Source organism: Lagopus muta, chromosome Z, assembly GCF_023343835.1.
Source record: "Lagopus muta isolate bLagMut1 chromosome Z, bLagMut1 primary, whole genome shotgun sequence".
Taxonomy (NCBI): domain Eukaryota; kingdom Metazoa; phylum Chordata; class Aves; order Galliformes; family Phasianidae; genus Lagopus; species Lagopus muta.
This window is the reverse complement of record NC_064472.1, coordinates 17034221-17106309: the sequence shown is the minus strand read 5'-3', so window position 1 is coordinate 17106309 and position 72089 is coordinate 17034221. Positions and strand designations below refer to the sequence as shown.

At 36.9% G+C, this 72089-nt stretch overlaps 1 protein-coding gene across 1 annotated transcript; it reads right to left on the bottom strand.

Moving 5' to 3' along the window:
* Positions 1-21135: 21135 nt before the first annotated feature.
* On the bottom strand, positions 21136-66599 carry NDUFS4 (NADH:ubiquinone oxidoreductase subunit S4). Its single transcript, XM_048931322.1, has 5 exons — positions 66432-66599; positions 45923-46001; positions 27810-27982; positions 23905-23978; positions 21136-21341 (listed from the first exon to the last, which is right to left on the bottom strand). Exons 1-5 carry the CDS (start codon positions 66515-66517, stop codon positions 21238-21240), a joined length of 516 nt encoding a protein of 171 aa, XP_048787279.1. The 5' UTR covers positions 66518-66599; the 3' UTR covers positions 21136-21237.
* Positions 66600-72089: the final 5490 nt, after the last annotated feature.

Here is a 72089-nt window from a genome sequence, read left to right as displayed (position 1 = left end):
TTCAGAATGACAGCAAAAGTGAGATCTGTTAATCCTGGAAAGAAGATATGATGGGCTTTGTACATTTAAGAGCCCCCAAAAGTTCAAAGACTTATGATTTCTGTCTTGAAGTCTTCTGAAGACTTCTGGATTTGCAGTTTACTGTCATCTTCTGAATATTGAATTTTATGTAATGAAAATTTTTCTATGCCAGAAAATAGAATTTAAAACATGGTAGCCTGTTGTCATTGTTAACTGGTGTGATGTGATTTTGGTAGCAGGTGTGATAACAGAGCTCTTTATTAGCCATCATCAAATTAAAGACAAGTATTTTTCCCGATGTTGTTGTGTTGAATATGAAGGCAGAAACATATGGACATGCTGAGACAGACACCAATGTACTTAGTGTTTACTATTCTTTGGTTTGTACTCAAAAGTCAATGCAAGAAAAAATAATGACATTACAGTGCTGGTGTAAGAGCTGAATAGCCCACTTCAATAGGACACCCTTTTCCAATTCTCACTACTCACCCACGCACCTGGCATTCACCAGGCCCACACAGTCAGTATGTCCCACTCCTAATTTTACACAATGGCTAGACATGAAGTTTTTCCATTATGTTCATCTATAATTCAATGACATTTATCTTTACTAACAACTACAGTAGCTGTCTGTTCTCTACAATGGATTACTGCCAATACACAGAATTGAATGACCTTAAAATGTCTCCCTAAATATCTCTCTGCAGTTTCTTTTCCAATGCACAGTTTCCCCATACTCTTTCCTTTCAAACTGTCTACCCATCCCATAATGAAAAATAAACTATTATAAATTTCCTCCTTCTAAAACGATTATCCTACCTACCTCTTTCCTTCCATTTTCCACCTCCAAAGCCCACACCCTTTTCTCCCCCTTTATTTCATCCAGTTGTGTTTATTTCTTATTTTGTCTGCTGGATTCTGAATGCCCATTTAAGAAAACTGACCTGTTCTGTAGCACTTTTGGCATCTCTATTCATTTTGTCCAGCACACCTTCCTGTAATCACAAGTACTTCTGTATTGTTAATTGCTCCACTTACTCTCATTTCCATTCAGTTCTTCAATCATGTGCCATGATCTTTGAGCTTCAGTGCCATTATTTCAGCCACTCGAGTTACATTTCACTGCTTTTTCAGCTTCATTTTTATACGTAAAAGTTAAACACAAGGAATGGAACGTTTTGTTCATGTTTGCTAATTAAGGCCACAAGATCTTTCTGACTTGGTAACCTCAATGGTACTTCTGGATAATCCTATGAGATAGCAGTATATTTTGGAGCCAGGTTTCTTCCCAAATCCCATCCCAAATCCCCTCTTAGAATAGAAAGAAGTGGGGTAGACTTTGACATCATATTCACTGAAGTGTTAGTGCTCAGATGTGGTCAATGCCTTTAAAAAAGCTCCCTTCCATCAATTGCAATATGTTCCATTTCCACCAGTTTATCTTCCTGGATAGGGCTCAGTGCTGTATAATGAAAAACAAGCAGAAATTCCAAATGAAATAAAAGCTTTTTAAATTCTTGTCTCTGTTTAACTTTCTTCCTCTCGCCTTTCACTTCTTCCTTCTTTAATATCTGTATTTACAGCACAGTTCAGACGTGTATGTTAAATATATATATTTATATATCTTAAAGCTACAATCTGTGAACTGAAGAACTTTTGCTTTTAACAAAATAGTCTTTTGAATCTTGCACTGTTTTTCCAGAAGGACATAATTAGCCAAGAAAGAACTAGATTCCTACTTTATTCTCTGTCTTCTTCTAGTGTTTCCTAAAAGAATCAGTCTTCACTGGATCAGTAGTTGCAGAAATGATAACATGACTTTATTATCTTAACACAGTTTTATTATGAGATTTCAAAAATACTTGTGATTTTTCATAAACAATTGTATACTGCAGGAATTCTTAGCTCTATTGCAGCTATTGCTACTTACACACACACACACACACACACACACATGTATATTTCTATTTTGGAGCTTATAAAATATTATTAATCAGCTTGCATAGAAATAGTTACACTTCCTATTATTCCACTACAACTGATGCAGACAAGAGCTGTGAGCAACAGGATGTACAGAAACCAGCATAGTCAGGCTGCTGTCTAGTGCTGGGAGACAAAACTGAAGACTGGTTTTGAAAATGGATACTTCTGAACATGTACTATTGATCATTTGTTTTATATTTACGTTTCTAACCCCTCCTCCCTTCCCAAGAGAGGTTGTGCAAAGTAATAAAAGGAAGATAACTCAAACATACAGCCTCTGGTATTTCAGTACAACTACTGTATATTGCATTACAGAAGCCTGGAGCCATGACAAAACCCCAAGTTTTCTGTTGGATGTGCTTTCTAATAGAAGAGTATATTGACATTTTTCTCTCAGTAAAGTGGAATTCTCCATGTCACTGTGTAGCTGGGGACAAGTGATGTGTTCAAAAATCTGCACAGGATTCATATTCTAAACACAAAAATTTTTGATGACTGACTTCAAAATCATAAGTTATCTGCAGTAAAGGAGTAGTAATAGAGCAGCTAAAGTAATAGACCTGAAAGATATGTCACCTTCTTGGTAAGTAAATGCCCTGGTATGCTCTGCCAAAGGTGTTTTGTGTTCTGAGCATTGTCTTTCTTCCTCATTGGTACACACCCCTGCTTTAATAGTTACATATATACAGTCAGACCAGAAAATAAGAGCATTTGCAGAGAAGTTTTTAGCAGCAGGTTTACTATGTCCCAGAAAGTAGATGTTAATACCAAAAACTGTGACTGAACCTTCATTTGATTGTTGCTGTGCAGTGGCAGGGTAATTAACGAAAAAATTCACAGCTGATGTTGTTGAAAAAGAGTGCATGTGTGTATGTATGTGAGGCAATGGAGGTTTTAAAGACCAATATTGCACAAAACAAGAGTTGTGCATGTTTAACATTACAGAGAGAATAGTAGCAAAGTAAATGTAATCCTTTAATATAAATAGGTGTATGGGAAAAATTTCCACTGGCTTTCCTACATACCCCTTTCAAAATGGAAGGCAAGGTGCTGCAAACTCATCTCGACAAGCTGATGGACAGCCACTGAAAACACCACAAAGGGAGGGCTATCGCACAGCTGGATTATTTCACATTAGAACTGAACACATTCAAATCAAGACTTGCTTGATCAGTTTATGATCACACCATTCATTCTGAGGTTCTGCTACATCTCAATAGAAGTCAGTAAGGACCTCAGGACTATGTGCATTTAGTGATGAGCAAAGTGGAAAAGAACTCAGCTGTGCTAACTTCCTTTTTTTAGCTCCTCAAGATAAAATCTGCCGTTTTGGAGTTGGTTTAGTTTTCTAAATTAGCCAAAAAGCTTCTAATTCTAGGTCTTCTTGGTTTCATTTGAAAAACAATATCCACTCTGACAGGAGGCAACTACATCATGGAGTGAGATCCTTACTGGCTTAACACACTGGGTTGAAAGGTTGTGCCTTCTCACTGCTGTGGAAAAGGTACTCACAGCTTGTGTTCATTAGTAGAGCATTATACTATTTTTTCTGGTCTGTGACTTCCTGATGGGCCTCACCAAACCACCATCAATGTTTTTAACTCCACATAAAAAGAGATATTTGCCAGTGCTGTGTTATAAAACACAATGCTATCTTGTAGTTTAGGCCAGATGCTTTTGGGGAAGATTATGTAAGAGCAACAGGATTTATGGGGATGATGGTGCTTGCTACTTCTAGTTCACGAGTTGTGGATGCTTTCAAAATGCATATTAAATAAAACAGGGAGTTACAGGAAAGAAGGGGGCAGATTCTTTAGCAGGGTCTGTTTTGAAAGAAGAAGGGGAAATGACTTCAAGTTTAAAGAGGGTAGATTTATGTTAGATATAAGGAAAAGATCTTTTACAGTGAGGGTGGTGAGGCACTGGAGCAGGTTGCCCAGAGATGTGGCAGATGCTCCATCCCTGGAGATTTTCGAGGTAAGGCTCTGGGCAACCTAATCTAGCAGTGGATATCCCTGTTTATTTCAGGGGGTTGGACGAGATGACCTTTGAATGTCCCTTCCAACTCTAAGGATTCTATTATTCTATGATTCTCTGATTCATTATTTTGGTGATTTCATCTATAGTAACCTAGTCTCATCTCTGAAGCCAAGGAGTCAGAGTCATAGAGCCATAGAATCGTAATATAGCTTGACTTGGTAGGGACCTTAAAAATCCCTAAATGACTAAAAGATCCCTAAAATACTAAAGATCTTCATTCTAACACCACTGCTATGAGCAGGGCTGCCACCCAGCAAATGACAATGCTCAGGGCCCCATTAAACCTGGCCACAGACATCTCCAGGCAGAGGGCACCCAACTTCTCTAGGCTGGCTGTGCCATTGGCTCACCACCATATGAGTAAAGAATTTCCTACTGGCATCTAAGTTAAATCTCCCCTTTTTTTTAATTTAAAGCCATTTTCTCCTTGTGCTATCACTATCAGGCCATATAAAAAGCCAGTCTACCTCTTCTTTATAAGCTCCCCTCAAGTATTGGAAGGCTGCAGTGAAGTCCTCCAGAGCTATCTCTTATCCAGTCTAAACAATCCCAAGTCCTTCAGTTCCTTTGTAGGAGAGATGTCCCAGCCCTCTAATAATCTTCATGGCTTCTTCTTTACCCTCTCCCATATCAACATCCCTTCTTTGCGCTGGACCTCACTGTGCTGGACACAGTACTCCAGGTGGGGCCTGATGAAGGCAGAGCAAAGGACAACCCCCTCCCTTGTCCTGCTGGCCATCTCTCTTTTCACGAAGCCCAGGAAACTGTTGTTCTTTGGGTCTTCAGGTGTACAATATTGGATCCTGTAAGGCTTTTTGTCCATCAGAGCTCCCAAGACATTCTCTGCAGGTCTGCTCTCAGTGAGTTCTTCCCCCAGTCTGTACACATACTGGGGATTGTTCTAGCATAGGTGCAATACCTCGCAATTGGCCTTGTTGAATCTGTTTAGGTTTACATGGGCACATTTGTCAAGCTTGTTCAGATCCCTTTGGATAGCATTCTTCCCTTTTGTCATACTAACTACACAGTTATCATACAAATCATACTTATTATCATATACAAACTTGCTGAAAGTGTACTTAATCCCACTATCTGTGTCATTGATAAAGACATTAAAGAGCACTGGTCCCAAGCTGGACTTATGGGGGACCTCTTGTAACTGACATTCACCTAGTTGTTGAGCTGTGGACCACAAACCTCTGGCTGCAATCATCTAATTAATTACTTATCCATTGAACAGTCCACCCTTCAGATACACATCTCTCCAACTAGAGAGAAGGACATGATATGGGACATGTAAAAGGCCTTGTAGAAATCCAGAAGATAACATCAGTTCCCCTTCCTTTGAACATCAATTCTGTCACTGCAGGAATTGTCTGCCCTTGCTGAAGCCATGATGGCTGTCTCATATCACCTCCCTTTCTTGCATGTACCATAATACAACTTCCATGAGGATCCATTCCACTATCTTCCCCAGCACAGAGGTAAGGCTCACCAACATTCACATCCCTAGCCAATTCCAGTTCCATCTGCAGCTTGGCTTTCCTGATCCTATTTCTGCGTGTCCAGATGGTTTTGTTTTGTTTTGTTTTATTTTTTTTGTTCTGTTTTGTTCTTGTTTTTGTTCTTAAATTCCAACAGTTTAGGTTTTTTACCCTTGACAATTCAGACCATTAATGTCCTTCCAGCAATTCTTCTTATGAAAGGACCAGTACTTTCCTCTTCATTGGAACACCCCAAGAAACAGCCTACTGTGGCAAAAAATAATCATTGCATTTCTGCTAAAAAAAGATGTTAGATTTGTGTGCATGTATTTCTTCATGCATATCCAGTGTCAGTATTATGAGACAAGGTTTACTACCGTACATCCATGGTAAGAGAACAATTCTTTGACAACATTCTTTTTTCTCTCTCACACATACAGCTAATACCATCCGATCAACGAGTAGTTTCCAAAACTACATAAATGCCAGAACAGAATGGAACTTCCTGCATCCACAGCCAAGCTTCAGCTCTTCACACACTTCCTTCTCCCCTTCCCTACCTTACATATCATCTGGCATCTCCTCCTGTATAGAACTACCTCTCGTCTAGTACTTTAAATACATTACACTACGAATACATTGCAGTTCAACATATTTAAAGTACCTGTTCCTGAAAGCTGTTTCAATAAAACAACTGTCTAATTAAAATAGCTATGTGCTACATAATAATCTATTCAGCATATCCCTGTTGCCTGTTTTTAAGAACCAGCAATTTCAAAGGATAAAATTTTCCTTAGGATTTTAAGTTTCAAATTGATGCTCATATTCTAAAAAAAAAAAAAAAAAAAAAAAAAAAAAAAAAAGATAGAGCTTTGCTGTAATTCTGGAATTCTGTTGAAAATTTGATGAAAATTAACGTTGCTGTTGTTGCTGCCATTGTAGAAGAAGCTAAATTCTTGACGCACTGGAAAAAAACTAATCTGGTAAATGAACTGAATTGTTAATATTAATTTCATCCTAATACATAAATTTATCTATGGTATTTTTTTCTAGTTGTAAACTAAGTTACATTTTATTTTCTTCATTAGGAGAGAAATACCCTTTAAGGAAAATTTAGAATTTGTGTAAGAAATATTTCATTCTCCATTTTAAAAATGACTAGAACAGTAAAGATTTCAGAAAAATATCCTAAGATGTTGACTTTCCTAAACAATTCAGGCTTAGCAAATCAGCATTTGTTTCAGCAGTTGCAATCCTGATATGTACTGACCGCTGTCACACTGCAGACTGCAATCTTGATGAATAATTTTCCTTTCTCCCTCATCTATCTTGTTTGTGGCTACATACAAATAATCATCAGATTAGCAAGCTGTGTTGCAAATGGAAGGTAAATATTGGTAGCACAATCACCACCACAGGCAGTGTCAGTCTAGTAAGAAAACAACAGCCATTTGTTATTTGTTGACTGTATTCAGATGACTTTTTCCTTCTTGTTTCAAAGTTAGACAAAGTTTGTATGGGGAGATGATATCTTTTACGCAAACTGCTGATGGGTTTTTCTTTGAAAAACCATGAAAACAAAAAAAAAGTTGACAACTGAGACCTATCCTTAGTAATTTTAATGCCCTATGTGTCTCTCAGTTTTAAGCTAGGCTTCTATTAGTCCAATCTAAATCAATGGCAATGTCTTGTGTATATTACAGTGAATTGAAAGAGTTTCAGTTCCATCAGAAGGCAGTTACAAACTGCTGAACAAATCTATTTCATGTTTGATTACAAATTTCTTATTAGCAAATTAGTGGCTATTTTCTTGAAAACAACAAAATTCAGAGCAGAAATTTCTTTTTACCCAGTATTGTCTGAAATATTTCTGTGTCCTTTTTCAACAGGGAGTGATCTGACTGATATTCCAGATTTCTTACAACTCAAGTTCAGAGTTTGACTGGTAAGACACAGCCCTTCTGCTTCTTAGAAAATTCTTTGGCTGTTGTGTTTCACAATCACATTATGAAATACCAATGAAAGTTAACTGCAGTAACAGATTTTCTCCACCTCCAGACCATCATCATGACAACAAACCGATTTCTACTCTCATTTTGAAGAATCATTTTGGTTTTGCATTGGAAAATATTTACAGATGGACGCAACCTGGCTAAGGAGGAACCTTCAGTTAAGTCTAATTGTTTATGTATAGCCCTAACAAGACAAATTTTGATACGTTTATCTTCTAGGAACACCTGGAGACAAAGCTCTAGAGAATATTGTTATCGTAAGGAAGCAGACCAATGGCTAAAATTAGGTGTGCTTAACCTGGCAGCACTTATAACTATCTAGTAGACTAGCTGATCTTAACAATATTGAAGATGACTGTGGTATGTCATGAGATTATGACAAGTGTTATGAAGTGGACAGCATCTAAAGCAAGACAAGGCTTTGTTGAGAACATGTTCAGTCATCACCATTTATTTTACAAAAGAGTAATTTAAGACAGTGATGTCTAGTGTAAAAATTTGTGAAATGGCAAACCAATGCCATAGGAGGAGTTCAAAAAATCAGTAATCACATGCCAAAGAAGAATAAGATTGTAGAACTTCATAGAAATCCAGATCTCTTCATACAGCCTACCTGCCCTCAGGCAGATATACTGTTCCTTGGTGTCATCTGCAAACTTACTGAGGGTGCACTCATTTTCCTCCTCCAGGTCATCAATAAAGATATTAAACAAGACAGACCCCAGTACTGACCCCTGGCAAACACCACTCATGACCAGTTGCCAGCTGGATGTGACTCCATTCACCACCACTCTCTGCGCCCAACCATCCAGCCACTTCATTACCAACAAAGAGTGGATCTGTCCAGGCAACAGGCTGCCAGCTTGCCCAGGAGAATACTGTGGGAGACAATGTCAAAGGCTTTAAGATAAAATTAGTAAGGAAATTAGAACAGAAAAATGAACATTTCAGAGATGAACTTTCTAGTGTTTGAAATGCAATAAGGATCACAAGGAATGTAATGTTTCAGCCAGGCAACTCACAAGTGTGTAAGTGGCATCTGATGACAGGATTGAAGTCATTCTACTGCTGAAAATTAAAACTTGTAATTTGTATCTTGGGGTAGTTAGCTTCTTGTATCTGTAACAGAGTCTTGAAAGGAGACTGCATTTCCATATGTGTATTTTGCACTGTATTTTAAATACTTTAATCTTGCCAGCTGTTTACCTGCAGGGGCTAGAGAGATTTACATTTTGCTTCAGTGCATAATTTAGTTTTTGGGGAATGAGGGTAGGCAAGGTTCCTTTCTTTTGAAGCATCAGACAATGGCTGCAGAATGTGAGGGTATTTTGGGGCAGAATTTATGGCATTTTTTTGATATTGTAGAAAACCTTTCTTGGCCCTTGCTCAGTGGTTTAGGAAGATCCTGACTGTCAGGGTATATCAAACTAAGTGCAACATGAAGAATAAGGCAATATTAATAAAAATCATACACACAGTATGGAGTCCTCAAATTCAGCATGTGTTTGTCTTTGTTGACAGAGCCTTTTCTGTTTTGTGCCTTTCTATGTAGTGTCAGATAGTGTGTATCTTCTAGGATGCCCTAGGCACTTTCTCTTAACAAGCACACCAGTATCGCTGAAGGCCATATTGGGGACATTCGTGACATCTTTTTTTCCTATTTTACTCTTGCCTATTATCCTCCATGATTATCTTATTTTTTTAATGAAGAATGTTTTTGGTTAGTTACAGAGTGTCAGAAATTTTTACATAGCATTTGGAGGTTTCATGGGTAAGTGCACAGTTACAGACTTTTAGGCGGTCAGAGCAGCTACTTTTGTGGACAGTTATAGAATACCTCTATGGGGTTGCCCGTGATTGTTCCTTTAATTTCACATCTAAGATTTTTAACATGCTTTGAGAAAAACTGAAGTAAGGAAATGCATCTGAATTCCTAAGGCAGTCCCAAATCTCCAAGAAAGCATGTCAGTTAAAGAAATAGTTAATTTGATCAGTCATAAGAGGCCTGCTCTGATGGACTTCAGCTATTCCTGTGGAAAGCAGACTAAGTTCCATGTACTCTGGGACTATGAGTATTTAGAAAAGGTTTGCTGCCCCAGAGAACATTAAATATAGGCACCTGCTCTATATGTCCTTTATTTGAACAAACTGAGAAAATGCCATTTACAGCAGATACAATTCTTTTTTTTAATGCCTTCTATGCCTGTCTCTGTTTCACTGGTTCATCAGCTGGAAGAGTAAATTCTAGCTTCAGGGGATGCAGGAATAAAATAATCACTTCTCAGTTTCCATTCTAACTTCACCACATGGGCACATTGGCAATATATCAGGACTTGGTCTTTGTACAGCGTTGCTGAAGATAACGATATTAAGAGTTACAGTGTTTTATGCCAGATGGCATAAAAAGCATCACTGCAACTTATCCATCTCTACTTTTGATACTGTTCTGAAATTATTGTAGAATATTGGACAGAGTACCGCAGGGCCCTTGTTCAGCTTTGTAAGATGTCACTGACCACCTGCTATGCTCAGGCCTGACTCTTGGAAACTACAGGCCTCTTCATTTGTTGCTTCCAGATATCAAAGGCCCACTAGGAACACAAGATTGATCGTGAATGATATATATATGTATTTTGAGAACAACGCTAACTCCTACTAAACTACCTCAGCTTTATGTGTTCTTCTGTGCTGATGGCACAGCAGTTCTTCCTAAGATACGAGTAAGCTTGGATAGAGCTAAAATAAAAGTGCGTATCATATGTATTATGAATTCCCTGATAAACAACACACTGGTTGGACAGAACTAATTTGTTATTCAGAAAAGGATCAGTCTTGTAAAACCACCATGATCCAGCCTGCTGGAGCTAATATAATATCCACTTGCTGAGCAAAACTGTGATGATTCTTATTTGTTAGTGAGTGAGTAATTTGGAATTACAGCTCTGTTGTGGATAAGATAGTATGGGATGCAGACAGAGTACCCAGCACTTGTTAACAGTATGCAGACATCAAACCAGCTGGGTGCCCTCAGGGAAACATTTGAACATAAGCTTATTTGATTAAGCAGCATTTCAATCTTTATTTAGCTGGATGGTAAGCATCTCTTTCCTATCACTGGATTAGCATCGGCAAGGTACCAACAGAGAAATACACAAACACTCATTCAAAGGAGACCAAATGGTTGTTCTTCCTACAGTTGCTGTTTTATAAAATGTATTTTTGCAACAAATCTTTACCTGTTGTACATCAGAATACTTAATCTGGGGCTGTTACATGGTCCTCACTTGAGTCTTAGGTACCCCCCACATCTCTTCTTCAAAAGCACAGATCAAAGCCAAAGGCCTTTCACTTCTTTCCCTTATAAATCTGTTGAAAGCTTTGTAATAGCAAGGTACTAAATACATGTGTGTGTGTACACACACAAACACAGAATACAAAGAACAGTTAATTTGTGGAAGTAATTCAAAGTAAGGAGAAAGAAGTATTGTGTATTTTACTCTTGGACATGACTTCAGTGGCAGAAGATAATTGCTCACAGTCTGACTGAAGATTAAAGTACACTTCATCAAAATAAGCATACATCCTAGACTTGTCCCGCAGAGAGCAGTGTTTCATAAATGCATAAGCAGGTGGCATGGTGCAAACTCCAAAGATGGGAGTATTTCCAAAAGAAGCTACACAAGTTTTTATGGAGTAAATCTTTATCTGACTGGGGAGAAAATTCTCATTTATCTATCTGTTAACATAGCGTATTTGAGTTAGCAATCCATATGGATGAGTTTTGGGAGAAAATGTGCAGCATTGCTTGCAAAATGTCTTGCTTTTTTACTTTTCCAGCAAAGCCAGTCCTCACAGTCAGGTTGTGAATGTGATTTTAAGATGCGAGTCATTAAAAATTGTTCAATCATGTGCAGTATATGATTGACATGGAAGGCTAGAACTGTTTAAAGGAGAAATTTTGCTTGAAGATTAAGGTAGAATGAAATTATATTGGTTTTCAAGCAGTAGAATTAAAATACTCAGAAAAGGTCCTATATTCACACAGAGAGAATTTAAGAAACAAAACTGGTGAGTCAAAAAGCAGCCCCCAGCCCTCAATTTTACCTCTGATGTTAGAAAGGTAAAGCTCAATAACTGCAGAGTACACACACAGCAATTTTTTTTCAGACTGTAAAAAGCTGTATGGATTACTATTTAATATAAAGAAGCCAAAACTTGATTAGATTCCCCAGGTCTCAGGGAAGCAGGATGGACTAAAATTGCAAATTTTATCAACAATATTACTGCAGGTGAAAGTTGTGAGAACAATTATATACTCTAACAAGATCCTTCCAACAGACATGGTACAGTGTTTCTGACTCTGTACCAGAATGCCAGGCTACAGCATACAACAAAAGCAAAAATTGGCTTCAAGAGAAATGGACACACCCAATAGCACATGATTAAGTCTTCTTAGATTCAGGCATATTACTGCCCAAGTAGTTCTATAAAATACAAGCTAGTTTTATTGATTCCTATTGTTGATGTTCTGAAATCCAGAGTTTGCAAATTCTATTGTGCGAGATGGCATTGGAAATTAAACATATTTTTCATTCTAAGCCAAAATTTTGCAGAGATTTGAGAGGCAGTATATTCTGCCTGTGATCTGGCAAAGATAGTCTAAATTAACTAGTAGTGGGTGGGGAAATATTATCCCTGAGGATCATGCCTGGAAATAAACCATGGAGCTTTTGAAGTTCCTTGCAAAGAAAAAAAAAAAAAAAAAAGGAAAAAGAAGCAGAGAGCTAAAGCAGCTAACAGTCACACCAGCTTCCTAGGAAACATAAAGTCCTGACTGAAGTTCTGGCTCCAAATCAGACCTGCGTCATTCACACAGGAGAGAAGCACCCTAACTAGCTATTGCCAGCTTTTATCTCTTTTTTGGAGTGGTCTTATTCTGTGCAGACAACTAGGCATTAATTTGGCCAGAAAAATGGAGTGGAATTCCTTAGTCTAACACTTAGGGAATTTGCCTGGGATGTAGCAGCAGCAGGTGCAAGTCCCTTGACTGTGCCTTCCCAGATAGTACGCTTTCCAGCTATTGGCTCATCTCACACAAGTTCAGTGGTTTTGATCCTCAGTGCCTGAGCTGCAAATTATTTCAAAACTCATGTTCACTTATGCCAGAATTTCCCCACAAATCACAATGATTTCAATGCATCAACATTTCCAAACACTATTTCATTTTTCAGAGAATATTTTGCAAGCTGCCAAGTCTGAGAGCTGTTTATGTTGCTGACAACTCAAACAACAGGACTCTAATAGGTTAAAAATAATTCAAAATGAAGCCTAAAAATAAACTGTTTTTGAGCTACCCCAGTACTAGATTAATGATATGCCACAGATAAGAGATTTAAGTACCTAGACACTGCTAGCAATTCTAATCACAGATGAGACGGTTGGCTACACTCTGCCATTTTATGCCCTCAGGAGACAGCAAAGGTCATTCAAGTGCACAGATGTAGGATGTTCAGCACACTGGCCAAAAAGAAATTCCAAACGCCAGAAAACGTAGCAGCAGGATGGAATACATATAACCACATCACTCGAAGAATGACTATGAGTCTTCAAGGCAGTGCCTATGGAAAAGAATAAAAGGCCCAACAGGCGCCGGTAAGAACTGGATTTTTGTTTCTGTGACACCATTTGTTTTCTATTATGGATATTTGCGTCTTAGGTTAACATTCCTCTGAGATAAGACCTCATACCTGATAACATTCATCCCCAGGCCAGGCCACAGATCTATGTCCCTGGCACCATACAACTATTTCTGTCTGAAATCCAAAGTACTCCCAAGAACCACATCACTTTATCACTTTATCACTTTATCTTTTTTTTTTTTTTTTTTTTTTTTTCTTTTTTTTTCTTTTTTTTTAATTGAGATCTGGTCAGAAAAAGAAATTGCCAGGAAGAGAAAAATGGATCGTGATCCTAGAAAGACCCTGAGCACGTATGAAAGACCATATGGTAATGATCAAAGTTGAGGAAAAACAAAAAGCTGCCTTCCACCTGCAAAACAGAATTGTCTGAAGATAGTGAAATGGGAATGCTTTGAAGATAAGCCATCATGCACTGTGGGAAAAGGAGGCAAGAAGTGAAACCTGGTTTTGAGACAATTTCCTAAGATGCACTCTGTGATTGGTGAGCAGGGGAGCCAGGTGCTGATTATTTCTACTCTGTTCTAACATGTAAAAGTCAGCAGAAGAAGTGCTAATTACATTTGTTACTGCTTTTCCTCATAACCTTCCTTCCTGTGGATAGAAAGCAGACAGAGGAGAAACTGAACATGATCTCAACTCCTTCTTTGAAAAAAAATATTTCAGGTAGTCAGTCATTCCCCCTTCAGTATTCCTTTATTGCCTTCAGCAGTCTTCTTCTGGAGCGCTTCTAGAAGATAAAGGCTTAAGTTCAAACATGGGCTCTGCAGTTTCTCTATCCTATGTGTCTAAATCAGTCTGAAATCTGAAGGCAGGTACTGATGGAAATCAAGGATGCTATTTTTGAGGTCACAGGAAGAGAATTGAATACACCTAACTCCACTCTTCTATTGCACTCACTGGTAGCATCTATGCCTCCTTCAGAAAGCATGAGGAATCTTGAGACACAGGAGGTAATTCAAGTTTACACTGTGCAAAGTATGGCAAGTTAGATGGAGAGATGTCACTTCAACAGTTTAACATCCCTCAGTTACGTAGTATTGTACTGATCAGAAATTAATCATCTCTCTGACACGAAGAGCGGTACTGACTGATTGAACTGCAGATGCTTACAGCTGCTTAACTGGTCTGTTTACAGTCATACAAAAACACAAAGGTGGTTACTGTGGTTCTATCTAGACCACGTCCTGTTTCTGATAGGGAATGAATGCAGGCAGTTGCCTAGGTCTGCAGGGATGCCTGCTGAGTTGCGTACCTTTGAGTATGCACAGCCTCCAACCATTTACGCTTTAGGGATTTCTAAGCTGGAGGTGGCTTCTGTGTGTTTAATAACCTTTAATGATTCCTCCCCACCCTCCCCCAGCTTGTTTAGTCTCTCTTTTGAGACACACAAACATTTAGCATTCACATCACACCCATGGCAGACACAAAGTACTTCTGAAGCTCAGCGCATCTCAGCTCTTCAGATTTAACACTAGCTAAATGGATCAAAACCTACTGGCTCTTAAAGGAATCCAGTGTAAGTAAGTGGGGATATCCACACTGTAGACAGGTGGGTAGTTCTCACATCACCTCACTTAGAAGCAGGTACCATAAGATGCTGGCATGTGCTGTTTAAAACAAATCAGAGTGACGGGCTGCAGCAAAGTTGTTTCCAATTTACTGTTGTTTTAAAATTTGGATTATATCCACAATGGCATGATCTGTTTTTTCATAGCTTAGTCATTTAAAGTACTTTTGTCTAAGTCATTTAATTTACATAGTTATTACATTTGCCTAAGTGCAAAGTGTGGAAACCCGCTACTGCACATTTTCAGTGATGTTCATGGTGACTCCCTGTTGAGTCAAACGTTCCTTTCTCTCTTTGCATTTTGCTTTATATATATCTGCTAAGAGTGGTTGCAAATGGGGAACTATGAGTGTTAACGTATTTATTTCCAGTGGTAAAGTATCAAATACTTTATTTTATGGTGTTTCAGTGAAGTTCTTTTCTTTAAGTGAGATTTTATGCCAACTGTAATTACAGAATATTTTACATATTTTAAGGTTACCCTTTAGGATGCTGGCTGGTGAAGGAACTTTGCCATGAGCGCTCCCAGTAAGCTGAAAATCTGTCTTGTGAAAAACACAGTCAGAAGCCAAAAGCCTCATGACCCATGCAATACATTAATGAATGAGACAGTCTGCAATGCAAAGGGCACTGCAACAGCAACATTTCCCCAGCCGTGTCTTAACACCCAAAAAGATTTCCTCAAGCACTGCGTAGACATCCCGAATGAGGCAATAAAAGCGGTCAGATAGGGGGTGAGAGGGAAAAAACTAAACACAAATTTCATTTCTGAGCAGCTCTCTATGTAATGTTGACAAAATACCAATTTGGCAACAACTTACCAGACTGTCTGTAAACTAAAATGCTGAAAAATCAAAGCACTGACCAGAAAATGTACTGAAATACGGAAAGAATGTATCAGGGACTGCTTATAATAAGCAATATGTTCAGCTTTAAATTCACAGTATTTCTCAGTTTGATGTTTTACTTTTCCCTTCGCTGGTTAAAGCAGAAGGCAGCAATGACAAACTTGCATCTGATTAGAAAAAATCATCTCAACAGACTGACTACAACTTTGCATACATATTCCTGTAACAGACAATCAAGGCAGGCTAATAGACAACTACTTTACTTTAGAGACATGCAAAAAATGTTCTAGTCTTCCCTACATAATGCGGGCAAATTTAAGTATCTTCCAGTATTTCTAGGTGTTGAGTAAACAATATCTTGATGTTTTCCTAACCACTTTTGATGCAGTATTACAAACAATTGTCCTTACTGAATCAAGTCCCGTGACGCCACTGTTTTTCTGGGATTTTTTAGGACGGTAAGCTGTACAAATTTTGTAAAGACTAAAACTTTGTTTAGATGTTTCCACAATATTAGAAAATAATTTTGAATCTGTGGCATCTAGCCACATGTACACATCTGAGCACGATAACCAGTTTTATAAAATCTGGTGATTAACTGTAAAAAAAGCCAAGTCTACTTATTTGTTCTTTGCCTCCTAATACCCAGCAGATCTAACTCTCTGAAAAGGCACAAACCAGGACAGACGTTTCTTGCAAACGGACAGACGTACATTCTTGACCCAGCAGTTTGCAGTCACTAGCAAATTTCTAGGTGTACGTTACATCCCCAAATACAACTTGTCACAGTTTTTATCCAGAATAGCCACATGCACTTAGTAGTTCAGATAGATCAACTTTCTCTTGGTCTGCTGTTACCTTTTCTTGTCAGATGTTTTTATCATGTGCTACATGAATTCAATTGTGTGTACACCTCCCACAGACCTATCAGCAGTACCACATGGAGGCCTCACCTGAAGAAACATCTTCACACAGTTTGAGAGGTGCGACACCCCAGGTAACGTACACCACCAAACAGATGCAGGTTTCATCAGTTTTGGTAGCCAGAAATCTCTTAGCTGACAAATTCCAAAACTTCCTGTGTGGAACGATGCTTTGTTTATTTTGAACCTGCATTTTCAATACTTTGTTGCTTTGCTTCTGCGAGAAAAACAGTAAATAACAATGCACTACTTTCTGCATGACTGATGGAGCCCGCTACCATACTCATCCTCAGTTTTCTCCCAAAGACTAAGAGCTAATTCCATTCTACAGACGTGCTCCGGATGGAAGATACTCATACTTGGAAGAATGCTGTTGCCTCTCTACATTGAAGAGGCTTTTGATGGAGTGCCTGGATCACCTCGTTCACTGACAGACTCCCCTGAAGAGCACGAGTGAGTTATGTGAGCTATTTTTTTATATAGTCAAGCTGACTCATTTTTTTGTATCACACCTGTGTAAAGCAGTATATTGAGAGACCTCTTGGGGGGAATAAAAAACAAATAATCCAAACCAATAAACAAATAAACCAAACAGTCTGACATCACATTTGTCCTCTTCTGTTATCCAAGCAGATAAATGGTTTCAAGCAAACTGTTCAGACTACAGGAAATATTTCAGTAACTTCTCATTTGAATTCCTTTGGACTCTTCCAAGATTACTGCCTAGGTTTTGTACTTTCTGTAATGAACTTCTCCAAGAAATTTTAATTCATATTTTCTATGCAGAAAGGCTTCAATATATGTATCTTTCTGTGGTCACTATGACAAATATGAATGTGAAGAATTCTTATTTTAGGTTGAGTTGAAAAAAAAAAAAAAAGATCTTTCACAGGATTTAAGAGTAAGATGACAAGCACTTAGAAAAAAAAAATGCACTGCTATAGTTACTATAGTTTGCTATACAACAACTGCCTAATTTTTCATTTTTTATTCTGTTGTCTCAGGTTCAGGTTTATTTCAAGTTTTGTTCTTTTTGTACTAAGTAGCAAAATATGCTGGTATACCCAGTAATCAAATGTGAAGTGAGATAACTATAAATCTGGAAAACAAAACAAACAAACAAACAAAAATCCACAAACAAAACACACAAAAAAAACCCTTATGTTAAACTTCTGGTGTTAAGTTACAGTTAAATTAGTTCAAATTATCATTTCCTTTTTTCCTTTTCTACTATATGACAAAACTTTGTAGACAAGGGTCCATTCAAGTTTCCATTTCATAAATTAATAGTCTGATTTGTTTTACATTATCCATCGAATGGCACAGTTAAGGAATACACTTCTAGAACACTGAAACCATGCTCCCAGACAGTCCTTAGGTAGCTTTATAACACTAGAACTTTAAGAGTTGCAGGGCCTTTGTTTTATTAAAAATTGCTTTTGAAGTGACAAATGCTTCTTATCTTCAAAATAAATTGGTATCCTACAAAAACTTTGAAATGTCTTTCCCCACCCCCCCAGCAAAACTATCCAAAATATATCAAAGCACAGCAGGTATGTGCTCACATTTTGTAGGGAGTATAATATCGTAAACAGTATATTAGATATTTGTATATGTATCTGGCAACGGGATGGGGAGCTTACTTGCAGCATTTTACTTCGGCTTAAGTTAGAGAAGGACCTTGAAGATTCACGTGGTTCCAAGCACTTCCAAGATGGCTAAACAAGGCTGGGTGTGATTTGTTTCTTTTCTTTTTTTTTTTTTTTTTCAACTGTGGCTCACCACAGAATTGACGTAAACAGGCACACACTTAACAGAACAGATTTCCTTGAAAGGAACTTGGAGAAAAGGTGACAGGAAGAGTAATATGCCAGTGCAGGGTAAAATAAAATAGATAAAATAAAATTCAGCAAAAATGTTCCATTTTTTAAACAGAAATTATAGTACTGGAGGGGTCAATCTTCCAAAATCCCATGTATCAAAATTTTCATATAGTCAAGAGGTGTAAGATAGAAGATACGCACCACATGACTTGCAGATCTGACATCTGTGTAAGGCTTCTCTAAAGTACTGGCATGTAATTGTCTTGTGATTCTTTGAAATCTAGTTCATTGTTTCTGCATAAGATCATCAGATACCTCAAATATCTGTAAATCTCACATGTAAATAATGTATTTTATTTGTTCCAAAATTCTTTTTCTTCCATGAAGAACTTCCAGAAGTTTGAAACCTTATAACCAGGAAGAACTTCATGATGAACAGCTACCTCCAATATTAAGACGTATCTCCAATCTCAAAGAGACCCAAAAAGCCCTACAGATTTCTACTGTTGAATAGTTAGAAGTTGAGGATACTCAAAACCTAATTATGGTAGGTTAATTGTTGCGTCTTTTGTTTTGATATTCTAAATTTGTGGCAAATTTTACCTGTCATTCACTTCTTGTCAGTCACAAGCCGGCCAAGTACGACTTTTGTACAATTTCTGATTAAGCCTAGTGCTGCAATACTTGATAAATTAGTGAAGAGGTAATGAGGTTTAATAATTAATAGGGTTTTTTGATCTCTACCATATATTCCTACCGCCAGTAATGTTTTGACTTCTGCAAGCTCTTGAAGTTCATTTCACTTCTAGGATTTGAAGACTATGTTAGGAATAATCAACAACACCAGTGTCAGCATGCTCATTATCAAAAAGCCCTACACCCTACAGCAGAAAACCATCCAAGACCTAAGAAAGATGAAGGACAAAAAGAAGTTCTTGGCCAAACCTCACTAAACAACTTCAAAGTAGAGTGCCTGAACCATATATGTAACAAATAATAATTTCCTTCCCCTAGCCTTTTCCAAGAAAAAAAATGAAATTCAATATTTGATGTAATGAATGCTCTCTTGAATAATTCTATTAGTTGGAGAAATAAAGAAACTGCTCTATATGAAACTAGCTCCAGTTATGAACAGCATAAATCAACATACATCACCTCCATAGATTAGGGTAACAATAATCATGTTAAGTATTTCCTGTTTATCAGTCTTTACCTTGGACTATATAATTTCAAAAACCAAGCTCTGCATCGGCTGCTTTGGATATCCAAGCACTTTTCTGATTTTAATTTTGGTAGCTGTCATACTAAGTCTAAAGACCATTTAAGTAAATTTTTCCTGATCTTCACTATCAAAATGCAAAAGGAAAAAAAAACCAACCAAACAACAAACCAGAACAAAACTGGCAGTGACCCTTATGGCTTTTCTTTCTACTGTATCCTTAATAAGAGCAGCATATTTACCTTAGCTAAAATACAGAGATGCAGTAGATTCTGGACTGTTAAGACATCAGTTTGGTGTGGAGCTCCTGGAGGAATTTAGGTTCCACTGCATAATGCAGCTTTCAAAAAAGATGAAGTGGAGTAACAGCTACATCACCCAGCTGGCTGATTACACTGAAACTGCTTATAAACACTGGTTTAAACACATGTTAGCAGGCATACAGGGCAGCTGGTTAAAACTAAAACAAATTTGAACAACATACAGTAGTTTCATGCCTTATTTTTGCTAAAATTCATTGGATTGCACTTACGCTATTCATGAGCTCTGTGAAGAGAAATGTTTCGACAGTTTCTTTTATGAGAATTGGTTGAGATAAAATTTTAAATTGCCTATCAAAAAACATATCCCTCCTCCAATTTGTAATAAGTTTCTACGATCTTGCACTGATATCTCAATTTAAATACAATTTAAAAGAAAAATAAATAAATCAAAAGCCACTGGTATGTAAGACAAAGTATTCAAAACATGATATTGTACATTATTACAGTCAATGCTTTATTGTCTTGTAACACAGACCTAGTTTGGGCTATATATTCAATACTATGGCTGAGATGCTATCATTATATCTCTTGTTAGGCAACAGGAAACTTCAGTGCAGATAAACACATAACTAGCAATAAAAAACACAGAGGAATAATTACTTAATATGTATATAGTGATGTTGTGTGAGGCATCGGGACACTCTTTGAGACTTAATCTGTGAATATTTAACTATTTTTGTTTCATGATAGAAGAGCACCACAGAGAAATAATTAGAATCTCAGTCTTCTCTGCACATCTAATTCAAAAATGGTGGTTTCTTTTTATGTTATTCAATTCTGTTATTCAGGAATAATGACAATATTAATTTGAGAAAGAAGGAGCTTATACAGTATGCATTTATACAGAACTATTTAAATTATGTTCAAATGTTAAATTCTGCATCTCATACTCTGCTATTCAATTGATAAATTTGTCTTATGTATGAGAAAAAAACCATGCTTCCATTGAGAAACTTTATATACACAGAAAATTTAAACAAGATATTGAATATAAAATTACTGTGAAAGAGAAACCACAACCTTTCTTTAAAGTTGCAGCTGATTGCAAACATTCCTTTTGATAGATTCCTAATGCAGCAATTTTTTATAAGTATGAACACCCCAAATCTCCTCTATATATAGGGAAGTTTGTAACAGGTTCAATTGGAGACATCAAAAACATTTTAAATAGACATCACAAGATGCATTTGTAGTTTAAAGGTCAAATTTATTAGGAGATTAAGAGATGTATTATACGTGGACTATAAATACAGCACAGCTGACTTTATTCACAGTCAGAGACAGCCAATGCCAACTTATTTTGTAGACACCCTTGTTCTTTTGTTCCAGGAAAAGTTTGCACCGTAAGACTTGGATTTAGGTTTTGGAATCTTCTTTTCTTCCACATCATAGCTCCAGCCTAGGAGTTGTGGGGGAAATGGTTGGAGGAGATGAAAATTAAAAAAAAAAAAAAAAAAAAAAAAAGAACTTTTAGTATTCATTGCATACAATATAGAGCAATTGCATCTTAAACCTTTTAACTTTAGTATTTTTTTCTCCAGATAGGAATCCACGATGTTACTCCTTTGCAGCTGGCAGCAGAGAATACAGAAATGTTGTGCACTTGACACATGCCTGTTCTCACAATTGAGAGACTTTGCATACCTCAATTTTCAGTACCCCTTCAGAAAACTTGACAGTCATCAGCAAAAAAGCTCAATAGGGAACACTGACCATTTCTGTATACAGTTCTGCAAGTTCACAGCATTGCAACTCTAGGACATCACACAGGTACTAAGGCTCTGTGGGACAAAAAAATGAAAAAAGCTGGGAAAGAAAGAAACAAGGGAAAGGGAGCATAGAGAAATCCAGTCCTAAAAGTTTGGGAAAGAATCATGACCTTGGAAAGGCTAAGAAAAAGGAAAGGTGGAACGACCAAGGTAAGGAAAAGCAAAGAACAGAATTCAACGTCAGAAGGGAATACAACACTAAACTTTTTATAAGAACATAAGAAATTAAGAGAAGGGAATGAAGTGATAGAAGACAAGTAAATTATGTGATAGTTAAGCAAGAGAAATGCTAAAAAGTGTCAGAAAAGAGGAGGTGGAGATATCAGTGTTTATGTAAATCAAAATGCAAATCAATTGCAGTCTCCAGGTGCCTGGAAAGTTGCCAGGGCAGCACTCAGTATTCCAAAGTTTGGTCTCTTCAGCTGCAACATTTCACTCAAAGCTGAAATACTTGAGTGGAAGCTAGAAATGGTAAAAGTGTAGTTATAACTGATATTGATACAATGATATATTTCTTCCTTTGCTTCAAAATGAAGTGTCTGAGAAGGTTTAACATATGCCTGAATTTTTACATTTGTTATTCACAGAGAATGCTCAATATATACGTGAAGACATCAAAACCTTTTCAAGACACAGGTCGTCCTGTCAATGAGCCTCAATTTAGTGTATCCACCAATAACACAAAAAGGTTACCTCTGATTACAAGGTTGAAACAATATTGATTTTTCTATAAGAACCACTGGAACACATGGTGAGGTTTTGAAAATATATTCTTTCCATCTATGAAAGCACTGACTTTTGCCTACAGTTCTGATTAACAATATAAACTTGAGCAAACAGCCAGAACTACAGCCAGAGAAAGATTTTGGTATCACAACATTCAGCATTGTAACACCTAGCTTTGAAGGCACTCGGCTGCTGGAATGGAATCTACAGCCCCAGCTTATTGCTTCATCATTTTATACTACAGATAAAGAGGTGCTGAGTGCCTCCGAGAGATTTGCAACTGCCTGCACAATTACTTGGGCTGCTATAGCTATCAAAAATCCACAATTACTTACATCTAACTTTGGACTAAAAGAGGCTGCCATATGTGATAAGACTTCACACTCTAGAACAAGCTTCTTCAGTTAGGCACCTTCAGTTTTTCAAAACAAACAGCTGAGCTCATTATCATAAAAGTACCACAGTGGTGGGGGAGATAATTCTTGCCTAGAACTCTGTCATACAAGCTAAAGGGACAAAAAGCAGACTACTTTCTCTGGAAGAACACTCTTATCAGATGACTAAAGGCTACTGTGGCACGAAATCACTCCATCCTTGTTAAAAAACTGTATGTTTTTCAATAGTGATGTCAGATTGAACAAAAAAGAATTTAGGTCTACAGTCTAAACTTTTAATTTCATCCAGTTACAAGTGTCTCCCCCTCATTTCAATTTCAGACCATCCTCAGCAGTCACACTTTGGACAGAGATCTCTCCTGCTACTGTATTCACAGTATTCTTTTTCCAGCTACAGAAGATGCTTCAGGAGACAGGTGAAAAGGTAGCTCACCTGAGGTTCCAAAGTTCTTAAGTGAGAACTGAGTTACAACTGAATCCTACTTTTATCGGAATACCTGCAGTATCTAGGATTTGCGGAAGATAAACTTGAGGTTTTAAAGAATTTTGTCATGTAAAACTCAGGTAATTCTCACTGAGAGGACAGAGAACTGTGTTCCTCTAGATTTACAGATTTCAATTGTATCTCAGCATAGAAGCCAGGTGCCTACAGTCCTCTTTTCTTTCTAAAAGTACATCTAAATTTTTTGAAATTCCTATTTCCAGCTGCACCTGATATTGAATCTATTACTTACCGAGCAATTGGAATGCTAAATATACCAGATTTTAACAAGTCAAAAAAAAAAAAAAGAATCATACAGTTCAGCTTTTTAACTGCAAAAGTTAATCAATCTTTTCTATTTTTATAGGTGCACAGCAGAATCACCTAGCAACTCTATTCAATTTGGTCTGATCAAGAAATGTTTCTCTCTAATTAATCTGGACCACATACTGATGAAAGCTGTAGAATGCGAAAAAACCTTAACCTCCATGTATATTATTCCTGGTTTTAGCTCAGTTATACCAGTTCCATATATCCATGAGAACTAAACAACAAGCTGAATCTATCATATCTCATATGTATAATACGCACCATTTTTTTCAGCAAAGGCAATGGCATCTTCTTTAGTAGAGAAAGTAAGAAGCAGGTTGGATAAAGGATCAGCTCTGTAAGAAATCAGATGACAGATTTCAACAACACTTAAAATATAAAATAATTATACCTGCATCTCAAATGCCAGCCAAAACCTATACTGCACCATATTTTGTAGTACACAATTTCAAAAGCAGACTAAATTTTAGCCATTCAAAATTCCTACATTTTTATTAGTTCTAGGATTAACTTTTACATTGTGTACAGTATTGTTTCTGTCTTCCAGTTTGCTGAAATTCTCCCCAACTCAATGAAAAAATTAATGTCATAAGTTTTTTAGTCAACAAACTTGTCTAACTACTTACTGAGGTTGAAATAAATGCTTTTCAACAATCTTATTTCAATTTTGAAAGCTGTGCAGTCCCTCTCTTTTTGAAAGAATAGTAGGCTTAAGTCAATTTAGAACAATTTAAGGAGGGAAGATGTCTACTGAGCAGCTAGTGGGCGAGTAATCGTATGCAGAATATCAAAGTGAGCAGAGCAGGAGTTAATGAGATGTTGGAGAGGATGTGAACAAGTTGAGATTTTTTTGTAGTCATGTGACCTCCAAAAACCACTCCGGTACAGCAATGAGATCTTAAGCCATCACTGAAAACAAAGTTCAGAAACTCAAGCTGCTAGCTAACCAATTACACAGTGATATTTTTTGATGATCAGCTATTCTCAATTACATTTCTGAAAGAAAGTAAAAAAGGAAAATGCTTTTTGAAATGAATTAAAATCTCAGTAAAAACCAGTATTTTTATTTTGCTTTAAAAGCTTAATTTAAAAACAATGACAAAAGGTGAAGAAGCAGGGCTCTAAAAATTAATCAAGAGGACTTGCATATATACAAGAAATGGGCTGCAGGAGCACAAGGATTACATAATGCTTCCCTGAGCCAGCATGTTAGCCTGGGAGACAACTGCAAGACAAGACCAAATTGCAATCTACTATTGACAGAGCTGTCTCTGACTGTTCTCTTTGAAGCTATAAGGGTAAATGAAGAGAAAAAGCAACCAAAGATACATTGAACTCTATACAATGAAGGACAAAGACTGTGACTGGCAGAGGGGGAGGGGAAGACAGGGAATCTAGCTTCCAGCAAAGACAACAATGTAATTTTATCTGATGTATGTATAAATCCAATATATCCCCCAAGAAAAAAAAAAACACATTGGATAAAAGCAAACATTACACTTCGACATACCATGAGTTTTTCTAAAAATATGTAAATATTTATCTTATAAAAGCAGTATAGAGAATTAGAGACTATGAATTAGCTCATAGTGTGACCAAAGGACAATCAAGCATCCCAATATATTGCAGTATTTGGACAGTTAATGCTTACTGTTCATCTCTTCTGTGATCAGACTCTGAGGTTGGAAAAATCTAGTCAGTGCTACTGAGTAGTAAAAAAAGAAATTTGATGGGTAATGAGGAATTTGTATCTGTTCAGTGCTGAACATTTAGTGAAAACCTTCCCAAACAGAAGCAAGTTGGAACTAAAGAAATGAAGAAATCATGCATTCTCTTTTCCTTTATGTTCATCCTTCATCCAATTTCAACACAGCTTTCTGATTTCTTTCTCTGAATGAGCTACCCATGTATTTAAATTTGTGATAATCTGTGAGCAAACAGCAGAGTTCAGAAATGCCAACATGATGTCCTGACAGCAGTAACAGTGCTGCAGGATTTCCAGTGCTCTAGGCTGTCTATCAGTGACTGCAAATAGGAATTCCACATTTTGTCCTTTTTATATGATTCTATGCAATAGAAACCATATGATTTCTGTGTTTCTTAGCTTATGTTAGGATGTACTCAAGAACAATTAATTAACTTTCCTGTAATGAAGGCTACCAATTAGAGCAAAATGACACAGATCTATTTTATTTAGATCTATAACTGAGTTACTTGTACTGAAAAAAACAAAAAACAAAAACAAACTTATGAAGAGATAACAGTGATAAAAAAATATTAGGAAAGAAAATTAAGATTGCAAAATGACAGAAACACAGCAAAGACCTACAGGTAAATAAGTATATTGAGTCCAGAGCAAAAAGGGTTCATCACTAATTGCCAGACATTATTCAAAATTAAATGGCAAAATTGTTCTCTGGAGAAGAACTTCTGCAGAAATTTAATCTGAAGAAACTTTTGTTAGCTTTCTCTGGGGGTTGAACAGTAACTTGAAATTGCCAAGATGTCCACTAATATTTCTCGAGAGTTCTTTAAAGAATGAAAAAAAACAGTTTACAAAACCCTTGACCCAGCGATGTCAATTCACAACACAGCCCTCACTTTTGTAATGCTTGTTATGCAAGAAATATTCTTTCCCTTACTGCAAAATAAAAATGCACTCAGGGATGGATTAATTCAGAACAGCCATTCCATTTTATATACCTATGCTAAAAGCACTCCAGGACAATTTAGCATTCAGGTAAACTCTTAATAATGTGGAATATTTCTCTGGGTTGTTAGAAAATCTAAAAGACATTATTTTGGCTAAGAATGTGTAGAATCCCACTCAGAAACTTCGTTGTCTTGAGAGGACACATTCCCAGCAAAGGGGAATTAGAGGAAAAGTTAAATTAAATCTGAACTATAAAGCTGGTGTTACTGCACCTGTTACAGAACTGTAATCTGTGCAGGGGTATAAATAAACCATACGGTGGTGGGCAGACTTTGTGGGGAACATAAGAAAGGTGGGAAAGGTGTATTGCTGGTCAACAGTCTATTACCTAATCTAGGCCAGTGTGAAACAACTCAATCATGGCTTGCTAAATATAGTGGCTAGTCGCAGCAGTGAAATCATACCAGCCAAAAGCACGTTTGATTATTTTAATTCCAAGTTAATATTTTTCCTCATCTAATGACGTACTATCTCAGCTTTCCTAATTTCTTTGCAATGCTAATACAACCAAAACATTACAGGCTGCAAGTATCATAACTTGATTTCAGAGTTATTTTGAAAATCAAACTATGATAAATTTACAATATTAATATATCTTTGGGGAAAAAAAATCCCTAAATATTTCATATTTAAATATTCGGATTTAGTTTCATCAGCAGTTTATGTTCTTTAATCATAAGTGCCTGTATGATTGTAGCCAGAAAGTTCCAGAACACACTGGATCCTTTCTGAAGTCTAAAGATTAATTTCTATTGATATTTGCTTACAGAGAATAATTAATTTTTCTGAACAACCTTCTAACAAAATGGCTTCCAATCAAAATTACAATATCATTGGAAGAATATAAAAGAATTCTAACCACACTGTAAAATGTAGGTTGTACACTTATTTAGAAAAAAAAATTAGCTGCATCAAAGTTACATCTCTAAATTTTTGCACAGTTACCACGAAGGTACTGCTTTTCTGGATTTTGGCATATTTAAGGTATTTACCAGTCATAATAGCTGAAAAAATTGGATGTTTTAAACAGTTTGCTTGTTAAAAATTGACTGTAGCTCCTCGTTTCAGATTTTTAGGATTTCTGTAAAACTTCGTAAAAAGAAATTCCAAGTGCTAGATATCATTATTTTATGTATAACCACATTTAATATATGGAACTGGCAGCTGAGAAAGATTTATTGCTTCAGGTATCTAATAACCTTCCTTCCCCAGAGCTGTTATACAGCAATGTTACCTACAAATACAGTTGTTGAAATTTCTGGGTAACACTTTTCAAACTCTTTAAGAAGATTCTGTAAACTAAAATCTGTACTTAGATGATTGTTAATCATGACAAACCTACCCGACCATTTACTTGATGCAAGTGCTGTTTCATAGATTTACAAATAGACGATTTCAAAGTTTATATGACCGGCTGAAGTCAAATGTAGAGAAAAGCTCAGTATCTACTCACGTGGATGCCCAACCCATCAGAGGGTTCTCCCAGCGCTCCCTGTTATCAAATTCCATCTTCCACTTCTTCGTGTTGTTAACTCCTGCCTGCATCGCATTGCGTGCTGGAACAAAAATGTGAACTCTTCTGGTTTTGATGTGCTCATCTGGAACACCAGTTAAAGTAGAGATATCCTATGAAAAATACAATGGAATTTGTTAAAAAGGGTTCACATGAAAGATGCGTAAACTAATACTGCTTCTGCTTTTACACAATGTCATGCTTGATTATTTTTTACAATCAGAACATGAGAGTTTTGCAGAAATGTATGTTATGAGTCCGGTTTTATAACGCTGAAGCAGATTCACAACTAGGGCTGCTGTCATCCTGCTTCCCCTAGCTCAACAAGATTTCGCATGGATCAGCCACCTGAACCTGCTCATCTCCCAACTATACAACTGCTAGAGCCAGAGGAGGAGCAGGACAACCCCTACAACTGCAGCTGTGAAGCCAGGACTGATCCTATTTGCAGCAGCATCAATTGTATCATAAACTCTTTTTTTTTTTTTTTTTTTACCCTCAAAAGGAAAATTATAGCATGCATGGAAGCATGGACAAACCCCAAAATTCTACATTGACATCAGGAGCCTGAAACAAATATGAGCAGGTCTTCTCACCAAGATCCTCATCAGCCATTCGGGTGCTACACTGTAAATGATTTCACTCTTGCTTAAGGCTGCAGGTAATTAACAAACATCCAGACTGAACTATAAAGCAATGCCTAGCATGAAGGAAGAGGCACAACTTATCTGTTCTGCAATAATTCAACAACTGACATGGCAGAGCAGGTACTAGAACTCAGCTCTCTTATTTCACTAACCATTAGTTATTACATGAAATTGACCCCTCTTCTTTAAGCAGTAAGGCCAACCGTGTCACAGGCTGTGAGCACCTGTTTTTGAGAGTTGCTTCTTCTCAAGACTACTAGTTGATATTTAAGTGCAGAACAAAATTTCATGTCAACTCCTCAGCTGACTTCACTAACTCTCTCTCAAACCACAGGCCTTTTCTTCACCCCCCCACTCCATTCAAATTCAAGATACACAGATTACTGCAGGCTACCTAATTTGGTAGATTGGATTCCTCACCAACAGCAGGGGCTCTAATGCCCACGGCTCAAAAACCTGTGTCAATCTGAGTACACATTTATTGAACAGGTACTGTACACTAATTAGTCATTTTCGACAGGGAAGTTTTTCCATGATTTTGCACCATTTGCCACTGGTAACATTCTTTGCTTTGGTATTCTTCTGAAGAACAAAAGGATTTAGAAGATTCCAGCCTTCCAAACAAAAACCATGTTTAATAAGGTCAGAAGTAGTTTGCCCTCAGCTCTGAAGGTTTAGTTTCTGAGCAATCTACAAATAAACATAATGAAGATAAAAACTAAAGGACCACAAAAAGCAACCTAAAAGAATTAGCTGTCTTTAATATGATAGGGAAAAATCTCACATGAACTGCTACAAAAAATTACTCTCAGCAGCATCTGATATAATTAAAGTGAACTTTCTCTTTAAAAACTAAACAGCAATTACATAAAATTAAACTGTCAGTTCACCCTCATAGAGTAGAGTGTGAAATCAAATATCAAATCCATCTCTAAGGACTAAGCTACTCCTGTTCCTTACATACTTAAAAGGCCAGTGGGAGCTCCTTGGTCTACCTCTCTCCCCTCCTCACTCCAGAAACAAGTAGTAAAGTAGTTAGTCCAAAAAAACCCTAACAGAAAGTTGGGCATATTGAACTCATCTCACTAGCAGTGCCATGACTCGCATGAAAAGGCAAACAAGTTTAAAGGAAACACTGTGGCTTTACATGTCTGTAGCTACTTAATTTATGGGATTTTGCTTTGCAGCAAACTTAAAAGCCCTTGGTGCTGACTCCACACCATCTTTTGAAATGCAGCAAGTCTCATATTTTTGTGTTCTTCGGAAAATACACTCTGGGAGATCAATCCCTCGAAACTACAGCAGGGAGCATGTCTGAAGCATTTCATTTGTATTTGCAATTAGAAAGAAGGCAAAACAAACAAATGCGCACACTAATTTTTCACACTCTAAATGTTCTACACAGACTAACAAAAGGCAACTGTCCAAATATCTTACCAATTCCATTACAAATGCTTTCATTAGGATCAAATAATGTTTATTTTTAATAACAGTCTAGCAACGAAAGACTACCACTAAGGAATATGTTGCAACACACACAGATCACCTCCTGACAGACGGACTGAAATTTCTGACTGCTGAAGCTTGAACCACAGTTTCAGGAGGAAATAGCTTCTTATTATAAGTTTTCTTGTTTGAATTCACAAATTGCTTTTTTTTTTTTTTTTTAATGCAGTAAAATGAAGTAAAAGTGTTTTTAAAAACCTGGTTTGCTGTATTACTCTTGAAATACGTATTTTAACAAACATGTCTCAGTTGAGAACATTTTGCATTATTCTCCAGTAATTTTGTTTCCCCTTTGAAATAATTTGCACTTTGCTATGTACAAACCTGTTTTCTTGTTATCACCAAATACCCCCAAATTTGCACATTTTTTCCTACCGTAATTCTCAGCAACTTCTATGTACATTGTGAATTTTACGCTTCAGATTTGGAGGTCTTTTAATTGTTCCAGAAATCTCTGGGATTAAAATAAAACACCGTATAAACCAGTGTTATGGATGTATTCCATTTTGCTTTTTTGAAGCTTTGAATGCTAGCAACCATAAGAACTCTACATATTAATCCCTACAAGTCATGTTTTTTGGGCAATTGTCTGGCTCCAAATCAGTTATTTTACGAACAATATAGGATTCATCCCATAAAAATTATTTTCAAGGTGAAAACTAAACCTGCCTACTTTCAGAAACTAAAATATCTACATAGTGTTGCTAGCTCTTCACACTTTGATTCATTATAGCTGAAGTTTCCATGCCTTCTGGGAATCTAGCAATTGTTTATTGATATCTTCCCCATATTAAAGCTGGCAATTGAACAGACAGTTGTTAGGACAATGAGTTTCTGGCTTCCGAAGCCCAAGTTGTCCTGACATAAAATCACTGTTTTTGCTTGCTGTAGACATATAAGGTACTGTAGCAAAGCTGAGCTGTTGCCAAAGATATGGAATAAAAAGGCTTGGCATCTATCACATACTTGACACCTAAAGAGCACAGAAGCTCTAAAATTCCTATTCCCTGTAGGCACACTCTTAGTCTAGACAAACTGATTTCTCACACTTTTAAAATGCATTACAACACTCTATTGTGATCATTTCATCCACACAGCTCCAACTAGTGACAGAAGAACCTGTCCTTTAAGCGACATTTCAATGGGCTAAAGCTCCCGCTCCAAGACTCCATTAAAACAATATAATACTTGAAAAGAACTGTGCTGCACTGGGTTGAACTCTCTACTGTGTCTTCAGAGCTTTGTTCTGAGTTCAAGTTCTCATTGAAACTACCTGTGAACCAACTTTCCAAAACAAAGATGTTTTTGACAGCTAGTTTCACACTACTATCTTCTTTTTTTTTTCAAAGTGTTCCTTACTGAATTTTGCTCTATTAGCATATTAAAATATTAGTGAGGTGTTCAGCATTAAAATTCTAAATAATAAGGTGACAACATAAAAGACAAGATCTGAACTGTATAGCTTTTCTTTTAATAAAAATTAACAACCCCATTTCACATTTTTAATGTGGGCTATCATCTAAAAGACTCTTTATGACCATTTTGGTTTTGGTAATACAGATCTGTTCTCCTTTTTTTTTTTTTTTTTTTTTTTTAAATAGTAACTTCTTAATATCCATTTATAACAGTTTTTTAAAGCAGAACAAATTGCATCCAGCATCCAACTGCCTACAAACCATGAGGACTTTGTGCCTCTATTAAAACTTATGCTTTTTAAAAACATGATGGAAGAACTGGTAAATCTGCTCTAGAAGGAGTAATAAGAAACGGTGGAAGTGCTATATAGGAGGAAGAAAAATGAGTACACAGGCATCAATGAAAACAAGATTCAGCATAAATGTGACATTCAAAGGAAAGGAATTACATCTTCAAGTAAGTTCCACACTCACAACACCAGAACCAAAAAACAAAAGAAACTGAACTCCGCAATTCAAGGTAAAGAGATAAAATGATTGAAAATATCTGAAATGTTTTTGAACGGGTGAGTCAGGTGTGCAGAAAGGTGTCATATTTCAACTCCAACATTTCTCCATGCATAGGCAAAAAGTGTACATAACTGCTATCAACTATCTATTTAGCATCCCCTTTTTTTTTTTTTTTTTTTTTTTTTTTTTTTTTTTTTAATAAAGGAAACAGGGAACAAGCAATGGGAAGTTGATGTCAAAACACAGAAAAACCTCCCAGCAAGCTTCCCGCAACCACCCAGGATTTAGAGTCTTGCTAGGCGCTCTCTTTTCAATACCAGAATTTCACACATTTCAATGACCATTATGACTTCAAAGAATCAAATTTTCATCATTGTCCGTCATCTGCCGGTTGATTTGTATAAAGGAGTTCTTCTGCATGCACTCCAGACAAAAGGCTCCTTACTTTCGTGGCTATATATCAAATTTAAAAGTTCTGTTTGTGACAGTTGTGTCTGTGGTAAATTAGGGTAACACTGAAGGAGTGCAGCTGCTCTGCAGGAACCTCCTTTTTGGCATCATTTCACTTAAATAAAAACTGAATAATTAGCTTCTGCCTTTATTAAACCACAAAAATGCCACTGGCCTTAGTAATTACTTCCGGTTGCCCCACCTACTTAACCTCAGGAGTTTACACTTGTTAGAAAAGAGGGAAAGGAGAAGTTTTCTGTACTTTATGGGAGTCCACAGCAGCTTGCTCGCTTTCCCATCCCCAGTCTGTTTTATAGTCTGAGTGCATGAAACTTGGCTGTGGATTCTTGTTGCAATATACTTACTGTAGGAGCTGCGATATGAAAGCACAGACTGGCTTGCATAAAGGCCACCAAATAGCTGCTGTGAAAGAAGGTTTATACCTAGTGGGCTCACCTGCTTCAACTGGAAGTCAGGATGGCAACATATTTCTGCACTCCACTACAGTATTTTTGAAGTAAGTAAGAGTACAAAGTCTACTATGGAAATTGTGAATGGAAAAATGGAGCAGAATGAACTCAACATGGTCAGACAGCATTTATCTAACAGCTACAGACATAACAAGGGGAAAAAAATGTTTCTGCCCTTAGGAAAGTCTGTATCACACAGAATGCTGCTTTCTTTCAGGCTTTACAACCTTTTTGCATTATCATAGTGATCTGTGAACATGTGGTACTTAACATGTGTTCTCCCATCTAACTGCACGGAAGATCAATAAAAAACCTCAGAAAAGGAATGAAAGAAACATATTTAAAAAACAAAAATCCAAACACTGTAAACTTGAGACTGTACTCAATAATAATGCCAGCAAGACAGCTTCTATTTGAAAAACACATCTTTCCATAGGGAGTTGTGCAGAAAACACTACAGAGAAAAGGATATGAAACTGGCATTAATGGAAGCAGATATGATCACACTAACGGAATCACTGTAAGTGGAAAGGAGGTGTCAGCACCCAAAACTGCAAGCACTGTCAGCTTCAGCAAACTGCTCATCAGTTTGCATTTCACAACCAAGGAGCTGCTACTTTAACAGCCCTGGTGGCCAAACTTTTGCTGTTGTCACACAACCTCCTTGAGAAAGACCTTGTCATCCCATTGCACAAAAGCTCACTCATATTTCTCAATATTTTGTGTGCCCAATATTATTTCATGCTGGTTGAGAATCGTGGCGTACCACATCCGATACACCACCATTAAGTTGGTGTCACTTGGAATTTATTAGAGAACAAGATGAAAGAAAAAGCAGGCATGGACAGTTGGAGTTCCAAAAATCACAGCTGCTTTGTACAAATGTTACTTCATTATAAGCAGGAGACTTCCTCCTTCCCAACCAATCTTCCTATTCTTGAAACAATTTTAGTCTGAGTTGCATTCCCAAATTGCCCATACACATTTGTCCCCAGCAAGTCACAGAAAAATCACATTTATGAAAGTAATGTATGCTAAAATTTAAGGTGAAAGCTGCTAAGTTGTGTTTATTTGAGTTTAAACCACAATGCTTAAAATAAAAACAAAACTATAAGATTTTGTATCTTCCTGATCGCCCAACAAACCTCAAACAGGGAGGTAGTTTCTTGGCAAACCATAATGCATGACAAACATGCAAAAAATGCCTAGTATTTAGTCTGTTTATTTTATGAACAAGTAAACAACATTTTGAGACTTAGAAATAAAGCATTTGAAACACCTAAGTTCTACTTTCTGCACAGACAGGTACTGCATGCTTGGTATAGTTGTTTTTTTTCTGCCAAGAAGGAGTCAAAGAGCAAGACAAAAAAAATAACTATTTAATGTAATTTTTTCCTGTAACTGCACCTCTTAGCTTTGGGAATATTGCCTGGGTAAATGCCATGATAGAAAAAACAAACCAAGTGTATGATTTCACAGTTTGATGAAAATTAAGAAAATCATTATTAAATAGATGGAAGTAGGGTAGGTCAGGAGAGGAAAACTGGAAGAATAATATCTTTTATAAGAATAGATGTTGTGTCTAGTAATGATCTGAGACTTCAATGTGGTCATGACACTCTTTAGATTAAGAAAATTATAAACAAAGTGCTTATCCAGAACAACAGGTAAAAAAAGTCTCTGAATTATTTATAGCAGACTCTGTAAACTTCTTTTTCCTACAATACGGTAAGTTTTACATAGCACATACTATCTAGAATTCATTCAAAGCTTATGTACGTAAATCTTTTGCTGACACACACACAAGCAACTGGCTTGTTTTTTGTTAATGTTTGTAAGGCATTTAAAAATACCTTGCTTCTACAGTCAACAATTTTTTAGAGCTTCACAGTCCTTAAATTAAAAACAGCAAAAAATCAGCTAGTTAAGAATAAGACAACAGCGGCATTTTTAGACCATAAACTTTCAAATTAAAGGAGAGGCAGTCTTAGTTTACCTGCATTTAGAAAGCCTTCTAGTATATAAAAAGAAGTTTCAATCACAAACACTAAGAGTCCTGGCCAACAATCCAGGGACATTGGCAATATTTTGTCTGTGCTTCCAAAGTTGTTTTAGTGAAGTCCTTACTTCTCACACTCACTAAAAGTCATCTGTACCTATGCATGGAGAGGAAGTGGCATCGTTTGTGTGAGATGTATGGTTGCCGTGCATTCTTGCAGTTTTGTGCAAAAACTGCCTTATCTGTTCAAGTCCCGAAAGATCCAAGGCATAACAGCATTCAAAGGCTGACTGTGACCTGAGGTACTACTTTCAAATAAGCACTGCAATTGCTGCTGTGAACTTGGGCTTTTACAGAGCCAATTCGTAATCTGGACAGCAAATACCTTAAAACCTGAGATGCCGAGTTCAAATTCTAAAGCATGTCAAAATTTTAAGACTTGATAACTCCAGTGAAATTTCTTACAATGAGGCTGTAAACAACCTCACTGCAGTGTACGAAACAGTATGGTGATTCAATTTAATTAGCTAGCAGTCTCCCTCGGCTGGTAGCTAGGGTACAGCATACCTAAAAAATTTAAAAGAATTCCATTATTGTGCACTCCGGTTTTCCTTTCGTTTCACTTCCTAGCTACCTATTTACTCCCTCCTTAATGGTAGCTGTGGAACACACATAGGAGATTTAACTTGAAGGGTTAAAATTTTAGTAACAACGCAGATTTTATTTAAAAAAATTATCTATCTATATATATATTCATCAAAGGCTTGCATGGAGGTAGCAAAAAGTACTGTTTCAAACTTCAATCTGACAATACTGTCACAGCAGTGCACAGTTTGCTACTAGGAACAATATCCAGAAACCCTGAGTTCGTGTAAGCCAATGCCTGCTTCCATTGTGATGCGTGTTCTCTTTTCTTTACACCTTCTTTATAATTAAGTGATTTCTGTGATCTTTGTCACAAAGTAACTAGTGGTTTGAGACACAGGGGAGAAAAACAGAAAGCAAATCCTCAATCAAGAAATGCAAATTCAGAGCAAGACCCCTTGTTTGTCCATGCTTTGAGAAGTTGCATTTAAGAAGTTAGAAGGAAGCCAGACCTGTTAAAAGCTGTTCCTTACCCTAATGCAAGATGTAATGCTTCTATGTAATATGCATGGACTTCAAAAGTTGAAAGGGGGTGCTAAATAGTGTACACAATTTCCATACACAGCAGGTAGTGAAGCAAGAAAAGAAGGGACACAGTTACCCTCGTTAAAGAGATGCACAATAGAGAACTGTTATGCAGTGCTACCATAGGAAGGTCTATGCATCAGGGATGCTGCGGCTATTAACAGCTTAAATGTGCGCTATATTTTGTTAATTAGTGCACACAGCTTTTAAGCCTTCATTGTGTTTTAAAAAGATCTTTTGAACAGTAACGGATTCATTATTTCCTGGTGGGTTCATGGGACTTCAACTGTTTAATCATAATCCATAAATAAGTGGCTGAACACCACTGGACAAAAGCTATTTCTTTGAATCTACCTGTACGGTTAAAATGCAAGCATTCTACAACCTTTCTGTAAAAAGCAGAATCATAAACAGTATGTTTTACTGTTATTTTACAAGCCCTTTTTTTTCATCTGCTCTATCTAGAAGTTTGTTGTAATTTGTGCATAGACCTGTAGGTCTTAGCCTTTAAGGTTACTTACAGGACACAAAATCATGGTCTTCTAACTTCTAATATAATACCAAAACCTGTCATTAAGATAAAAAGCTTGGTATTCAAATTCAGTGATTCATCTTGATTCACTACAGCTTTCTTTTAAGTATTCTATCACTGTGGGGGAAAAAAATCAAAGGAGAATACAATGTGCAAATACGTTTACTGAACAGTGATAAAACAGTAAGATTTTTTATTCTTTTGAAACAGGCAATACAGATGATATTCAGCCTCTGACTTATCAGACAGACAGAATTAGATGACCCAGGAATGCTTTTGAATGGAACTGGCATGGTGGCAAAAATGTGTTCCCCTAAGAAAAAATAAAAAACAGAACAATAAAGAATAAAATATGAGTGCTGAATACGTTTTATCTTTAAAAAGGTTCTGTCCAGTTAACATGTTACTCAATGAAAACTTTCAAACATGTGATGGATAACAATGATGCTGGCTTACACTAAAAAAGTGGATTTTTATTTTTTTTTTTAACATGAATACACATCCAAGTCTCTAAAGAAACACTGTCCACTTCTTCATGAATTGGTAATAGGAATTACTCATCCTATTCTTATTTTTTATTTTTAACATATGCAGCATAATAATAGTATCTCAAGAAAAAGATACACTATTAATTCTGCATGTCACGGCTTTGTTAGCCCACACTTGGTAGAAGTTTCTTACAATTCATGTTCTTCTCACTTCTTAACCCAATCTTCAGACTAATAAATAATAGAATAAAAGCTGTTTACTCATCAAGCAAAGGTGTTCTTTTGCACAAAAAGCAAACAGATGGACATTATGGAATGGTTAGAATTGAATATGTCAAAACAGAGCAACTTCCCTATAGTGCTTCACAAGACATGAATTAAAAAAACTCTGCAGTCTGAATATTAGATCCTTTCTCTATGGTCCTCGTCCTCACTCATAGTTTAACATCCATAATTTGAGAAAGCAGCCAAAGAGTAGTTCAAAGGCACTTGAATAAGTTGTCTAAAATAATACGCTGTCTAAAATTGGAAGACCACCTCTTTACATTTCATCATCGATGATCTGAGTTGAAATATGTACTGAAGAAGCACCAGACTCTACTGTAGCATGCCTGCACCTCTCTTGCTCCTGCACAAGATATTCTAGGATTCCCATGAGATTACAGGGACACAGTTTTCCCTTCCAGATACGGAAAACTTTTTCTTTTCTTTCTTAAAAAAGCAGTTCAGCTAGAACTTCACAACTAGAAACAGCTTTCAATTCTGCAAGCAGGACTTGTGCCTCATCTACAGAAACTTGGATCTACTACATAAACGCAGAAAGAGACATTTTAGTGAACACAAAAACAATGGCATTACAAGGACTTGTTTACTTGGTGCTCCTCTCAAGACAAAAAGAATTCTTGTTATCTACCAAAATATTTCATAACAGGGGTTACTATTTAAGTATTCTAGACAAGCTAGGAGTAATGGCACTGTTTGTGAGAACCTGAAAATATGACCTAGCCTCTGAAAAGAAAAACCACTTCACAAAACAGCTCTGAAAAGGAAGTTACTGCTTTATGCCTCTTGATTACTAAACTATATCAAGAGCTTGCTTTTGTTCTTACTAGCAGTGATGCTTACATATTTGGACTTAGAAAACCAAACAAGCATTTGCAAGTTGAATAACCTGTTGGAAACCAGACAAACTAAACATGGCACAATGCTACTCCTTTAATTTGTTCTGAACAGTCATTGTAGCAAGCTCTTCAGAAAAAGTACTCTTTGATAGAAAATAAAATACTATGTAATGAAACAAACAACCTCCTGCATACCCTTCAAAGAGAGATATTCTTTGACCCAGTGCTCCCAGACTAAAGCCTTGAAATTTCTGCACAAGAATGCTGCACGAAGGAAGTCCAGACAAAACAGACACTTGAGATGTAGGCAGGTTGTATAACTTCAATCTCACTCTTCCTTTCAATATCCAACACAGATAGCACTGCCATGCACCCAAAGAAAAGGCATTCAGAGGAAGAAGCCCAAATCATTTCCCCTAATATAAAAAGAAGTATGCCTATACAAGGATGAAGATGCAATTGCAGCACATTGTTATAACAGTGGTTCACTTTACACTAAGTTCTGGGCTCTCTGCAAAATATAGTTATCTAAAATGAAAAAAGAAATCAAGCTGCCGTTTACTCATACAGCAGTATTTATTGCTCTTAAAAGACAGTACGTTTGAATAGAATTTCCTTAGCTTCTCTAACTGCTTAAAGGCATAGGAAATTTCTTCATCTAAGGTAGTAAATCGTTGCCTGCAGACATTCTTACAGAAAGCTGTGTGTTGGTATCTAGCCAACCAGGTTTTCTAAACCACTGCAATCTTGATCAAACTGTAACTGTTTAAAAAAAGAGTTGCAGCAAGCAGTATAGACTGAACTGAGCTACAATTGCTGGAATGGAAGAAGGATTTAATGCCAAACAGCAAAACATAGTGAACTAGCAGTGCTGAAAATGTATATATAGCTACATTATCTGAAGCTACACACACCTGAGCTTGTACAGCACTGAAGATCAAATTCAACTACCACATAAAACTACAAAAGAAACTGTCAAGTTATTTATACTATCTATGTTTAGAAATGAACACATTACTCTGGTAAACCACTATGATATACATGAAATGAGAAGGATTATTGCTCTTCTCAGAACTATTATAACCTCTAAATACTAGATGTCATATTAACATGATATCCAAGGCTTTTTTTTTTTTTCCCTCCCCAGAGTAATACTGTTAGACTTCACTAAGAAAAAAAGAAAAAGAAAAGCAATGTTTTTAAAGATTATGTTTTGCAATAAAGCAGACACACTAACAATGACTATAAAGAGTACAAGAGTTTGAGTATTTAATTCAATGCAAGCCGACAGTTTAATTAAATATTTGTGATTCAAGCAGATGCATTTGTATTTTTATCTGTGAACATTTAGCTTTCTTTTGAATATTTCACTTGTACTGAAAGCAAGCATTACTTCTGAAATACTCCCAGAATGCAGCTTTATGGAAGGTGTTGATCTAATTGAGGAGAAAAACAAACAGAAAGAATACAACCTACAAGAAAGAAGTTTAGGGGGAAAAAGAAAAGAGGAAAAGCATAATAATAGCGGTATCTCCACCTGAAATCCACAGAGACTGCCATCAAGGTATCTATTCTTTGAATAAAACTTTGCCACATCACAGACTGTAGATACAAGGCACACAAAATTCTCTAAGCTACATTCCTCACCTAAAGAGGAATGCTGTCCTAAATGCAATTCTTTATGGTAACCAGTTGAATAAATACTGCAGTTAGAGTGGATTAAATGAAGAAAAGATCATTCTAAAATCTTTTATCCTATTAAAATGCTTTATGAACAGCTTGAACTCATCCTTAAGAAATAACCTGTAAGGAGTTAACAGTATATGAGAAACAAACAAACAAACAAACAAAACATCCACTGTATGCTTATTAACACAGTAATTCTTGGAGAATTCTCGGCTGAATAGCCGTTTCAAGGAAAGAAAATATAGTAATCCTGCCTTTAATAACTGCATACTTTGCCAAGTATCTCTCTGTATTGAATTGCAAAAACAGCTCCTATAAGCAGTCCTTAAATGCAATATCACACTGTCTCACACACAGTTTTGTGTCACATCATTGCATTGTTTTTCAGAGTAAAGCATAGCATATACCTTTGGTTCTTGGGAAAGGCTGTTAGGAATGATCACATTTTGCAAAGCATGCTAAGGTTTTATTTGCTATGTCCTTTATTTCACAGCACTGTAGACTATCAGATTGATACGTGATGAAGTTTTATCATTCCAGGCTATTTTTCACTTATTTGTATATTTATTTTGAGCTGCAGTATCATCTCTGTTTATTATGAGATATATATATATATATATATATATATATATATGTCCATGTATCACTGTTCAAACTCAGAATGTAAAATTTCACTATTTTCCATGCCTCAAGCAACACTGGGATTTGGACGAATTCGTACAAGATGGCTTCACCCTGAAAACACTGTGACGACTGCTAGTAATGCAGCCTTACAGAAGAAATGAACCAAACTATTTCTGCAACTGGTTACTGAATGTCCACGCGTGCTTTCTTCCCCTTAAGATGTTTGTCTTCTGAGAATCCTACTGATACACTGTTGCTCCTGGATTATCCCATAGTAAGCACAATAGACACTATTTGTTACCTATGGACAGCAACAAGGAAGCTACTAAGACTCCTGGTCCCCAGTTCACAACAGTTACTAATCAGTTTTGGTGTAGGCTGCTGCAGTATGTAGCACTCACTACCCTCTTGAACACAATCTAGAAAGTACGACCCTGAAAAAGCTGACATATTTTCTGCACCAAATTTAACTTTTATTTAAGATACCTTGTGTGCTACAATATAAGTTTTGTCTACAATTTTTGTCTACAAATTTTTTTAAAAAATTGTCTACAATGAGAAGGAAATCAGCCCTCCACTATCTTCAGTAACAAAATATCTGAACCATGATGAAAAAATTCACAGTATAGAAAAAGAAAAAACCAACCAATTTCAGGACAGCAGCTGAAGTATCAGTTGCATTACTGCAGTTAGCCTGTCATTCCTGTAACACATCCCATCCCTATATACTACTGCCATGCTGCAGAAACACTTTTGTACCATTACAACTGCACTTGATAGCACACTTCTTGAATGCTTAACTCTGCGCAGCAATCCGTTCTATCTCATCTTGGCTTTATACAGAATATAAACATCTGTAACATGGCTAGAACTAACTGCTGATCTGTAACAACTGCTCTACAATATTCCTAGAATCTCTCAAGTAACCAAACTCTTCAGCTGCACTTTGATTTCATTTTTGTTTTGAGCCGCACCATTTACTGGTGAAACATGCATGCTGCTATTGAGATGCAAAGGTTATTTTCTGTGAGTTCTAATTTTGAAATATTGTTCATTCAACCACTACAGAAAAGTCCATTTAGTGATAAATATTTGGGGGTAATAGACACAGAAGTGTCTAGGCTGTGGGTGTCCAATTTTTGGGTTGCCTGGGCAACGCTGAGTGGAGTTGTCTTGGGCCATGTACATGTGGGTCATTCCAAAAGTAATGCCTCCTATTTATTTCCATGGAAACATAAGATACAAAGAGCACAATAACACTACTGGATAGAGCAAACCCTTAGCTGCAAAACACTATTTTTCAGTACTATCACCATCATTAGCTATGCATTTTTGTTAACAAAGAACAAAAGCTTGCATGCCACACTCAAAAACCGCACCAGCAGAGGTGATCTACTGTCACCACTGCCAAAATGCACCACCACCACTACCTCACTATGCTCACATCCACTATTTGGTCTCCATCAACATTCAGCAAGTGTCAATGAATGTCAGTGCATGCCATTCTTTTCCACATAGAGAAGTTCAGTGACACAACTTAGTTTCACATGCACTTCCAAGTCAGACATTGTTATGTCAGACTGCCCTTCTGCTGCCATCCATTACACAGCATTAAAATGTACTGGAATACTGGTGGGGAGGTTCAGTTGCTATACCACCAACATCTGCCTCTGATGTTGTGGACCAGCATCATAAAATAGAAGGCATTATTTTCAGTCCTCATAAAATACATGATATAGTTAACGTACATAAAAGTTAGAGAATTTATTTTAATTTTTGATTATTATTATTTTTTTCAAACATAAGAAAGATAGCAACAAAACCATTAAACTAGGTATTTGACCTCGCTGTCAAATCATTGAAATTAATCCATCAGACTGGTTTGATGGCAGTGGTTGCAATACTTCGTGAGTTCTCAAGATGTTCAGCAGAGACTTGATGAAATTTTACTCTTTTCTGAACTTCATTCTTGACAGCAGTTGTTCACAAATGTATGTAATGGCAAAAAGCGATGACAAGAAAAAGGTATGATTGTAAAGTGAAGGGTACTTCTTTCTGGTAAGGGAGGTCTTACAAAAGTCTGGAAAAGAGAAACGATCAAATTTTTATTGCAACTCTATATATTCTATTTGGAAATTCACAGGTAATATATTTATTTTCACTGAAAATGGAGTCACAAATAAAAAAGTAATGATTTTTTTTTTCAATTTTGAAATTTATTTTCAAGACCAAAAGCCTTGGAAATCAAGTTACTTCATACACACAAACAGTTAAATTTTTCAGAACACTACCTGAGGGAAATTTGTTGCCAACAGCCTTTGTCCTCTATAGCCCGTATTTCCTAATGCAAGCAGGGTCTTGAGAGACTACTTTTCACCCAGCTATTTGTCCAGACTCTTAGAATATGACCTAATTCGTGGCCAGAGATCCAAAATATGACACAAGAACTGTATTTTTGTTTAGCTTTGTTCAATTTGTATTACACTATTTGGATTTAGCTGCTGACTAAAATTATTTTATTCAACACTCGCAAAAAACAACCAATAATTCAGGCAAAGATACTGTTTTTTGAATGTGTTCTATGTAAACTGAGCATATAGCATTGATAAATCTTTTTTCTTTTTCTAGTATCGACAACCCTATACTTCAAATTCATTTTTCTGTTTCAACAGAACTAACTTTTCTGTCTTATTCAACACATGCTGGACTGCAGGCAGAAAGCAACTGGCTACCACTTATGTTATGATACTTTTCCCCCTTCTATTTCATTTGTGTTTTCCACGAGAAGGAATATTTTGTTCCTTTTGGATTCAAGCAGATTCTAGGTAATTCAAAGGAATCCCCGTCAATCAGGTTCTAGTTAATGTGTGTGCTCATGTAGGAATATGAAGTCCACAAAAGTACTGAACATAGACTCAATTACAATAATGAATTAGAATTTTGTAATAGCCACAGTGTTACTCTATATTAGCCTTGTAATCATCAACTCACAGAGGAGATGAGTTTCCAAATATGAGTTACAGAAGGAATACAGCAAATGGAAAATCATATCACATTTTCTGTCCATTCCTGCATCTTCTTTCTGATACATACAAAAGCTACCTGTGAGGTGGTGTCAGATTTAAAATATGCATACTGTATCGTATATAACTATATAAAAAGGCTAACAAATTCACCAAAATATAATTTAATGACTTCCAACCATTGATGCCTGTATCTGGCAGTAAGAAAAAGGAAGGCTTTTTAAAATTAAATGTTATTTTAAATACTGTTTAATCACAACTTACAGTGAAATAGTAGTTTTATTATACCTCACAATGTCATTTAAAAAATTACCTATTAAATTACTTGTAATGTAATGTTAATTAAAATTAGGAAATATGCTGAAAAAATCTAAAACATATTAATATAATACTCTATTTATACACATGGTTTAACACATATCTAGATAAGTTCTGAAAATCCTGAAAAAGGTGAAAACCACATTAAACCTCATTGTGAAGGCCCTCTTTTCTAATGGGATATGCAATTTTGCTTATTAATATCAATTATTGGACATTTTATGGTACTAGGAATAATTATTCAAAGACTTATCTAAATATTCAAATGAAACTTTAGAAAATCTACTCTAATCTGATGTCATTTTGTTTCAGGCCCAAGAATCTGGGGGAAAATATTTGTGCATCCAGAATGTGCACTTCTGTGTGAATTATTACAGGAAAATACCCTTCAATCTGACATTTAACCTAATATTCAAAATAGCTGGGGATTTAACGACCATTTATTTACATGTTTCTACAACTGACAAGCAAACAGTGGACTTGAAAATGATCCAATGGCTACTAACATCAGATCTCAAGAACATCCCAATGACTATGAGTGCCTTCAACTCGATAAGAACACTCAGGGATGTTACAAACAACCATGCCATTTACAATTCATTTACACTAATACTGAGAGAACAGGACAGTTGCATTTCAAAGTAGTATCACTTTAACTCAACCGTAAGGATAAACTTTCATTGCTAGACAGACATGGTAATGCAAAACCCTACCTTAGGATAACGTATGTGTAACTACAAAATGGAAGATAAAAGAGTATCTATTTTGTGGGTCTGCCTTTGCACTGCAATCTCTTTCTGATTTACGTAATCATCGGAGGTCACAACAGGGAAATCTGATGGTGTAAATTCAGGTATTATAAATATTCTACTTAGATTTTTTTATACATTAAAGAACACTGTTACAATAATCAAATTTAATTTATAATATGTTTAGGGAAATGTAGGTCTATTGACATGGTGCATCTTATTTACATAGTGACTCATGAACTCCTGCACATTAAATGAAACTTCCTGAAACCCAAGTTATGCAATAAGATTAGCAAGATAACCATCCTAGTAAAATATTTTTCCCTTATTTTTGAACCTAGGATGATGTTAGAAATTTTTAAATATAGAAAAAAAAATTACAAAAAAATATATATTTACAGATAGGTAGAAATTATTATTGCTAAATGTAAATTACAAACTGAGAAATAATAGTCCTGCATTGTTGTCAACCTAGGTGCATTTTTTTCTAATAATCTGTTAACCTTCAGCTGTCTCAATGTGTAATGATCTCTAAAATGTTCCATTTAAAAATACAAATCCCAAATATTTCTTTTTGTTTGTAAGTAGTTAACATAGCTTCAGGATTACAAACAAGCAGATACAATATGAACTGTCTGGTACATATGATGGGAATTTTTTTTCCCTGAAGATTCAAAAGTGATATGAAAACCAATGAAAAGCATGCTTTTGCTGTGACGCATTCCCTTCAGAAGTCTTACAAAAATTATACTATTGAATAATGTAAACATAAGTGTCAGGTTGCATCTAGAGTAACAGACCACACATTATGGAAGAACTTACAAGAAAAGATTGCCAAATTTCTGATCTGCTACTGATTAGCAGAAGAATGTTATGCGTTTGTTCCTAGTTGTAATCCAACCTTCATGCATATTCAAAAGCTAGAGTATATGTACATAGCAACAATAACCTTGCATGCCTCTTTATGCACACTATTTTGTAATACGGGTCCTAATGAGGATAATTTTAGGAAGCTGGCAAATTCGGTATGATTCCACAACACAGAAAAATACCCAGATTTCAAGAAAACTTGTTATAAATTACAGCTCACACTGATCCTTGACCACAATGTAATAATAAACAAGGTACTCATCACTTTATATTGCTTAATACTTGGAATGCCATATTTCCTTCACATAGTTGTTTTACTAATGCTGCCTTTTAAAAAATGTATGAAGGATTTTTGCTTTGTACTTCATATTTGTATGGCTTTCCTAGAAGAGCACAGAATACCATTCTGAATGCCTATTGTGTAGAAATAACCCTGAAGGCTGTATCATAGCAGTATGCAGCAGAAAACCCTTACCAATTTTTCATCAACTGTGATGAGTTGCGTGTCTCGAGTTTGGTCCTGTGCCAGCCGCCATGTGGAAGTGCTCAGTGACCTGCAGTGCAAGACTTGAAGTTAAAAAATGATTCATGCAATGAGAAAATAGAGGCAGACAAATCTTACATAAACAAGTTACTTTAACAATATCCGTCTTGTAAAAAAAATTGAAGAGGGAGAGATGAGGGCACAAAAATCCTTTTTCTCCCCAATTAGTTCTGTCTGCTGAGTTTTTGGCAGACTCCCACTTAGCAGTTCACAACAGGCTGCACTTTATGTCAGCCTACAGGCTCTCTGTCACAGAGAGACTGCCAGTGGCAAGGACTGTACTGCTCTATATGAATGTACAGTAGCTGGTTTGTCACGAACAGACAGAAAAATACAAGGCTGCTGCAAGTATTCTGGAATTCAGATCCTTAAAATGATGGCATCAGAAGAAAAAAATCCTAAACCTATTTGTAATGGGAAAGCTCCAGTTCCACACTTCAAAAGAGAACATTAACTTTTTTTTTTTTTAAGCAAAAAGAAAAATCAACAAACAGAACAAAAACTCAAAGCTAATAATTCAAACAAAATTTTCTGTCTTTGAGTAGGCAAAGTTCACAACCGTTTTGCTGCATTACTAAATCAGTACAGGCCAACTTATTAGCTTCCAGGAAATGTGATTAATCTTTCTTCATAACTGCTAAACCTGCAAGGTACAAATGGAAACAGTGAATCCAATCCCACATCACTGAATTAAGAAACAGAATTTGCTGTTAGTTTGCATTATGTCAGTGATGTCAGGATTAGGCCTTATGAGTGCAAATCATCTTTTGGCAAAACAATGCAACAGCAAGTGAAGCAAGCCAGAAAGCACAATTCTCTGAGCTAGTAGTGTGCTTCATGTTTAATTAAGGTCATTTTAAACAAAGGAGGCACAAAAGTGCAGGAATACAAACAACTAACCAGGGGCTAAGCCACTTAAGTTCCAACTGTTCTTCAGAAGATTACTCAACTTGGGAAGCCAGACATACTTGCAGATGCAAAAGAACTTTTAGATTTTGCCTTTGGGATGCTTACGACTGTACTTCTAGTGATTTAACAGTACTATCTTTTGAGGAAACCATCCACAATTGTCTTTAAAAAAATGGAACAGCTTTTTAATAAGAATAACAAGAGTCTCAGAAAATCTGCAACACAGAAACAATCTCCAATCCAACTACACAGTAACTACTGAACAGACACTACTTTAAAAGGTATACTGGGATAACTAACATGCAGTCATTCAAAACCTGTAGAATTACAACAGCATACCTTACAGAGCATATTAGTAAGACAGGAGAACATGGAAGGTGTAGCTAAGGATAGAGTCCCAATGATGCATATGCCTGCTCATGTCTTCCAGTTTTAAATCTTTCACCAGTTTTTGTGGATTCTGGTGACAGTGCATTTCATAGGTTCATAGAACGATGTAGATTGGAAAAGACCTTCAAGATTATGAAGTCCAATCAGCAACCTGATATACAAAGTCCCATCACTGAGCCATATCCTTCAGAGCCACATTTGAAGATATGAAAACAATCACTTGGAAACAAGTACTACAATGCTACATAGAGAATAGCTGCAACTGGATGTAGAATGTTAACTAAATGAGCATTCAATTTTCAGACAATATTGGCATGGCAAAGTTCTGAGGAGGAAAAACTTACACTGGAAAGGAATTTGAAATTTATCACTAAAAAATAAGTCACAATAATATTGTAAAACAAAGCAAAAATTGAACTCAACAAATAAAGCATACAGAATCACACAGCTTCATGACATGGACAAACATGCATTTGAAATGACAAAAGCTGTAAGGGTACTCAAAAGAACAACACAAAGCTTTTGAGGAAGCCAAGGAATCCAAGAACTTCACATCCAGACGACAGCTATTCTGTTACCTCAAAATCTCTGTTCCAGAAAACTTCTGGCTTAACACAGCTCTCATTTTTTCGTTTGCACATATCAAACAAGTAAGTCATAACAAAGGATATAGTAATTCTGCAGTATGCTAAAAAGATGCTTGTAGATACAACCATTGCGCTAAAACAGGAGCACAATGCTTGACTTCCAGAAGCAAGCAGCTGAGAAACACATTATTTACAACATCAACCAAGGCAAAACATTGTAATGGGGAAAAAAAAGTTTATCTCCTCATCTCCTCAGGAATTTTAGTACCAAAACAGCATCCCACAGTTATTGTAGAACACTATATGATGTGGTGTTTACTCTATTACATAGTATCTGGCCAAAGAAAGATCATACAATCAAACTGTAGAGAATTGCTGAGAAAAAAATGTGATATAAATCAAGAAGCTTTTCCTTGCTCTACGGAAAGGTCTGAGGAAAACATGAAGGGTTTGAGTTTGCCAGGATTGGAGTAATTAGGCTGATCAGAATCACACATTTTCTTTGTAATATAAATGCAATTTGAACAAATTCTCAAATTGAGTTTGAGCCAGCTTTTTAATATGAAAAAGCATTTAGCAGCTCTAAAAAGCATAAAAGCCATGCCCTTCCAAAATTATTCCCACTTAGATTATGCCATCTGACATACTTTTTACTCAGGTGACTGCTCATTTTAGAAATTTCTTCCTTTGCAGAAAAGATAAAAATTCATACCATTACAGCTGAGAGGGAAAAACACATATAAGTAAAAACCCCATCAGATAAAAAGTGGGCAGAATCTTTCTCTGTGATACTACTACACTGCACATAGGATGAGTTAATGTTTTTGCACAAGGTGTCTCTGTCAGATGGGATAAATTGGAAGGCATCCCACCTTACAGCTCTCCATGATGTTTAGCTCTCTTCTTCAAAGGCAGATAGACAGTTTTTGCTAACAAGTCAATTTCTGCTCCTTTTCACCACTTCAGAAAAAGTTCACCTATCCCTGGAATTAGTAACCCTCTTCCCTTAAATATCATCTGTCTGCTGAGGTCTGAATTAAAGGGAGGTTGAATTTTCTTTAAGAACTTTGTAATTGAAAACTGTTTGAAAACAGGTACTTGGACAGACAAAGAGTTTGAAGCATAAGTTCGTGGAGGACTCTGTGTAAGAATACATAAAACATCAGCTTTGCTTTAAAGATGACAGACTCCTGGTGCTATCATTTGTTCCATCTGTCATAGGAAAGTATCCTAGAGCATAGAAATATCAGCAACTTGAAACTATCATGCAATCTGAAATATTACTATTTAAAAGTTAATAAAAGTGTTACTGTTTCCCAGAGAACGTATTTAATTTTCACCAAGTTTCCTTGCACAGTTTCCCCTATGCCAGACATTAAGTTTAGGAAGGAAACCTCTTTCCCATAAAGCCTCTTTTGGAACTCCCACAATCATAAGTATCATATCATCATACACATTTTCCCTCACAAATCAGTCATACAGTCTTGACAACACTTACTTAACCTTTAAATTTAATGAATGTATGACCTAAATACCTCAAGTGACTACTCCATCTCAACCTTTTATTCTGTCCCCAACAATAAAACACTTCTCACAAGATTTCTAATTAATACTTAATTGTGCCCACATACACCCTGAGCCTTTAGATGGCTTCTCTGACAGACCAAACTGCAGAATTACAAAACATACTTTTTATTATTTCAGCTCCTTGTGATTCTCCTTTCTTGTCATCTCTGGAACTGTAATCTGCTTTTCTCTTTTTTTCTTTCCAAGCAACTTGGCTTAACGTCATCGCATTTTGCCTTTTTCAGCTTCTTAGGCTTTCTTTTTCCTCTGGCCAAAAATCTCAGGTTGACACCCCAAGAAGAGAAAGTCCCATTTCCCACTCTGTTCCACAATGAACCAAACTCTGATTTAAAATTACTGTACACAGAATATTTTAAATAAGTATATTAGTATTTTAATTCTAAAGTTCAGAAACCCTACAGAGAGTTTTATACATAACAGCTAGTAACAATCAAGCTTTCTATCTTCTAGGTTAATTAATCTCCCATCCAAAATACAGATCAGACAAACTTCCTTCACACTATCAAACAAAGTCAGATGAGACTCCAAGCTGGCCAAAGCTCCACTGCGGATCTGCATAAGCATTTTTCTTACAGTGAGTTCCCCACTGATGAACAAACAAGCTTTAAGTGCAAAAGCTGGGGCTTATTAGAATAGTTAGCCTTTTAAAACAAATGAACAAAAAACTCAAAGTGACTTAGACAAAAGTAAAATTAAGGTTTATTAAAAAGTCACTCATGTCCTCTCTGATCTTCCTAGTACTTTCCCACACGCTCAGTATGAGGCTAATCAACTCTGTAGCTTCTTGGACTGTAGGAAACCTTACACAAGTTCTTCTAGTCTCTAAGAAGGCTTTATTTCTGCCAACAAGGAGGCCTGGCTGCGGCTGCTGGAGACGCATCTGGCACCAACTCCCTTTTCCTCAAGGACATTTCCTCTCTTAAATATAGTCACCGTATTAATGGAAGATACCTGTTTTGTTCTTTGAACATTAACACAAACACAAAGGTGTCTTTGTCTTTCCACAAACACAACTAACTTGGCACGAAGCTGGAGTAGGTCCATCACCATCTAGAACATCATTTGGTTTACAATTACAAAAGTGATATTTCCTCCCTTCCCTTCCCAAATGTGTTGAGCATTTGAATTCCTTGAATCTGATCTACAAGATCCTGCATAGCTGTTTCACACTATCATCATTTAATCATTTCTATTATTTAGGATCATTTCACTATAATAATGTCTGCATTTCACTTAAAATACAACTGTTTATAATACAATTTAGCACGAGTCTAATCATGGCCTACCTCAGCATGAAGTTTATTTTAAGATCTGCTATAAAACAGGACACTTCAATTACATTTCTGGGTTTCAGTGTTAAGAATTTTCAAAAAGATAGGGTAACTTTTTCTTCCCTAACACAGTCCTTTAGAGAAGCATTATAGACATGAACATTACATCCAGACTGGATTATTGTTAGGACTCGTTGTTTTAAAATCTCACAGTATATTTAAAGTTCTTTTATACTGAACAAAGAGAGAGGAATAGAAAATTGGCAAAGGGTACTCTACACGGTCTTCTTGGTAAATATTTGTAAAAAAAATACTTTCCCATCAGCTCAATAATATTGAATGAATTAATGATGAAACTGAAACTCTGTATTTGTAGACTTCAAAAAATTCAGTAAGTTTTACTTATTTTGGAAAAACCATGATCAGCTACCCACATGGATGTCTTCTACAGGAAGAGGTCACTCCTCTTCTACAGTCAGTAAAGTCACACATCGATTCTGTAACTCTGCTAGACAAATGGAGGGGCTCATTATGAAGGCATATGAAATTCTTCTATACTCAGTATAGCACGTGCACCAGTACATAGTCTCTTGACTACCCTACCCCATTACATAACAAGGAAACAACAGAGTTCCTTGCTTCTATGGACATATGTCTCTTCTTCCATTCCTGACAGTAGAGGCCTCAGCTCCGCTGATACCATTAATTAGTTCTGTTGAACTGGAACAACCAAATAGTTGAGCACAGAAATTTTCTGTGATACTAGGATAAAGGAAATTAAGACATTTGGCTTAAACTTTTACCTAGTAACTTTGGATATCTATAGTCAACTTTTTAAAATTATCAAACATGAAGTTTTTAAGAGTCTGCTAACAACCAGTATTTAACACCCATATGATCTGTTTATTTAACCACACAAGCTTAAGTCTTGCAGAACAGGATGCCAGCCACAGAGGCTCTGGAAATCTCAAAAGAAATACCCACAAGCCTAGCAGAAGGTGACAAGCAGCCATATTCACAAGACATGAGTTTGCCTTCCACAAAGAGCAACACTTACCGGCATGTTATACAACACCAATATACAAAAACTTATATTTACCTGATCTAATCTAAGAGTTGAGACTGAATTCATGGCAGGGAAAAAAAAAGACTCCTTAACCTCTTTGAGCAACACATCTGACTGTTTGATCTATTAGCACCCCCTTTTGGTCAACTGTTGGAGATATACTAAACAAAAAGTAGATTCTATGGCACACATAATCAGATCACAGCATAGAGACAAAAAAAAAAAAAAAAAAAAAAAGTCCAAGAGAAAGACTCATGAAAAATGAAAGTACTCATTAAGAATTAAGTCTACATGGAGTTTTAAGTAATCTGTGACTGAATGATCAAAATGACCAGCAGGTGTGCATATACGGATGCTGTACCAAGCCCTCTGACGCGCAAAATAGGTAACCATTCTTAGAAAGCCAATTTCTTTATTATTTATGATTATTATGGCATTTATTAGGAACAACAAAATTTAATTTACATGGTTTATAGTCACCATAAAAATAGTCACCATAAAAACTGAAATTCTGAACAAGTACAACATGGAAAAACTGCCAGGTCAGAACTCTCCACAGCACCCAACCTAGCCACATGCTGTAATTTAATAAACTAAAAACAAGTTAGTATAATGTTCTTTCGTGTATAATGAACAGGTCATCAGTGACCTGTTAAATCATTTCAGATACAGTTCAGATCATGGCATTCAAGTCTAATACAGTGCATTTTTATACAGAAGGCTCATAAAGCTGAATTTGTAGAAGATAAAATACAATGGGATGATTTATTGGTAATAGATTTATTACTGAAATACTGCAACTAAAGTGACAATGACTTATCAAACTCGATGATACCATATTTCATCCAGGATATATTTATTATTCTTACAACATAAACAAAATATAGGATAGTTTATAATACCAAACAGTCCATGTGGAATCCATGTGGTTCTGTTTTGTAGTATAATCTGCATGACTAGCTTCTGGCTTTGGAGGTGAAGCAAATTTGCCACTTACACACAGTTACACTCTCAAACATTAATGGTAATACTTGCTTGCAAAACAGTGCTAAGTTATAAACACTGCAAAGATGGTTTCTGGATGAATAAAAGGAATACTGAATTGTTTAACCTATACTACTGCCATTTCTATATTAAGCAGCAAAAAAAGACCAATGTTGAAATAGAAATGTATAAACACTACATAAGAACATAAAAGGTCATATGCAAAAAATATATATATTCCAGGTGTGAGTTTAATAACCAGGGCAGGAACTTTGTGCTTTATTGTCAGGCAAATCTATTTACAAAAAGAAGCACCAGTCATCTAAATACACTGAATAAACAGGACAATAATTTCTAGCATTTGACCTGTGGCTTAGCGTGCATTTTCAAAGCTAAATGCTAAACTGGTTTGCCTTTGGAAATGTGGCCTTGTTTAATATTTCTAAGTACTAAGTACTTTAGTTCTTTTGGGTTCTACTGTAATTATTCCACAGAGAAGGAAATCCCTGCAACAGCCGGGGAAAAATTCACAGAGCTAGCACAGGCTCACACGAGCGCCTGGGCAAACACGGGCTTCATAGCCAAAAATAACTTTGAGAAAGCCCCAGGATGACACCAGACTGTTTCTCAACCCTCTTGTATACAAAGTCATTAATTGGATCTGATGTCATGCAAGTGCTTCTAGATCCCTTTATGCAAATAATTCAAATTATTCTAGCCTAGGCCAGACAGCAGTGTACAGACTATAGAAATACTTTAGAGAATGGGGCTTAGAACATTAAGAATTACCCCAAAATGTTTAAGTAATAATTGTAGTAATCATAAAACTCACTAGGAAGGGAGATTTGATGTATTATCTTTTCAGCAATATGATCTATAATTTATAAGATGTTCATGGACTGTCAGGTGGCAGAGGACCAATTAATAACTGCCACCTGTGCAGTTGCCAATCATCAACTTTTCATTACACAATACTCTTAAGCACAAAACCTTATCTTAGAAATTCATCTCAGATCACACAGTTGAGAAGGAAGACTGCCTGTGGACCAGTGGAAACCTCTTGTAGGCAAGTCAGCTGAAAGACAAGTAATACCAGAAATGCTGCATAGCCTGTATCAACTATCAACTGAATATTATATTATTTAAGGAAATGCAGTTATGTTCCTGTCATTTACAGTGATTTAAATGAAAATGTAAATGACTTCTTCAATTTTTGTAACTATGAATCCACTTCACTACTCCTCCTGTCTCAACTTTTCCTTCTTTTTTTTAATCTGAGGGCATACTATACAGAGTTTTATTTATTCTTTGTCTGCTTCTAATTCCAAAAGCTCTTACTGCTGTTTTGTTAGAAAGCCGAATAAAGCTAACAAGGAAGGGGGGAAAGCAATGTGGGGAGTAAAGACAAAATACACAGGTGACATATTTGCTGTTTGTTCATAGTAAATGTCAAGTTTCTCCCCACACACACATTCATATAACTAGACAGTAACTAAAAACTGTGCTCTCTTTATAGCAAGAACAACAAAAGTCAAAGGGTTTAATTCCAAAACTGTGAGGAATGAAACTAATGTTCCACAGCCCACCTCTGTGTTAGGGAAGTCCATGCATTTTGAACAAGAGCCTTTGAATTATGTAAAACTAAACAAGAAATGCAAAGATACAGGAATCTTCACTCAAATTGTTCTACGGCAAATTATGGTCTTGTTTTTTGGCCCCATTCTCTTGATTTTGCCTTCCTATTTAACCAAATGTACAAGTTTAGGCAACAACTATTCAAATAATCTCAATGTAATCTCAAAGTCTATTAAACATAGCTGATAAATTAAGACAAAGTCTTTTTTATTTTAATGTCCTTAAACATTTCTAGCGTAAACTACTCAATTGTATGTAGGTCAGTCTGAAATTAGTACCTCCTGTTTATTTCCGTGGAAACTACAACAGAGACAAAGAGCACAATAACACTATTTGACAAATCAAATTCTCAACTACAAAACACTACTCTTCAACACCGTCATCACTGTTACCTGTGCATTTTTGCCAGCAGTGAGTAAGAGCTCTTCATTTTGTGGTGTAACAGCTGTGCCTGGCCACGCAGTAAAGTGGCTTGCCTTTCATGTCACTGTTGCCACTAATGAAACACACCACTCACCACTTCACTGTGCTCACATCCACTGTGTGGTCTCCACAAACTTTGAGTGACCACTGATGAATGTCAGTGGATACCACTTCTTACACATGGAAGAATTCAGTAACACAACTTCACAGAATCATAGAATCACTGAAGTTGGAAAAGATTACTAAGATCGTCAAGTTCAACCATGCTACCACACTCACTAAACCATGTTCCTCAGGGCCGCATCTACATGCTTCTTGAATACCTTCAGGGGTGGTGAATCCACCAGTTCCATGGGAAGCCTGTTCCAGTGCACTGCCACTCTTTCTGAGATTTTTTTTTTCCTGATTTTTCTATCTGCCTTTTGACAGATTATCAAATCTACAATTCCTTGGAGTTTCATCCAGGACTGAAGGGGCAGCAGCAAGCCCTACGCACCAAATGGAGTTAGCAGTTTGCCACAGGCGTGGAATAAAAATCCTATATTGAAAAGAAGTTTTACACAGACAGTCTCGAAACTGTACAACTTATAGAATTCTTTCTATTTGACTAGATTTCCAGAATTAGGAAGTGAAGCTCTGATTCTACCCTGGAAGACATATTCAAAACAGTGAAATCAAAGCAATTTACTACACTGAATATAATGGATAACAGATTTAATCGACCAGACAAGGGGAAAAACACTGCTGAAAAAGTCCTTTCTTGCATCAAGAACTGGAAGAAATTAATCAGCACTTCCATGTCGGATGCCACTGTGTCAGACTGCCCCTCTGCTGCCACCTGTCATACAGCAACAACATGGAATGGAACATTGTTGGGAGTGGTATCCTCTACTGCTGTACCACCAATGCTGGTCTCTGATTTGTGGGCCAGTAGAAAAAAGTAAGAGGCATCGCTTTCAGAACAGGCCCCATATTAAGAATCAAGTATCACAGCAAAACTATGGTTTATAATTGTTTATAAAAGTCAATTAATCTACATGGTTAGTAAGCCTTTGCTGTTGGGCAGCAATGAAAAAAAATTTACTCTAGAGCTGTCAATTTTTGTTTGTATTATTTCATAAACAATACAGCCAAATGGCTCACAAATGGAACGTGACAGACAGAAGATCACTTTTCCAAATCACACACTTTCAGCAGTTGTTTTAGATGAGAGTGAGATAATCCAGCTAAAACTGAGGATAATTTCACTCTTTCTTTGTCCACTTCATCTTAGCCATTTTACTCTTTGGTTTCCCTCCTGAAATACCACACAACTTAATCTTCTACAGCTCATTATTTTCTCTTTCTGACTGTCCACGTTATTCCTTCACTGAAATACTCCAACTCCTCCATTGTACACACTCCTGAGTGGAACAAACATGATATTACAATAATTCTTTGCTTACTGAGCAACATGAAGATACACCAGTGATGCCATCTGACATGCAAGAATAATAATAATTTGAGTTTTCAAGTCAGCTTGTGCTGAATAAAACATGCTGGAGACACAAGCTGGCTGCCAACCATGTGTGTCAGGGCTCTGAGGACACCAACAGGCCTTAGAAAATCTGACCAGTCCTACCATGGGTCTCTGAACACACCAGGAGATCCATTTAAGCTCAGCTCCGGATCTTCAGTCCATACCTGAGTGACATGATTAAGTGTACCTTTCTACAGCCCTGGCTCTGGCTCCTGCCTCAATCCATCACTCAACTTACAGTATCTCTCCTGCCACTTTTTGACCTTGTTGCCTGGATGGACTTAGATACATTGCAGCTTGTTTTCAAACTTGTATCTGGCTCTCATCTCCTAATTGGAGTCCCTAGGTGGACCCTGGACCTGGTTTATCCCTTAGCTATACCTGGGACTGTTGGCAGATCCTATTATCAGCATCCAGTTCTGCTTATGTTGAGACGACTGCCCTGATCAGTGAGGGCACTGTCCTTGCTTGGATCACCTCCAGCTTCCAGCTTACCTTCCAGCTTACCTTCCTTTCAGAAACAGCTGGATTTAATGCTTCCTTACAACTTGATAATCATGATTTCCTATTAACTGCAGCTTCAACCATTTCATGTAACGTATTTGCATTTGTTTTTTAGCATCACTACTTTCAAAACAAACCAGAAGACTTAATTTTTACCTAGTTTCTCTATAAAGACCTAATTTATATTTTATCACTTTCTAAAAAGATACTAACAACACAGATTTTTGTGGGGAGACCAGCACGATCAATTACCTCCTACAATATACACTTGCCTTTAGGTGTGCAGGTAGCTGCAACCTACATGGCTTATGAAAGCATCTCCAATTGAAGTTTTACAAAGTTATCACATCAAAACTTCAAACATGAGTTTACATGCAAAGATGATTAGTAGCTACATGGTGCCAGTTTAGAAAAAAAGCTTCACCTGCAGCATACCATATAAATCTCTGCAGTCTTGAGACAACTACTCATGAAGGAGAATTTACTGTTTGGCATAAGAGTAACTGTTAAGTTACTTAAATGACACCTACTTCAAAAGAATAGTTGACTGCACTGTTGTTCCATAATTATCTTTATTATTTTCTTTCAATTTAAAGCTGTTAAGGTAAACACTTCTTACAATCATTTTTTTGAGAACTCACCTATGAGATAAAAGTAACCTAATCAGCTACTGCTCCTGTATTTCTGTGCTCTCCTGTACTTTTATTTATACACTGACTCCCTCCCACTCCACTGCTACTACAAAGGGAAAGCCGTTTCCTAGCCTTCTTTCACAGTCCTACTATCTGAGTGGCTATTAGTAATCTGGAAGGAGACTACTGCGGAATAAACCCTTAAGGCAAAACTGGTACTTCAAATTGGTACCTCATTCTTGAATTCCAGTACAGAGAGCAACATTCAGACTACCTGTCTCTTTCTCTGGTAGGCACAATCAACATCAACTGTAGTACAAAGCATTACTGCTGCCGAATTTCCCTGTGGATAACTTGTGTGGTACATACAAATACACCTTGAACACATGGCACAACAGTCAAAAACACCACATCAGGAGCTGTTTCTTTTCTTAGTTCAAAATATTCCAGTTCTACTGAAGGGAGTAAGGCACTTCTTTGTTGTTAGGTCATTAAATACAACTCCAGTTTCATAACAAGAAATGGACTTCTGAAGATCGTTGAATTCAGACCAAAGTATCCATAAAATCTCCATTTAATTCAGAAAATTTAATTCATTTAATTCTCCATTAAATTCAGAACTACTGAAATGCTTGAAAAAGATGGAGAATTAAACAATTATTCTATGCAATAGTTTTTTTTATATACTTCAATATAAATGGCATCGCTAACACTAGCAGAACATTATCTTATCAGATTCATAGCAAATGACAATCATCAGAAGCATGTAAGTGCTGAGAATGCATTAATAAAAGATCAGACTTAAAATATTTAATATAAAATCATACATGAGTTTTAAAAAATTAGTAGAAACTGTTCATGAAATCTTTCATAGAAACACTGCAAGAATAACCAGCTGCAAGAAGTGTTTGCCCACACACATTCTGGAGCTGCCTACAGTCCGTCTAGTCTAGTCAGAAGTTAATTTACTTCCTCAGCATCAGTTGCAGGTCAAGGGAACATTACAGCATACACAAATTACTGCAGCTATGCATGGCCTGTTAACAAAATAGTAACTAAACACACTTTTGTACTGGCTAGGAGAGAGCAACTGCACCTAAAAGTTCAGACAAAAGTACGCCACTATTTCTTAAGAAATATGAAAATATGCATTATAAAGATAACAATGGTTAAATTTTCAGATTGACACCTGCTAACTTAATGGTACTTTTTAATAAACAATAATGGATGCGATCCTAACACGGTCGGGATACTTTGTGACATATTTAGAATCCAATTCTTAGTAAAATTTAAAAAATTCTATCAAAATCCACTCCACTATTATGAGAACAAAAGAATATATGCAGATTAGATGATAAAAATAAGCTCTTAAAGATTATATAAATTTACTGAAACCGTCAGTATAAAAGATGTTTCTGAATTTGTTCTCATTTTCAGAAAAACTATTTGTAGTAGCTTTGAACTTTCCCACTCAGCACTTCTGTGCATGCAACTTTTCTCTTATAACAGCTGATTTTGTTTACAACTGCCAGTTTGGTCAACAGCAGAAAAATCAATAGCCACTGTGTGAGCTGTTGTTTCTTTAACTTCTAATTTTTCTCAGAATACGCAAGTTTAATTTCAGGCCTTATGTTAACAAAAACAAACAAACAGAAGAAGAAAAAAGAAGCACATAGACATGGTTCAGAAATGCACAAGTTCTATTCTTAAAAACAGATTCTTTCTTCCATCACTAAGATCAGCATAAAGCACAGTAACTATGAACAAGAGTTCCTGTCCCTCTCAGACAGAACTGAGTAATAATTTTGTTTGTTTTTTTTTACATAATTTTTAAAAATTTTTTACATTTTTTACAATTTACCTTACACCTAACACTATTTGAAAGCATGCTTAATGTTCACAAATTCCTTAAATAAACAATATTAACAGACAACCTGTCACAGGTCAGGGATGACTAGAAATTATAACTACACAAAATAGATTATTTGTTCACTGAATAAGACATCAGCAAAAAGAATATCCAAAATTCTGAATATAGCTGTAAGTTTATTATACCAGTCACGTTATTTGTAATTTGTATTTCAATCTTCACTCATTAACATGGGTTTAAAAACAGGCATGATTACCCACAGTGCTACAGGGGAGACCTAGTGCGCTGGCCTAATACACTAACATCTATACACTGGTACAATATTTCCTCCCAGAAAAAGCAATGCCAGATACTTATTTCAGTTGTACCTTGAGTAAACGATCAAAGCCAATTGATGAGTATCAATTAAATTCATGAGTTACTTCTTTTTTTGGACTCTAAATTATCCTGAATCTCATTTGTGCATTTTGCTAGTGTCTGTTTATGTGAAGAACAGCTTTGAAAGTTCCCACAAGTCCCTACAGTTCCTTGTAATAGAGCCCCGAAACACCATCTTTTGGGCAACCACATAAAAATTCTGCAAATATTACACTGACTTCAGATTTATATCAGGAAAATATGGTCAGTTAAGTCATAACATTCAAACATACATTAAGAGAACTTCATGGTCATTCTTCCCAAAAAGTATTTTCCCAGACTAAGTTAAACATGCTGAACAGTATACACTAAAACAATGCAACTAAAGCACATTTTATTATTTTGTTGACAGATTTGAAATGCTAGCTATTGACAGATAGCATTCAAATTCCCCTACTCCATATATCTATACAGCATTTCTTAACCTATAGTTTTCCTGATTTATTTGACAGAAAATGATTTAAGTCACTGTAGCATGTTTTAAGAAAAACAAAAAAACAAACAAATAAACAAACAACTCTCAAGCTGAGAGATACCAAAGATCTGGTATTAAGAAATATCACCACAAAATCCATCTTTATAGAAGCTCATTGCTTTTTTTGTTTGTTTTATTCTAAAATAAGAGTCCTTCTCAAACTCAGGATCAGAGCCTATTTTAAACTGCTTAGTCTCTAAGGAAAATACTATAGCCCTCTGCCTTAGGAAATTAGTGACAACAAACTTAGTCTGACCTTAATTTTTATTCCTCTCAACCTCTACTCCTCTACAGATCTCTAAAGCACAAGGAAGATCTACAAGTCAGTAGAGTATGAAAAAGTTATTTTAGCAGGAAGTAATGTTTTTTGTTTGTTATTTTTTTTAAATATGCCAGACTTCACGTAAGTGATCCGTAGTTCTAAGCCTAAACTGGCTAGCTGCCACTGGGCTGATAATAAAGGCTTTCAGATATTTTACACTAGAGGCAAGCCTACAGCTTATTTAGTATTCATCTGCCAAAATAAACATACCTTAGAAGTCTTCCTTCTTTTCTCTATTAAACCTTGTATTTCTAGAAAGGCTGTCACTCCTCCTTTGGGTTTCTAATTCCAAAAGTGAAGGAAACAAATATAATTAAAGTAAGTCACTCTAAGTTATATTCTCAGTATAAGCAGCAATTTAAGAAGTTTCGTCAGGAATGTTCCGCTGTCATCACTTCCTGCTCTATTTACTTTTCTCCAATTACATTAGAAATACAGCTATTCCCAGAAAACAAAACAAAACAAAAGCCCACGGCCTTCTTTCCTTTTCCCCCTTCTGAAATTTTGGCCTTCCACACCTCTTTTCCCTCTTACATCCTCACCTTTCTACTGATCCTTAACCTAGAACAACAATGAAGCTATCTGAACTTTATGAAATATTATGGGAAACCAACATGGTATTAAGGACAAGAATTAGGAGGTTAAAGCATATGAAACATACTATTTTTTACTTCTGTGTTCCTCTCATCTGTAAAAGACTTCATCTTGATAGCAACATTTTAATATTCTGAATGTTTCACTTTATCCAAACTTTCCCATTCTTGACTGAGCCTTTCCAAAGCTTCCTCCTTCTCTGCTAAAGGAAACAAGGAACAGGCCACCTTGCTCTCCACACTGCTTAAAGTGGGAAATAAAAAACACAACTCTGGCTCACAGGAGTTGCTCTAACCTAGCATGGATATGCATATCCACTAATGATAGACCAGTCATGCTGGCTCATCAGCTCTTGCAGGACAGTAGCAAGTAAGAGTTATTAATTTTGATATTGTATAGAATGCACTATAATAGAACTCAAATTATCCTATTTGTCAGAAATCTTCCCTGTCTTTTAAAGCATGCAAAACAGATGGGGCAGGAGTTCTTCCTTCACTATAAACAGAGACCAAAACATAATTAAGAGACAAGTTACTATAAAAAAATAGCCACAGGTGATGCTTTCAATCATGGTGAATACATAAGATTTGGCTACTACACTCCCTTGTATTCACACACAGTTATTGTTTGAATAGTGTGAACAGTCAAAAGGGATGGGTTTTTCATGAAGTATGCACTTAATTATATGCAGCATTTACTTTTACATTACTGTTCTAGACTATCTGCAAGATCAGACAAAGACTCGCTGCTGCTTACAGTTTTGTTTTTAAACTGATTTCACTAACTGTACAAATAGCAGTGTTTTTAATCTTTTTATCCCCCTTATATATTTGTCTCTCCAGATATTTCACTCAAGTCCTCAGGTCTGCTCCAAACCTTCACTAAAATCTGACTAAGAAATTCATTCAGCATTTTGGTTTACAGCTGTACTAATGTGTACTAATACAGTTTGATTCACCATACTTTCTCTGTGATATACATTAAAAACAAAATAGAAATTCAAAATTGAATTGCAAAATTCAAGTTAAATATGTATTTTAAAAGGCTTTTTTTCCCTTTAAACAACCAAAGTACAACTTATACAGTAAAAGCAACATCCCCACCAACTTTGTACCCTTATCTTATCCAGAAATTTTAACTCAGGTAGCCTCTGTAGATGCAGTTATCCACTGGAATCAATTTTGACAAAATTAAATGTTGAGTACTATTTTTTTATTTGAAAAAAAATCAGAGCTTCTGAAGTGTTTTAAAGTGAGAACACAACACTTACATTATCTTGTATGGCATATGTGAGAATGTGGCTAGCATGCACAACAGGTGGATGAAATAGTAAGAAAGACAACTTTTGTAATGTGTTACTACTCCAGATCTTTTTTTTTTTTTTTTAAAGGCACTTAGGCTAGCACCGACACTGGCTAAGCAGTGCTTTTATTAGCTAAGTACAGCCAAAGGATTGTGAATCTTTGTGCAGCCATCTGGTCAATCTGGATCTGGAAGATCTGGAAGACTGGGAAGTCTACTAAGCCACATACAACAAAATATGCAACAAAATATTCAACAAAAGGCAGTATTATTTTGAGGAAAACAAATAATTAAGAGAAAAAAAAACAGTATGAAAAGGTTAGTTATTCTCAGGGAAAATAAATGTAAACAAAAGATGAAACATTTTCTGTGTTATTGATGAAAAAGCAAGGTAGCAACTGAACAATGTGCTACGCTTCTTCTGCATTTAGAAGTCCTTTATTTTTCCACAAAAATGGCTTCCCCCTCTTTTTCTGTTTTGAGCAAACCTCTTGCCAACTTTGCATATGCAAATGGAAAAGTAATATTTAAATGGCATCCCAGATTTCCTCATTCTCTTGAGCATATGGCAAGAACTGAGTAACAGGCTTTTTACTCCACAAATATCCTTAATTCCTCACTCTGCTAACTTCAGGTGTCTATTATGATGAATTAGCAGAACATTTCTGATCAGCCTTAGTCTCTACAATACAATTACAAGAAACAGGCAATAAATTTTAAAGAACCATTATCTCTTACTGAAAAGTGGTAAGAACAATCCATTATTATAAAATGTATGGACTGTATAGCCAGATATTACACCTGCACATACAAAACATTCTGCTTCTGCAACATAAATGATTCTCTTTGTATCATGACTGTGATATCTTGTGAGACAAAGGGATCCTGAAATTCTAAGCGATTTTGGAATAGCTGATTCTCAATTTAGAATAAATTAATTTGTTCCTCAATGACAGAGCATTTAAAGTTCTCTTTTCCCAGCTTAACCTACCTACATTCTCTAATTCAGGGGAAAACTATGATCTTTCCCAAGTGAATGACATTTAAGAGTCTCTCCTTTGTTTTCCTCCTACTCACATGAAATCGTACCATTTAAGTTAAACCCTTAAATCAAATTCTGGCTCACAGTAACTGAGTGGTCAAACTTTATGTAATTTGGTAAGGCAGACACATAAGGTACATCCTTCCCACTGAGATCAAATTCAGACAAACACACTGAACATAACTTCAAGATCATGAAACAATAGATCTTACATTGTGAAAGCTTCAAAACTGCAATCTCAGTTGCTAATGCTCTATTAGGTTCGCCTTGAGACAGAAGGATGGACTCAGTAACTGCTGCTTCAGTGATTTTAGCTAGACATGCATCATTTCCTAAGGATATGAAAAATGGTGCATGTACTCTTAACTTAGGGCTGAACAATTATTTCACAGTTGTGTTACTAAACATGGATTCAGAATCACCAAGCCACTAGGACATGCAAATTCCAAAGTGCTTAATCATCAAATTGACACATTTAAACTTGGTGTTATAGGAAGATGTACCATGCATTTGTAAGAAACAAATATAATTCATGGAAATTAGAACAGAATCTCCTGGCAGTACTGGAAGATTCTCCAGGAAACTGGTTTCAAAATCATAAGGCAGCTAACTTATTCTGTAACTGCAGTTCCAAGAAGCGTGGAACTATTGGAATTTGTGCAAATAAAAAACTATTAAAAAAGCAAAAACCACTTCAGGTAAAACTCATGCTTTAAATTTTAAACTTTAATCCTACAGCGAGCAAACAACAAACAGTATTACTCCCATAATTTTAGCTAACATCATGAATCTGTAATTTCAACATTACAGTGAATCCTAGAATGGCTGAGGTTGGCAGGGACCTCTGGTCTACACAGCCCAACAGCAGCTCCAGTAAGGACACCCAGAGCAGGATGTCTGAACCACATCCACACGGCTTCTGAAGATCACCAAGAAGCAGGCTCCACAACCTCTCCAGGCAGCCTGTGCCAGCACTCCATCACCCACACAGAACAGAGTGCTGCTTGGTGTTCAGGGGGAACTTATGGTGATTTATTTGTACCCACTGCCTCTTCTGCTGGCACTGGACACTACTGAAGAACCTTGCTCAATCTTCTTTTATCCTACCTTTAGACAGTTCTATATAATGATGAGAACCTCCTCCAAGCTAAATTCTCTTCTCCACACTGAATGGTCTCAGTACTTTCCTCCTTTCCATAAAGAAGAAAAGTGATGCTGCAGGTCCTTTCTCATCTTCTTGGCCTTTTGCTGGACTCTTTTTGCTACCCCCATGTTTCTCTTGTACTAGGGAGCCCAGAACTAGACACATTACTCTAGGTCTCCTGGTTCCAAGCAAAATTTTTTTCTCAGTTAGCATGCAATGACTGTAAAACTGTGTTAAACTAAGTAAAAGAGACTTGCAGTGCCTCTCCCTTCTTCTTCTCCAAAAACCTTGCAGATTTACAATCAGGCTACTTTCCCATGGAATGTGAAACATATATTCAACTTCTCCTGAGACAAGTATCTCCAAGATCCCTCTTAGTAAAATAAAATAAAATAAAATAAAATAAAATAAAATAAAATAAAATAAAGGTACCTTAATACCATAATTCTCTTGTGGCAGGGCAGAAACCTAGGGCAGATCTTATCCCAGAAGAAATGACATCTTCAGAGTCCCTACCACACATCTCAATGCTATTCATTCCCACCTCTGTTACAGCCTACTATTTGTTCTGGAATAACTGCTTAGAAAATTGGGTGTTTCAAGCAAACACACACACACGAAAAAGCCTGGATGAGTTGACCGCTCCAGTGTACCACACAGTGGAGGAAACTTTTTGCTGACCAAAAATCATAAAACCATGACAATCAGCACTACAGGGAATGAAAGGAAGGGCAGAAACAAGCAGTCAGATGCAAACAGGAGGTTTCTGCACTAGCACAGACAAGTTCCTAAATTTATATTCACAGATTCCAGAGAATTTTGGTGAGACGGAAGGTTAATTTTCAGCGCTGTAAAAAAGGTGTCGACGTCGTTTTAAAGGGGAACAGGAACCAATGGAACAGTCAGAGCATAATAAAAAGGGTAAAAACGAAGTAGTATGGCTACAGTCCTTTTACCTCTTCATGTGTGTGTATGCAGTTTCCTGTGTGTAGATTTAAATAAATAAACACGTAGAAAACATGCACAGATATTTTAAATAATTACTGCAACTTTCCCTAACTAGGAAAGCAAACCCTTCATGGTAAACAGCAGTGAACTTCATTTGTTTTCCTGATCAGAAAAGATGTTATAAAACCTTGGGACATGCACAGAAGACACGCACAACTCTTCAACTACAAGCTGAGCAATGCATTAAGTCCTCGATAACGTCTCCTCTTCAAACAAAACAAAACAAAACAAAACAAAAAAATAAAAACAACCAATGACAAAGTGCCAGCAAAAAAATTAATAAGTGCTTTCCAGCATTATTTCATGGATGACAGTGAAGTGCCAGTGAAAAATCAGCTATGTATCGCCTGGGAAAACATTAAAGGCCTCGTTGAGAAGCTTCAAAGCAGCACGGGGCGAGGCGAGGGAAATCTGCGGGAAGCCGGGCACAGCGGCTTCCAGGAGCTGCGGCCCGCGGACGCTGCAAGGACGAAGGGCGGGCGGTCACGGCGCGGAAGGACAGGCGCAGGCCTAGGAAGGCCTTCCCGCAGAAAGGCCTGTGCCGGCTGCCCGCTCGCAGCCCGGCCGCCCCCTGCTCGCGGAGTCAGCCCAGCTCCCAAGGCGGCCCCGGCGAAGCGCTAGGCCCTGCTCGGACTGCTCGGGCTACTGGAGCGGCGCGGCCTCTCCGCGGGCGCGGCCTTTCCACGGGCCCGTCGGTGCGGGCCCGTCGGTGCGGGGCGGCCGCACTGCCGGCCGGCGAGCGCACGCGGTGCTCATTACCTGGCCGGCGACAGGCGGACCGCGGCGGCGCCGCTGCCCACCGCAAGGTGCCTCAGAGCCGCTGACATTGAGAGAGCCGCCGCCATGACGGTCGCCGCAGCCGCTGGAGGACGGCGTCGTCGCTGGGCCAAACCTCCTCCGCTCAGACAGGAAACGCGAAGGCGAGAGGGAGAGAAGGAGGGGGCAGGGCGCGCGCGGGAAGGCCGGCTGCGGCGGGCGCCGTGCCCTGGTCTGCTCTGACGTAACGCGGCGGGCCGGGCGTCGCAGCCCGAAGTGCGCGTTGCCCGTCAGGGCCGGGAGCCGCAGCGGCATCTCGCCGCCGTCGTGCCCAAAGGCTGGGGCCGTGCATCCTGCACAAGTGCGTGAATCTGCCCCAACTGTGGCTCTGGTAACTTTGGCGCTGCTCTGTCACATTCCATTTCCCAGTCAAAACGGCGTGCGCCCTGCAGCCAAAGCTGAGCTCTGCTGTATCTTCTATGGAGCATGTTCTAGTTTTACTGTCTAAACTGCATTCTCGGTTCACTGTGGTAAACAAGCATTTAAACATAGGCTGTACTTGCAGAAGCTCTGTTGTGATTTTAAACTACTTCATCTCTTGCAGATAAACAGGGAAGACCAGCAAGACCCCTATTCTCTTAAAGTCATATTTTTCACGTATTAGCTACAAAAGGCAAGTTGGTAACACCACTTATATCCAGGAATACGATGCTGCATTCATAGTTGAAGAAGACAGATAAAGGAAGAGTCAGATACTGTTGTGTTCAGTGCCAAAACCTCAGATGACCTAGAGCTTTTGGAAACAGTGCTAGAGTGGGATATGTAATACTGTGAGGGACTGAAAAGTTTCTGGTTCTGGAGAAGTCTGCATTCTTATTATTGTATGTATTCAATACTGAAATCTGGTATGGTTTTGGGGAAAAAAATTGTCAAGTTTATCTAAAGTTTTGGCTTCAATCTTACTGAAACACGGGAAAAATACCTAGAAGTGTTAGACAAAAAGTTGCGAATTTCCTGCAGGAGGAGATGTTAGTTTTAACTAATAGTTTGTGAGCTGTTCTTGGAGAAGCCAGCCTTGTTTTCTATTTTGACAGCACAGAATGAGATACAAAAATTCTACAAGCAAGTGAACTCAGCATTTCCCTGTCTCAAATAAAGTAAGACAGAAGAATGATGGTTTTAGTGAAAAGTTAAACAAACTTTTAACAAATTTCTTCTGCAGTTATCAAATCAACAGAACATTAATTTCCAATGAGAACAAACAAGCCACATGCTTGCATTATATAATCCTAATTAAATGTCAGACCTGGAGCCACTATTTCATAGTCTTTGTATTAGGGAAAGGTTGCAAAACATTTTCTGTTGTAAATCATTCTGTTAGTACTTCTCACTCAAATATGTAATTTTCTACACTTTCTTCCAGTCAAATATTACTGAATTATGGGGAAATGAAAAAGTATAATATTTTTCTCTTTCGAAACAACAACAGTTATTCAGAAAAAGAAGAAAAGTGAAAAATTGTTCTGGGCAGCATAGTACAAACAAAGTAAGGAAAGATGTTTACCCTTTTGGGTAGTTTTGTGGACAGGAGTATTTAAATGGAATTTTTTCATCATTAGTGGACACGGTCAAAGTCAGATATAGTAAGGCAGACAGCAGGAATAATCTTGTAGCAGTGATGAATTGAACATGAACTTCCTTATAGGTCTATAAGGAAGTGTATAGGAGGGAAAATATGAAGAACCTTTGCATTTGTTAGTTTTTCTTCAAGTATTTTGAGAGAAGACTTTGAAAAACTCTGTTCCCCAGTTTTTGGTTTTTTTCATCTGCATCAGTTATGTATCTAGTCATGCATGTTCTCTCTCACTCTGAACCTTCATTCACATGCAGACAGAGTAACAACATCTGCATCTCAGAAACCCAATAATTTTTATCCCTCCCTTGCAGTGGCCTGAGTGATGGCAGGTCATAGGAGGCCAACATACCAACTCAGGTTCACTTTGGCTAATCTAAACTTGTATCTTTTGTGATGGCTCAGCTGGGAGAAATCTGTCTTATCCTGAAAGCAGAAGGAGATTTAAGCTGTTCAAAGACATCAGCTGCTGAAGAGTGGTTTGGTGAGGCCAGTTGTTCTTGAGGGTCCAAATGTAAACTGAGGCAAGCTGTTTAAAGTGGGGCAAGCTGTTTGAGTCTGTCTACTCTCTGTCAGTTTTCAGATAACCAGAGCTCATCTGAAGACCTTCAGGGTAGATTCAGGTTTCAGGGTTTTTGCATCTGCTGTCTTCTTTCACTGTCAAAGATGTAAGTAGCAGTTTTGTCCTCACATGAATGCTTCCTATGGCTCACTTCTTTGAACTCCTGCTTTTCCTGCTACCTCTCCTGTTGGTGATGGGAAAAGGACAGGGTAGTACGGGGCAGCTGAAGCTTAGAGCTGTCACTCTATTAACTGAATCCGTTAGAGGAAGATGCCAAAATCAGGAGCTGCCTTTGGCAGCTGCAGAAACAGGACTGTCTTGTGCTAGATCGCTGTGCCTGATGGGCTTGAGCATGTGCGCAAGTGAACGTGCTGCTAATTGCTAGCACAGTCCCTGGAAAGGTTTCTGCCCGGGCCAATTAGCACCGTCCCAAACAATGTCTGAGTACAGTCTGGGAACCAGCGTGGACTGGGGACTGTTCCTAATAAGCAGTGTGGATGAGGCCAGTCTGGGTTTTGGATTGTGTTTTTGGAGCAGGGGAGAAGAGGAGAGTTTAGTTCTGTGGATGTGAGCTGTGCCACGTAAGCTGAGCTACATCAGGGGTACAAAAGGGTCCTTTGACTGTTTATTTACTAATATAAATGTAACCATAGCGTTTGTTGCTGAAGTATTATTGTATAGTAGTCACAAACACAAGAGACTATTTCTAGACAAATATCCGTAGCTCTCCAGAGACAGCATGTGTGGCAATTCCAAGTACACAGTTTACTGTGAAATTAATATGCACCAACAGTCCCCTTGCAGTCTGGACCCTGAGAAAGGGCGAGAGATAGGAGTTTTTCTCTTTCCTACTTTTAACAGACTTACAAATAAACCTCTAAGATACTCCTTCATAGTTTTAAGTTGGGTGTATACTGTTTTATCTGCTTGGCTTTGTGTAATGTATTCATATATATAATGTACTTGTATCCACTGAATTGTTGCATCTTAGGTTAAACTGATCAATTTGTGCACATATGCACAGTCCTAGAAAATAAAACATTAAATGCCCTGTTCTCCTAAATAATACAGTAAGTCAATTTTTGAGGTGACCACAAAAGAATCATACGAAGTCCATACTTTCATGAAGGCTTAAACTTTTCATTCATAATTCTGGCTGCAAGCTGGTCTTCTGTCACTGATATACTGTGAAACACTGTCCCTCAAGACTGAAACAGTTTATGTGCCAGCACTTATTGTGCTGTACAGTATGCTCACAGTTCCTATTGTCTCACTCTATGAGAAAGCTTATTAGCTTAACTATGCAGCGTTAGAGTCATATTTTCTCCTGACATATGTGAGCAGCACACGTTCTGAGAATCTAAGAAGAAAACCTTTTACTTTTTTTTTTTTTTCTGTAAAACTAAGGCTCTAGAGCTTTATTCCATGCCCAAGGAAATAAATTCATAGACTATGATAATCTCAAATAAACTGCAGTTAGAAGTGAGAAATCTAGAGATATTTCTTAATGAATTGTTGTTTCGAATTGTGTTTTTTTTTTTCTGGGTGGTTTGGAAGAACTATAGAGGAAACAATAGCATCATTCTTTAAGATTTTGAAAGCTTTATGTGGCAGAAAAGTGGTACAAGGGGGGTATAACACACAAGCAAACTAGTCATACTGGTTACAGCTACATGTGTTCTCAGTTCCATGTTGTGTGTTGGTTTTATTGCCTTTATGTTCAGAAACAATCATTTTAGTTTTTGGATGACTCTCGCATTCTGACCTTTCATGTAACTAAGCATGACAATAGCTTTAAATGCAGTGAGTTATTTGCATTAACTAACTGGAACTTAGTTTTTTTTTACTATCAATTTTTAGTTTGAAAAACATATTTTAGCAACATGAGGGCTCATTCTGATGAAATATCGGTTGCAGTTATGCTTACGGGTTTTTTTGAGTATTAGCACTGGGACAAAGACTTTCTCTTACGTACTCATTTTCAAACCCCACTGTGCTTTCAGACCCAAGATAAATTTAACAGATTTAGTCCCAAATGTCAATTTCTGCATCAAAAGATGAGTGACCATATGATTGTAAGAACATTGGGAATTTTAGTTTTTGTTTACATTCTCTATACAGCAGCCAGGTTGGTAAGGAAGATGACAATATTCTCAATAGTCTGTTTGATTGCATATGAAATGTAAAGTGCAGTCATAGTTGTCTGGATTTAATTTTCCCCCCTGTTTCGTATGGGGGAATAAAACATCTCAGCTCATACAGGAGAAAAAAAATTAAAACCAGGCAACACCAGCTCCATTGTAAGCTTCACATGCAATCGAACAGCCTCATAGGGAAACTCCCCTTCCTGACTGCACTGCTGCCACTTGTGAACTACAATTAAAAAAAAAAAAAAACCACTTTTTATACTCCCTGCTTTCAAGCTAGACATTGACATGTGAACCAAAATCTTCTTTTTAACTATTGCCCGGGAGGCCACCAAAGAATCCCAGCTGACCCCCTGCCATCAGAGTGAGTGATGGTAGGCTGCTGGTGTTGCAGCTCGCTTCCCTCGGGCTGCCACCCTGAGAGATCCCACCATCCACCCTCGGTATGAGTGACATTAGCCCACTGGGCTTTGAAAACACTTTTCAGGTCGCTCATCGCAGAGAGATAGCTTCCTTCACACACACCATCAGGGTGAGTGACGTCAGGCCTCTGGGGTTTAAAATACAGACCCTCAGGCTTGCTAAGCTGACACTGCTGAGAAAACTGCTTTTATTGTTTTACATCAGCAGGGACCTCTTTGTCTTTCTTTGTATTGTTTACTTAGAAGCCAGCCTCCCCCTTTCCCGACTCCCACCCCAGACAATTATTAACATCTGTAGAGTAATTTCTACTTTTTTTTTTTTTCCTAACTGGAGGTGAAGCAGATTTTAGTCTTTGAATTTTTATAGCCATCTGCTTTCTCATATGATTTTTGAAAGATCCTGGGTGTGTCTGAGTACTTGTTAGTGGGAGTGTCTTAGCATAATAAAAGGAGAACAATTCTGAGAGATTCTAGTCCTTTTACAATCTTCTGTCAATAATGCTAATATTAATCATACTTCCACCTGAGATTTTCTGGGGTTCATGAACTTCAGGAAATGCTTTTCTCCACTCATGACAGAATTTGTAGTATATAGAATATATAGCTGTTGATTGGTCTTGCTTTCGTGCTGCAAAAATTAAAAAATAAAAAATTCCTCTATAGGCAACCATGATAGGAATCTATACCTGATGTTTCTGGTAATGTATTATCAGCCCTAAATTCAGATTTTAGGGGCTTTGTGAAGTGATATATAGGATTTCAGATAAAGAATCCTAAACTGGCTAATGTGAAAGAAAAAAGGTTAAAACTGTAATTATATAATGCTGCTCATATATGAACGCTCTATATCATATAATAATGTGTAGTGCATTGCAACTGCCATTTTTTTTCCTAAAC

Excerpts from the sequence above, each read along its gene's own strand:
- NDUFS4 (XM_048931322.1), bottom strand. The coding sequence starts at position 66,517 with ATGGCGGCGGCTCTCTCAATGTCAGCGGCTCTGAGGCACCTTGCGGTG. Across the intron at positions 27,983-45,922 it reads TCACAGTTGATGAAAAATTG|GATATCTCTACTTTAACTGG; the intron begins GTAAGGGTTTTC and ends TATTTTTCATAG. Across the intron at positions 21,342-23,904 it reads TGCCTTTGCTGAAAAAAATG|GCTGGAGCTATGATGTGGAA; the intron begins GTGCGTATTATA and ends CACAACTCCTAG.